This window comes from Pinus tabuliformis, chromosome 7, assembly GCF_031772625.1.
Source record: "Pinus tabuliformis cultivar Carrire ecotype Pingquan chromosome 7, CPIR1, whole genome shotgun sequence".
Classification (NCBI taxonomy): Eukaryota; Viridiplantae; Streptophyta; class Pinopsida; order Pinales; family Pinaceae; genus Pinus; species Pinus tabuliformis.
The window spans coordinates 1,809,076,130-1,809,148,218 of NC_142293.1; positions in this window are offsets into that span (position 1 = coordinate 1,809,076,130).

The following is a 72,089-nucleotide window of genomic DNA, read 5'->3' on the forward strand; positions in this document are numbered from 1 at the left end:
GTCTCTTGATTTGGAAATGGGTCTGTCAACATAGAGGGTGTAGTAGTTGATTTAAGGAATTGATTCACCTTAGCCCGGTGTGGAAAATCGCGAGAGAAATTCTCCTCATTATAGATTAGACATGGGTAATGAGGTTTCCTCTTCTCTTTAGGAGACTAATTGTTTTGTTTATCCTGTGGAGCATTGTCTTTCTCCTTCTTTCCTTTTGCTTTCTTCTTACTTCCTGGTTCTAAATATTTTAATTTAGATGAATAAACGACATTGATATTGGAAGTAGAGGCTACGAGAGTGGAAGGATGGCTTTGAGCAATGACAACAAGAGTTGAAAGAAATGTTTTACTCGTCGACTTCTGGTTAGTAGAACCAATAATGCCATCGAAAACATGTGATTCTTTACTAGGATTTTGAGAAACATTATCAGTAGGTCGCAAAGCATCTGGTATATTATCATAGAATGTGCCATACTAGGTATAAATGAGATCCAAGTACTGGGCATGAGCGATCACTTGTTATTCCTTTACGACTCCACCTTTGCATACGTATTCTGTGATAGATGGAAATAGAGACTTAATGAACCATTCAGCTAAAAATTTGTCAAGAAAGAAATTCTTAACCAAACGATGATGGCACCCCCACTCATGAATATTATCAAAGATGTGAGTGGCCTTATTCTGTTTGAAATTTTTTAAGAGTTATGTTCCAGTCTCATACCTGATGGGTAACTGAAAACGTGTTAGGAATGTAGTAGCCAATGTGCTAAAGTTATCAAACGAACCTCGAGGTAATTCTATGTACCATTTAGTTGACATACTAGTGAGTGTACGATGGAAAAGACACAATCGAACAAAATCATCATTGAGGAAGTTTGAAGAACACCAAAAATGATAAGTCATTATGTGCGTATATAGGTTTTCCATAGGATTTCCATTGGATTTAGGAATATCATATGGCAACTTTGTAGGAATAACTGATCACCAAGGAGAATGAGTAATGGGATCGTTGTTGAGCCTGATCAAATCTAGAAATTTGAGAGTTGCTATGAATGGCAACTGCCTATTAAGATCTGTTGGTTTGAGGGGCTTAGACCTAGGTTCAGATTTAGCTGTGCTAACCAACAAAACCCTTTATCACCGACCCTTTTGGCAACGATCTGCTCACGCAGACCGCAGTCTCACCCGAGGCTATATTGGGGGATGCTGGAACCAAGTTTTTGCATCTAGAAGGATTATGGGGTGTGGATATTGATTTATTCTGACTCACCTACAAATCTATTACTGTGCTACATGATATTATTTAATTTTATACCGAATCCTACCATTTGCAGTGGGGTTGATCCAATCCTCGTATTACACAATTAACTTATGGATAGTGTCAATATCTTCATTTCCATATTCGTCGCAGACAGGTCTAGTATACCACAATCCTTCAAAGGGGTCCAAAGGAACAACAACCTTGGTACCATTCTTCTCGAATACCATACTTCTTATTTTCAGATTGATTATAGCGTCCATATCAAAATCCTAATCAAGTCAAAGTAAAGCTAGATACAGATTTCTATCGTCCACAATCTCAATGACTTTAAAGTCTGCCACCACACTTACTCCTTCAATGTCCACAAAAACACCATGCAATCGACCCATCAGGATGATTTTCTGCTGATTGGCCATGCACAGCTGAATTGGTGACCATTGTATCTTTGGTTGCCCCATGCAATCCTATGTTTGCTTTGGTAATGCATTTGCATCCGATCCCATGTCAGCAATTATTTGATCCATTTTGAATTCAAAAATTTTCGCAGTTACTCACATCTCTTGGCCAATGTTTTTCTTATTTCTGTATACTCTGTTTACTCCACATTGTTCACGTCGTGGCTTCTCTTTACTAGCACAATTGTCGATTAGTTCTTGCAATCCTTCCACTTCTTTTTGATCCCTTAGAAACTTCATACATGTCTATAGAAAGGACTTCAGAATGGTCGGATCAGGGTTCTCCGTTGCAATAACCACTTTAGGATTATTCTTCCATGGTACTAGTTTCATTTATGTCTTCGATGTCAAAGCTCCTGGGTCCATGAAACTCTCCTTCACTTCCATGAAGGTTTCTTTCTCCCGCTGGATATTGAACCTAGTACTTTTTTCTCCAGCCTTCCCAAACCATGTATCCATGATATGATTTTTTACCTTTGTTTTATCTCCTCCTGTAGCTGTGCTACTTCATGTCACTATGTTAACACTTGGATCATCTTCACGCGGTTCAACCCTCATCATTTTCAAGTCCTACACAGGCTGTTGATTCTTGTTTTCCTACATTTTAGCCATCAAAACAAGACAATCCTCTATTACATGGTCGAACTGTCTACAATATTTAGAATAAGGGTAGTGGGGTTCTGATAATCACATGCAAAATGTCCAACTTCACCGCAATTATAACATATCATATGACCCCAACCTCGTCCAATGCCCCCTCCTCGACCGTGTCCTCATCCCTGAAATCCTTCGCAGGCTGCAGGTGAACCATGATCTTCCTGAGTGCGACCTTCAACTTGCATTCTGTATGCCGTAGTTTGCTTTATCATCAAATCATAGCTGCAAAAATTTCTTTCTTCATGTCCTACTGACATGCATAAGTTAGAAAATAACCGCTGCGGCATCTGCACATACTTCTGTAACAAATAACAGTGGCCAGTCAGGTGCTGGCTTGCAATTCAAAAAATACTATTGTTGGCTTCAGGGTTCCTGACCCAGGTTCAGAGTTAGTTGTTCCAACCAATAAAACCCTAAACTGTTGGCCCTTTCAACAACAACCCACGTAGTGCAAGCTGCAGTCTCACCTGAAGTAGCATTGGGGGATAACAAAACTAGGTTTCTACATCCATAGGTCCATGTGATGGGTTTTTGTTACTTTAGGGCTTTATCCCAACCTTTGCGAATCCTAACCCTTAAATTGTAGAAATCACAGTAACTTATAGAAACAATATCTAACCCTTCGTGGAACACTTAAAACATTCATAACATCATGTAAACTATTAGATCTACTACTTTCACGCACCATTAAGAGTTTCTTCAAATAATTTTAGAAAATAGAGTGAATACACATATATTGCAGAAATAAATTTAAAGGCACATATACACAATTGTTTCTACAAAATATTCTTTATTGATATCATATTTTTGTTACAGACCCTACTTCCTTGAACACACAGCTGCAGGGGCCTACGCACTCAGCTTGAAGACTTACCAAAGTCTCCACAGACATAGCAACAGGAGCCTTCCCCTTCGCTTAAGTACAAAAATAGACTTTTCTGCCTTAGACTACTCGACCATACAATGATCTTCAATTATATACTTCATATGACTCGCTATGACTTCTTTATATAGTTTCTTCTTTTACAAAACCATGGCTTGCGAACCATGGGCGGGTCACAAAAAATCCTATATTCTAACAAAATAATGGACTAAAACTCCTCTGACTCCTATGACCTTCGTGCTCTGCTCCCTCAAAATGCAAAGACTTTACATAATTAACAAAATTAGTTACAAAATTTACCCTAGGGCACCCTATCCCAGCAGGTCCCCAACACAATTTGGTGACTCGTCCTCGAGTCACTTTGCTGATGGCACCTCGATCTTTGCCTGCAGCTCACTGAACTCAATCTTCAAAACCTATAGGTTTGTTGTTCTCTGTGTAGTAGCTTGTTGCACTTCTTCGACAAAATTTTCAGTAGTTGAGCCTTCAACTGCGAGGCCCATGGTCATTTGAGTCTGCTGCATCCCTTTTAGCTTAATCTGCACTGACATATTCAACTGGCTGGCCTCATCTTCCCATGGCTGCATCCTTGAAGAGATGATCATTTCCTTGCGATGCAACTCATCAATTTCATTCTGGATGAAATTCCCTTCCTACAATCTAGCGAACCTTTGCACTAGTGCTAAGGTTCACGTAGTCGATCGGATTTCATCGAATTGCATCTACTTTTACCTGATGTCTACTCCAATATTTTACAAGTTGGATCTTCCTGCAACAAGGTCCATAACTCCATGGATTTCTCAAATAGCTCAGTACTGCCCTTGACTGCATCTTCCAAGGTGGCCATGCCTTCTTTAATAGCATCTCCGCACTGCTCTCTAACCTCTGGAGGAGTAGTGGGATGCAACTTTAATTGTAACTTTGAGATTTGCAGTTTCAACTCAAACCTCACTTGGCCAATTTCGTCCTTAGACTCCTTGACTGCAACCACCAGCTTTTGAATATTATATGCAGAGACCACTTCTGCTAGGATCTTAAGCTATAGAAGCTCACTGGAGGCCTGGGCAATAGCAGCTTCGAGGTGTTGGCTTCACATTGTTACCTCATCTTTTTCTTTGAGGGCCTGCTCCTTTTCTTAAAAAATTTACCGGTTGTTAGTCTTTACCTCATTGATTACCAGCAGCGCGTGTTGCTCTTGTATCCTTAGTTCTTCTAACACCCCTTGGTGTAACTCGTGCAGAGTCTAAATGGGCAGCGCGACCAAATTCAGATTGAGATTCTTCATCTGGAGTAGTTGTGCCTGCCCTTAAGTGGAGTCACCACGTTAGGGACCCTTCTAGAAGTGGTACTGCATGGAGATCCTAAATGATTTTAGCATTGAAGACTGACCCTCTTACTTGATTCAGGCTCACTTTTTCCCCGCTTGCCTGTCCCATGCTCACTTGAATTAAACCTGTTTGTACCTGCAAATCCCACAGACCCTGTTGTACCTTACTAAGCGACTGTTGGTACTGCACTTCAAAATGGCTCATGAGGTTCATCTTCGTATTGTGGACCACATCCCCAATTTCATCTAAGTCCCCCTCTGTGAGGACCAAAGGCATTGCGCCCGCTGTTTTGCCAGACTTTTCCTTCTTGTGATGCTTTGTGGAAGTCCTCTTCTTCCTCTTCTTGACAATGAAGGGGGACCCCAACTCTGCGCCCCCTTCTTCTTCCACCTCGGTCTCTTCCTCCCCTTGTGTTTACTCGGGGTCTGACCTGTCGACATCAATATTGGCTTGTGAAGTAGTCTTCTAGTGCATTGCTTATTTTTCTTTGGCCACCACTTCTTTCTCCCTCGCAACAAATTCTTTCTTATGTGTAACTTTTTCTTGAGTGACAACTTTCTGTGCCTCCTTGTTCTTTTCTGATGTTTTGGTATGTGCTGTTGAACTTTCAGAAACCATGTTGGTACCTGCGATGACGTCAGAAGGGGTGAGCCAATCACTTGGCCAGTTGCTAATAACCCATACTATGTATTCCTCGAGAACCAAGTTAGGCAACTTGTGCCATATGCCCCTGGTATCCTTCTTTGTGAAAATGTGCAGATTATGGAAATATGCCTTGAAATCAGTGATATTAGTGTACTGCACATACAAGGTTGGTGATAGCCTTGGCCATTAGCTAATCACTATCTGAGTTTTATCTCGAACAATAACCAGAATATTTTGGTCTCCATTATGCGTGCGAGGTCTTTAGTAGCCCATAGCAAAGTGAACTTCGTTGCCTCTGGTAGGTCCGAGTCCTTCTGAGGGAACTTTATCTCTTCAGGTGTCTTCCACGCCACTAAAGCAATCAAAAATAACAACCAGGCGTAGTGAAATGCCTTTCCCTCATCCTAGGAATCCCTGCAGTCCTTCAAAAACTCCTTAAATAGATATTGAGCCCAGTTATATTGGAATCCTTTCACGCACTATACAACCAATGAAACAAATATCGTTAGTACCTCATTAGCGTGACATTTTCTCATGATCTTACTAGCCAAGATCTGTGTAGCAAACTGTATTGTGCCATCTGATATAGACTGGATGGAATACCTACGTGATTTTTTCAGTAGACCAAACTCTCCCTTAATTTGTTCTGCCAACTTCTTTTCCTGTGACTTTCCTAAGAAAGCCTCGGCAGGGTCTACTCCTTGGTATGGAAGAAACGTTATACGGTGGATCAACATGTTTGTGATCGGGATGGGTTCTCCCAGCTAGAGACACCCATTGTGCACCAGTGTCGACAATTGGCGCACACATATGGTGTTAATATTGGTGCAACTGAATTGCGACACCCATAACATGTTTAGGAGCCTCGCACCCCCAACTCCAGCCACCCAGTTCATTGGTTTAAGGCACATGACACCTGACTCCTCATAGTAGACCTTCTTGAGGTACTTACTTAGCGCCAGCTGTGGAAATTTCTTGTGGTCTCCTAGGTCCCACTATTCCATTTTCAAATTTGGTATCCAAGTCAACAACGAATCCTTAAACAACACATTTTCCGATAGTAAAGGGCTAGAGACCATGACTTCATGGCATCCAGATCTTTGGGAACCTTCGCCATGGATTTTCTAGGTGGTATGTGCTTCGACAGTTGAGTTATTAGTTCAACCTCTTCTGAATCAAGCTCCTCTATTCCTCTGCTTTGTTCTTGCTCATCCAGATCTAGTGGCTTCGTCGGCTATTTGGACTTATCCATTTTTCCCTTTTGGCGAATTCCTGTGGGGTTTTACCATGAAGATTGCCACACTGGTGCTTGCTAAGGCTTCTTCTACTTCATAGAAGTAGATGGCTTAGGCTTTGGCGACCTAGGCACGATAGTAGGCAATCCTGTAAGTATAGGTTGGGCCACTGCTATCTCAGATGGGGCTAGCTCCATCTCAGGGTGAATTGCATTCATTCTCTCAAGGAAGCTCTTACAGTATTAATCATGCAAGTTTGCGAACTCTGGTCATGAAAGGAGTTCCTCCCAATCTAGGTCAGACATACATCTCTTTACTTGGTGCAATGTAAGGCGAAAAATATTAAGGCAAACTCTCAAGAAGAAAAGTGCTCAAATGTGGAGTGGTATGCTGTATTTATAGACCAATTTGAATTCAAATCTGACCATTCCCTTCAATTCCTAGTCATTAATTCCCATTTGGTGACATATTTCCAAATATATGCTCCATAAATTATTCCACCCTGCTCCTTTCAACGAAAAATTCTCCATCCAATAATCTACAGTGCTTCCAACGGTCGCTTTTTGTCCAGGCTACGTGGGGCCCACCCACCTAGCGTAGCTCCTTCAACGCAACTCCCCTCGGCACCATCCTTTGACTTGTCGAGAAACCCCTGCACTTTTCCTTTCTAACTTTCAGAAAGTGTAGTTTAAAGTGACGTACTTCCTTGCAGCTGCCTGAAGTACTAAGACTACCATGCAATCATATAGTCATTGTACAGGGGCGATCAATCGACTCCCATTGACCTTTCTTGAAAATAATTCCCCATTCAACTTCGCGAAGGTGGCCTTACTATGGTCCTGCGACGTGATCTTGATCTAATGGTACCTTGAGAATCCATCCATGAACGAATAGGATTCCTGTCCTCTAACATTCTCCAGTACCTCATCCATGAATGGCGTAGGGAATGGATCATGGACACACATGTCATTCAAGTTTCTTAGGTCTACGCATATCCGAATTTCACCCTGTGTTTTATATTCTGGAACCACCATGGGACTAATCTAGTCTAATTCCTCGAAAGGTTCAATGATCCCAACTTCAAGAATTTTATCCAATTCCTTGCGCACTTTCCCTTATACTTAGGATTTAATCGCTAGGGCCACTGTTTCACTAGCTTTGCATCTGGCTTCAAAGTGATTTTTATGACTCCTAGGTCCCCTACTATCCCTTTTAGATTAGAGAACTTGGTCGGAAACTAGTCCTGGTACTCCCGCAATAGCTCTTTGACCTTATCTACTATATCTTCATCCCAATAGTCTCCTATGTTCACAAACTTCGGTTGCACTTCCAATCCAATATTCACCTGGTTGGTCTTTAAAGGATTTGATATATTAGGGATTTCTACCTTAGGTCCCTCAACTTCACACTGTCCTTCATAATAAGGAATGTGGATGTCCCTCGGATCTTCCTCGCCATCTTTCGTGGTCACTTTGTAGCATTCGAGTGCATGGCGTAGCTGCGTACCCCAATTTGGTTGTACCCTTTCAACCATTTCTTCAGTTATTCTGAATATAACAGCTTTGATCTCTTGCAGTTCTTCATATATACATTCAAATCCATCTTCAAAGCTAAAAGTTAGCAGAAAACTTTCTTTTAAAACATCCCATTTTGTGGTTCCATGTCACAGCTCTGTTTCTAGATACCAGTTCATCGGGATTGTATCCAAAGTGTGGTAGAATATATGAACCCACTCCGGCTGTGGTTCTTCTCCCCATGCTTTTGTCCAATGAGCTAATTTCTCATGTGGATCATCCTTCCCTGTGTATTTCTCTGCAATGTGGGTGTTAGCATACCCAAACCTCAACTTGATCATTCTTTGATACCCCTTCCAATCTGTGAAATTGTTCTTATGCGTGCCCCACCAACAGGTAGGCATAGCTCACAGCGCAATATTGAGTGCTTGGAACCAATTTTCCTCCGATACATCCATTTCAAATTTATCCAGAAATAAATTGACATCCTCTAAACCATCATAATACGATAAATTGTGTACCTTAGTGGATATACATTTGTTGATGGTGTTGGACCTGCCAACATTCACGGGATCACCCTGGTATGAAGTCCCAACTAGACCTTACATCGTTTGGTGTGGGAGTCCCATCCAGTATGATGGTCCGGTTTCCATTATCTTAAGGATTTTCCTCAACTCTTGCTTGTCAGAATAGGAGAGTGGTCTGCTTTTTCTTCGAGAAGTGAGGTTTGCGTGCCTGGTGATTGCTAGTGTTACTTGTGTCAATGGTTCTTTCACTATAGAGGGAGAGGGTGAGAGTGAGTCCCAAGTCGGTTGGGAGGAAGCTCCAACTCTGCTAGGAAGACACAACACAAAAATACGTGCACAGTTTCCAGAGGAGTAGTCCACATGGATGCAGTAGTCACAACACACAAGGGAAGATAACACGTACAACACTAAGTGGATGAGTCCGCACGAGTGCAACGGTTGTTACAACAAGTTTTATGTGAAAGATTTGTGCGATGTCCAGGGAGGTAGCCACCACGGGTGAGACAATGTTAACAACATATGCAACATATTTTCATTAACAAATTATGTATTACAACCAGTGAAATAAGTTCAAGTGTTGAACATAGGTTAAAGCAACATGCATTACAAGTGTTCAATATTAGTCTTACAACAATTACAATACATGTGTGAAAACATGTTGGCATGTTAGCAAGATTCTGAATTAAGCCACAGTTCCAAGACACATCGTTACACCATACATCACTAACCCCATGCGCAGGGCATTGGAGCCACTACTTACTCCTCAAAGAAAAGATTACAGACTCTCTTGGTTATGTGGGAGGAGATGAGGTGAAAAAGTCATTTGCATGTACAAATGAGGGGGTATTTCTAGCCAAGGGTGAAACTGACCCTTGTGGCTGTTCGACTACCCTCATGAATGTTTGAATTCCATGACTTTTCAACTTTACATGACTCTTTATACAACAAGTGGGTCTCTTGGACTTCCACGTTACATTACATTGATTGACAACATGGCCCACAATAGAGATGTGGATGACATGACTCGACATGACAGTTTTGGTACATTCGTGCTACTGTTGGAGTGCATGTCAAGTTGTAGTGCTGCTAGGTGGTGGATGTCTTCATGGTGTGTCACAGCTTCACCTCCGCATGGCAAGGTGCATGGAGTCTTCAATGGTCATTGGTTTGCTTGATGTTTCTTTGACACATTGCTTCTTGCTTCTATGTTGGAAGGCTTGACAGGTTCATCTGTTCACGAGAGGTGCATGTTCATCCGTTCATCCATTCGTGAGTACATATTGCATGTTTTCTCATCTGTCTATCCATGAACACATCTTTGCATGATAATTCGTTCATGATCACATCTCTTTGCATGCATCATTCATTCGTCTGTTGGTGAACCTGTCCTTCTACATGTACTCCCTTCGTTCATCCCGTTCATCGTTATGCCATGTTTTTTGGTGTACCTGTTCCTGTAGTCACTCATGATGATACGACATCAAATCCAAAAACCTCCTAGTCTACCATGACACATGATCATTTCGGATGCAGGTGACTAGGAGAGGCAACAAGGTTATGAGCCAGGATGACGATTCTGGGCACTGTTGATGAAAACTGTGCAAGGGTCACTAGGTGATGAAGATGGGAAATCTGAGACAACAGTGACTATCCGTGAGGTCTGGCTTGGCTGGAGGGAAAAATTGCATAAATTTTGGGAGGGACAGTCTGAGCTATGGGAAGGCGAGGCAGACAAAATCTGCACCTTTTCTGGAATGAGCGAGAAACAAGGAGGGTTGGTAGACAAGATTTGTGTAGTTTTTGGGAGGAACTAGCTGGGAGTCTGGAACCCAAAACTACGCAATTCTTGGAGGGAATTGGTAGCTGGCTATTGAGTCACTGGTAGCAGAAACTGCGCAATTCCCAAGGGGAATAGGCAGTCAGTTGCCAAGAGCTTGGAAACAAAAACTGTGCAATTCTTGGAGGGAACTGGAAGTCTGTTGCTGGTGAGAGAAATTGCACTGATGTTGGGAGGCCAACTTTTTGATCATATCTACACAATTTCTGAGCTGACCGGACTGCTGGGTAGCAGAGGGCCTGCTCATGAAATTGCACAATTTTCTAGATGAGTAGCCAGTCGACTGTCGGGAGGACTGGTTGGAAAAACTGCACAATTTTCTAAGGGAGACATGGACGAGCATTGGGTGTTTGCCTGATCTATTTCCGCAATTTATTCAGTTAGAAAAGCGGGAAAGGTCATCAACCTCTGTGCAATTTTTGAGGGGAGTCAGTCCCAGGGTGGTTGTCGGGTCCAACTCTCCAAGTGGCCAGCATGAAGGTTGATTGAATTGCTTGTAGGCAATGCAACTTGAAATGACTTGCTTGGTGCTTCTATGCTATTCTAGGTGATAGTCGATCGAGTTGATGGTGGGTGATGGTTTGATTGTAGAGGGGAGTCTGATTGTTAGAGCTTTAGCAAAATGACTAAGTGTGTGAATTAGTGAAAGATGAAAATGTGATCTTACAAACACACACCCACCTGACTTGACGACGAGACGTCTCAAACCAACCAGACACACATGTTCAACATGACTGATCGACGGTGCAAGCGACAAGCACGACACTCGTGATTGATCGTTGATCAACAGTAACGATGCTTGTGTGACAGTGAATGTGACTCCGTGTGTGAGTGTGACAGATTTTTTCATAGCGAACATAACATGTACACACGAAGCGAAGACCTTGAGCATGACTAGAACATGGTCGCAAGCAAGACATTGACATCATCATGCAAAAGCTTGGGTGGAATGAAAAAGCAAGGTGGGTGTGAAGGCTCACACGAGCTCACGGAGTGAACCCGAGTGTATGCAACCATCAAGTGAAAGTATCAAGGGAGGCTTTGAATTTGGATGCAAGCCAAAATTTTGGAGGGTGGTTGTAGCCACTACAACACATGGTGACACACTTGTGGAACTCCAACTTCTATGTTTTGGTTCATTGATAGCACAATGCCTTGGTATTTCGGGGAGTATTGAAACCCTTTGCAGGTTACTTAGGCTTCCCCACTTACCCTGTGGACATACATGGTTCACCTTTTTCCAACTTAGTCAAACAAAATCAAAAGTTCAGCTTGATCACTGTGTTTCAAGTCTGGGAAGGGTAGTTTAGCTTGCGAGTTGAAGATTTTCAAAGTATAAGTTTTCAACTCTGGTGTTGCTCCATTGCCAGTATGCCTGGACAATACCTCGCTAGAGTCACATAGGAACACACACATTTTTCGAATTCCACCGAGCCTGGTCAATACCTCTGTGGAGTTGAATGCATAACCTCTCTGTGTAGGAAGCCTTTCTCTTCTTTTGCCTTTGTATTTTTCAAGAGGATTGTGCATAGGCACTTATTTATTTTGTGGTGGAAGAGGGACCCTGACTTATTGAGAGCAGAAGAGGTTTTTCCTTCATAGAATAATGTAAGACCTCTAACATAGGTTTTCTCCTTCTTTGTTTCTACTAGTTGGATGAGCTTGAACACACAGAGGAGAAGGCTAAGTACACGCATGGGGCATCCCAGTGTGGACATAGGTTCATGGTTGGACCAAAAATTCCCTTGCAGCTAGTTCATATTTTCCATCAAGACTTCATTGGCTGAAGGTTATAACCAAGCACAGAGAAGACATACACAAGACTGGCCAAGTGTTGCAGTGTCAGAAGTCTCTTGAAATTTTGGCCAGATACTCTATCCAAAAGCCAAAACATAGTAGTTGGAAAAACTTATTTCCGGAAAAAAAAATAGTAATATATCAAGAAAACAAAACAAACATAAACAAAAATAGTAAGTAGAACAAACAAAGTAAAAACAAAGATAATAAGCAAAGCAAACAAGATGAAAACAACAAGCAACAAGTAGACTATGTACATGGCACGGGCACGACCTGGCCTACTGAAAGTAATGCTTGAGATCTTGGCTGTTGACAGGAAGGTTGTCAATCCTCCTGTCAAGTGATTGCAGATGATACATGTGTGGGCCAAGCTTCTCGTGGACTGTATATGGACCAATCCATAGGGACTGGAACTTCATATGTTTGCCTTTGTCTTCATGGGGCTTATCCCATTTCAGAACTAAGTCACCAACACCGAAGTTAGCTTTCCCTACAAACTTCTTATCGAACCATCTCTTGATACATTTCTAATAGAGTGTGAATTTTTATTTTGCTTTCATTCTTTCTTCCTGAAGTTTATGTAGAGCATCCATCCTACGTTGTATTAGCTGGCACGGCTTGCCTTGAAATTCTTGGGAAAGCTGAAGTGCATGCAAGTAGATATTTGGCGGAAGGATGGATTCTTTACCATAAACTAGGAAGTATGGTGAGGTATTCAGAGAAGGCTTGGGTGTTACACAGTCAGCCCATAATTCATTCGTCATGGCGGTATGCTAGTTACGCTACTTAGAGAAAACGGTCTTCTTGATTATGCGAATGAGGTTTTTATTTGTGGATTCTGCGAGACTGTTTCCTTGCGGGTAGTAGTTAGATGAATGCTTTAGCATAATACCATTCTGTAATGAAAAATCATAGAGTTTTAAAGATGAGAAGTACGTTTCATTATCGAAAAAAATTGATACCTGAACACCAAAGTGTGAGATGATGTTCTGCTGGAGGGAGCTGATGACCTCCTGGTAGTTCACTTGTTTGAGTGGAACTACTTCTGTCCACCACATGAAGTAGTTAGTTGTTGTTAGGATGTAGCGGTATTTCTTTGAAGAATGTGGGAAGATTTCTCCAATGCTGTCAAAGCCCTACTATTGGAATGGTTCGGTCACTGCAATAGGGTGCGGCAGGGCTACTGATATTCATGTTCTGCCTGTGCATCACTGACAAACCGAGAACTTGCAAGCATAAGCATGTGCATCCTTGAATAATGTGGGCTAATAGAAACCAACTCGCATAACCTTGTGTGTAGTCGTGTTTCCCGCAAAGCAACCTCCAATGGGTCTATCATGCAGATCTTGAAGTACTTTCTCTGATTCATGTGCCTCTAGGCACCTGAGTAAAAATCCATTACTATGCTTTTTGTAAAGCACTCCCTGCACTGACTGATATGCTAAGGCTTTAAGGCACAATGCCCTCTTTTGTCCGATGGAAAAGTGAGAGGGTATGGTGTCGTTCTCAAGGTACTAGTGAACATCCACATACCAAGAGGTTCCATCTTCAGTGGGTGTTTCTCACCTTATATCATACATCTCAATCTCATGGTCCCAGCCAAAGAGCTCTTCTTTGCTCTCTGGAGTGTGTACTACTTCAGCTGTAGCCTGTAGAGCCCATGTCCTTTAATCATGTGAACTGGCTTGATTTAAAGGTCATACTCTTGCAAGGATGTCATCCAGTTCGCACGTCGTTCACCCAGTTATTGTTGTACAAGCAATGTGCAGACTGCTGAGTGAGGGACAAAGACTATGTAGTGGTTCGTCAACAAATAGGGCTTGAAGTGTTTCACCACCTCATAAACTGCATAAAATTACTTGTCAACGAAGGGGTAGTTGATTTCTGGTCCTTGCATGCTTGCACTCATGAAGGAGATTGGGCATTCATTGTTCATCTCATCCTTCTGAGTGAGTACTGCAGCTAGTGAATTATTGGAGGTGAAGGTGTATAACAAGAAATCCTTCTTGAAGTATGGGCTACAGAGTCTAGGCGCTTCTACAATGGATTACTTGATTTGAGTGAATGCATACTTTTCCCTCTTATCCTAGATGTAGGCTATGTCTTTCTTGATCATGTCCTGCATGGGCTTGACTATCTGCGCATAATCTAAGATGAACTTCTGGAGGAAGTTTATCTTGCCCAAGAAGGACTGCATGGATTTCTTATTGGCTAGGTAAGGGATCTGTGTAATAGTTTGGAGATGGTCTAGATCCACCTTGATCCCACTTTTGGAAACAATGTGTCCGAGAAGATTCCCCTCAGACACTGTGAATACACTCTTTTTGGGATTCAAGGAAATCCCATATCTCTGACATCGCTCAAAGATTTTCTTCAGATGGCATATGTGGTCCTCTCGTATTCTTGAGAACACAGTCACATCATCGAGGTATACCACCATGCTCTGTCTGATGAGTCCATGAAAAGCAATGTCCATGGAACACTAAAATGTTGCGCCTATGTTTACAGCCCAAATGACATTCATCTATAAGCGAATGTACCCCACTTGGTACGGAATGTAGTTTTGAGTCTGTCAGGTTCTGCTAGAAAAACCTGATTTTATTCTCAGAAACTGTCAAGAAGAGAAAACATATATGCCTCAAATACAGTTTACAAAATGTGGTCGATAAACAACAAGGGGTAGTTGTCTTTGTCCGAGGCGCGGTTTACATTCTGGAAATTGACACACAAGTGGATTTCCTCGGACTTCTTACGTACAAGAACAAGATTTGAAACCCATGTGGAATGACGAACTTTGTATATGATCCATGCATTGAACAGCTTCGTAAGCTCTTTCTGTATGAGGGGTACAAGCGACGGATGTACTTTCCTCAACTTTTGTTGATATGGATTGACCACTTCTTTGATCGAGATGACATGTTGGATGATCCGCGTGTCATAAATGTTCAGATCATCATATGTCCACGCGAACGCATCTCGATACTATTTGAACAAATGAATAAAATATTTCCACTCTTGCTATGTGCAACATGTACCAATATTGATGAACTTCAGATCTTGTTCTGTTCCCAGGTTTATCAGTTCGTGCCTCATGGTGGAATTGTGGGTCTTGCTGTTCCTTGGCCCCTGAAAACGTTCTTGCAAGTCATAAAGATTTTCCAATGTTGCCACACCTTTTGTGATAAGGTGGCCTTTCCTATTACCATCTTCAGCTTGCAGAGAGCGCTCATGCTTGTCATCATCTATCGCCGCATCTTTGAATACGTCAGTGTTGGCCATGAAATGCAGTATCTGTTGATCATCATTAAACACACGTAAGTTGGTTATGTTGTCGAGGATAGCTGGTTTGTAAAAAATTTATATAGTAAATCTATAACTAATCGGTGACATTCTTGAAGTTGCATTTGTTAGTGCATTGGCAGCTGCATTACGTGTACGTGGTACAACAATGATATTAAATTCTTGGAAGTTTGAGATTAGTCACCATACCTCTTGCTGGTAACTTTTGAGATGCAGTGATAAACAGTGAATGGTGTTACATACCTGTCGTACCACTATCTCTGAATCACCTACCACTTTGAGTGTAACCACGTTGAGGCTGATGGCTTTCTACAAGCCTAACACAAGTGCTTCATACTCAACAACATTATTCGTGCACTCGAACTCCAAGTGAATTGAAACCAAATGCTTCCTATTGTAAGGTTCGATCAAGACACACTTGGCTCTTGAGCCATCCTGTGTCTTTGATCTGTCAAAGTACATGGTCCACAACTTGTCTGTACACGGACCACTTGATGTGCTAGTACTACTGCTACTACTGTTGCTGCTACTACTGCTACTATTGGTACAATGTATTGTACAAGTTTCATTACCATCAGTTGGGCAAGGAAGGAGTCCCAATTGCGTGTCTAGTGGGGTTGGAGTTGGCCGTGCAGGATAACACCCCAATGCTGTTTCAAGGAGGCAGTTGCCAAACATGAGATCTGCGAAGGCCAACAGTTCATTCTCGCCATTAAGGGGAGTGACATTATGCTTCATGTACCTCTCAGACAACACCCAGATTTGGTTGCACTTGCCCTTGTATGGAAGCCACATGTGAGACCAATCTGTAGAAAAATATCCATCTAGCTTGCTAGACTAGTCTCTACTGAGTAGTAGACTGTATGCTTCCGGTATGTCCACAACCACTATGTTAATGCATTGGTGGACTCAACCATCATGAGATAGTCAGATGATCACATCTCGTAGTTCACCAATGGCTGGTACTAATGTTCGATCAAGTTTGATGATTCGTGCAGATGTCTCGCTCCATTTTGCATTGATCTTTTTCGCAATGGAGAGCGGCATGACATTGGATGCCACACCGAAATCAACCAAGAAATTCTAAACATTGCAATTGAAAATTTGAAAAGCTAGTAGGAATAGTGCGCAACCTGAGTTTGCTTCTTCCATCCGGAGTGTATTGAGCACAATGGAAAATGATTCGAGAGGTGTGCTTTCTCCCTTGCTGGTAGAGGCTGAGCTGTCCGTTGCTGTCTATCCTAATGCACGTAGCAGGATATCTCATTGACTCTGGATCTTAACTAACTTGAACAAACTGATGTTCGCTCAAGTTTTCTTAATGTCATCAACAATGTTGTAGTCTAGAGGTGGTAGACTTACCGAGGTGTCTAGGGTAGAACGAATGTTCGTGTTGTCGGACGAAGTGTTTTACAGTTTGCTTCTCATGGATGTACTCTTGCTTGCCGCTGTCTTCCTGGACACCTTTTGTGTTTTCTGATTTGGGGCGGCCAGTGGGTTGACCTTCCTCATCAGCAGTCTCATCTTCTCTTGCATTTCCCCAAGTGTGGGGGGATCCCCTTTACTCCTAAGATTGTAACGGTTAGTTTTCTTTTGGGGCTACTTCTCGATATTTGTCTTTGACATCGTTCGCGAGCATTGATACGCGTTCACCACATGCCCAAAGCTTCATGGTTCATCAGGTGCAACCTCTTCGTCATTGTTAGTGTCTTCTGTCTGCTCCTACATATTAATTTCTACATCGAGTGTATGACTAAAAAAAGAGATTGCAACTCCCTTCCAGTCTGAACAAGAGTTCTAAGGGTGACGTTATTCATGGAAAGAATATAAATTAGGATCTGCACACTGTTCGACCTAGAACATAGGTTTCTGCATAGTTTTTGGACCGAACCGGTTGCTGCTTGATGAGCTGCTTTCCTGTCTCTGTCTGGGAGGATGGATGCTTGACTCTGACACTTCCGTGGTCAAGTTCTTGACAAGGTGAGTGAGGGTCTCAATATCGATTTCTTCCTTGTCTCTACACTTTCTTGCCATTGCTTGGGACTTCCTGCTCGCATCCTTGGAGTCCTTTGCTGATTTTTCATCCTTGATGACTCCAATTGCGCGCAGGTATTTTTCAACAACAATAAACTCTTCGCAGTTTTCTAAGAGTGTTGGTTTCGCAACTCGCTTGATGAATTGGCAATGCTGGTCAGTAGTGCGGATGTGTAGTAATCAATAGTGATAGATTCATGAGGTTTAATGTCTGCTAAAAACTCATTCAATATGTATGTAAACCTATGATTGAAGTCTTTTACCTTTTCTTTTCCCTCCTTCTTGAGGCTTCCCAATTCTTTGAGTAGCATGGCCAGGGTCTTGTCATCAACAAACTTTTCAAGGAACATGTGTTTGAATGCACCCCAGTTCTGTATAGAGTTTGGTGGATGGCTGTAATACCATGTAGCTACGCGACTGTCCAAGGTACATGGGAACAATCTACATGCTACATTGTCATACTGTACCTCAAGGGACTACAACTATAGGTAGAAGTTGTGTAAGTGGTCTTCTTCCTTCACCATGTTGTCAGGGTTGAACTTGATGTTCATTCTCTCCACTCACTTCGACATCTTGTGCAGAAAAAACGGGAGAGCCAATGGTCAGTGAGTCATCCATTCAAGATTTGGATCAACCATTTCCTCTTCTTATTTATCCTCCTCTTCTCTTTCAGAATCCGATGGTTTCATCTCTAAGTCCATTGGTTCATATCCAACTTCTCCTCCTCTGCTTCCTTCCCCTTTGCATCCTGTACTAGAGTTCGATCCCAAGGTCACAAGAGTGTCTTATTTGCCTTGCCGGAAGACTAGAGGTTCCTCTCCGTCTTCAATAGATTTTTCCAGACCTTCAAGTGTGGAAAGGACTGCTTCTTCTACCAATGATACAACAACTCCTGTAGGAGTGGCTTTTGGCTTTCTTGACGCGTATGGATGATGATGTATGCCTGGGATCAGTATGACAAATTTCGTGAACTGGCGAGTGATGGGACTGACAAAGCGAAGGTGTTGATACAAAATCTCGTGTTAAATCTTGGGTGGTGAGGAGTAACCAACTACAAAGTCGTGTGCAGGTGAGAGGGAGTGCGAGTTACTTCCTTGACGAGATGGTTCATGAATGAGAGTGAGAGGATGTTTAACCATATACAACTAGCTTCCCTCCTTCTAGCGCCAAAAATGTTGATGATGCTGGACCCGCCAACATTCAGGGGATCACCTCGGTATGAAATCCCAACTAGACTTCACACCATTTGGTGTGGGAGTCCCATTCGGTATGATGGCACGGTTGCCATTATCTTAAGGATTTGCCTCAAATCTTGCTTGTCAGCACAGGAGAGTGGTCTAATTTTTCTTCAAGAAGTGAGGGTCCCATGGCTGGTGGTTGCTAGTGTTACTTGTGCCAATGGTTCTTTCACTGTAGAGGGAGAGGGTGAGAGTGAGTCCTAAGTTAGTTGGGAGGAAGATCCAACTCTACTAGGAACACACAACACAACAAGACGTGCACAGTGTCTGGAGGAGCAGCCCACATGGATGCGACAATCACAACACACAAGGGAAGATAACACATACAACACTTAGTAGATGAGTCCGCATGATCCAAATTGGATGCATGAAAATTATCAGAGTTCTATGACTGTATCAAATCATGACAGACTTCAAAAACTTATGAACAAAGAGCTATCAGGAAGGGCCTATGGACAATGGCATTTCGTATCCAGCAAGGAACGACGAGGACCTCGGTCAAAGTGCGTTGACCAAGGGCCATGGAGACTGTGCATGGCTTAAAATAGCAGTTAGGAAGTATGGATCGGAAAACAGAGGCTGTTTCTGATGTACGCTTCGTTGGGAAAAACCCCTTGAGAAGGAATAGCCCCAAGCGCTCGGTCACAAGGAAAACTCGAAAACCGTGGGAAAAGTGCTGAAATGACAAGTGGGTCCCGCTCAACAGAATATCGGAGGCATTTTGGGTGGTAAGCGGAATTCTCAGGAGACCCAGTGATGCCATACAACGAACAACGCGTGTCCAGTGGATGAGAGAGAAAACCACCTCTTATCGCGGGATAACGTCCGAGCAAGTCAATTGTGTGATAAGAGCAAACACCTTAGGATCTGGAGGCCGCAGATCTAACGTCAGAGATTGCGCCTGATGGGAAACCGAATTCGACAGGAGGAATAAGCCATGACCTATAAATATCTGACGTCTGATTGGACCGCTAAGTTGGCCCTACCGGCCCAACAGCCCGCGGGGGTGGCGGGGTGATTCCAGGAATCACCTTGCCTTCCACCCCACCCTAGCAGTACTACGGCCCGCAGGTTGGTGAGGTGATTCTGGGAATCACCCCGCCCTCCGCCCCACCCTCGCAACCCAATGACCCACTGGTTGGCAGGGTGATTCTGGGAATCACCTCGCCCTCTGCCCACCCTTGTGGCCTAACGACCCATGGGGGTGGCGGGGTGATTCCGAGAATCACCCCTTCCTTCGCCCCACCCCGACGGCCCAATGTCCCGTGGGGGTGGTGGGGTGATTCTGGGAATCACCCCGTGCTCCACCCTACCCCGACAACCTAATGGCCCGCGAGGGTGGCTGTGTGATTCTGGGAATCACCCCGCTCTCCACCCCACCCCGGCAACCCAACGACTCACGGGGGTGGTAGGGTGATTTCAGGAAGTGGTGAGCACCAGTATTGTAGCAATAATGCTGCAACTCTTGGGCTGCCTACTTTATTCTTATCAACCCGGTAGTTCGTAACAAACTTGGAAGCGTCAGTGTTGTATGCACAAGTACTAGTTCTCACTACGGTTGTCACTTGGTTAGCCAGTGCAATATCACTAGGAGCTCCAGCCAAATTCTATGGATTCCAAAAGAAGCTCTATATGTGATGAAAGGAAAAAAAGATAGATGCTATTCTAACTACAGAAAGGAGAAAGACTGAAATGTAAAGCAAACCTAGTAAACCCTAATTTAACCAACTAATTTCACTTTTGAAGAAAACACTATGAAAATCATGAAAGGAATCCCACTACCTACTCAAGGAAGTAAACAACATCTAACCATGCTATTTCTGGAAGTGAATAAGCAAAAAACATATTTTTGGAATTTTATGCGCTTTTATGTGAATTTGACATGCATGTAATTTATTGTATGTAGCGAATAGGTGGTGTTAGAGGGCAGTTTTGGGACTTGAGAGGATGTAGGATGGTGTGGATGGGTCCTAGGAGGTCTCAAGTGGCCTTCTAGAGGCTTTTCCAACACTCGGCCTTCAAAAGAAAGCCTACAGGAAAACCTACAGGAGGATACAGGAAATCTACAAGAGGAAAACAAGGTAACTACAAAAGGCCTACAGGAGGAGGCCGAGAACGGTTTTCACTGTTTTGAGGGTGTGAGAGTGGGTGGAAAATGTGGATGAAGGTTGGAATGAGGTGTTATGGTGCCTAGGGTCTACCAAGAATCACCATGAGAGAGAAAGAGGAGTGGGTTTGCTCAATGAGAGAGGAAGAAGTTCTACGGAAAAATGCAGGAAACAAGGGCAGAATTGAGGTGAGATTTGGGAGACCTATAGGGAATGGATCAGATGGAGGGTGTGATTGTTGTTAAGCTGGCCTACTGCTGGAGGAGATCTGCTGCATAGAAACTGACAGTCAACCAAGGAAATCAAGCAACAAGTGAAATGATTGCTTTTAGGAAAAACAGAGTTTTGCATAACAATGGTCTAAACTATGATCTATGAAAGGAAATGCTGAGAAATGTTGTAGGAAAGGAAAGCATGAAAGAAGACTACTGAAAATCAAGAAGTGAGCATGATGAAAAAGATCTGAAGCAAAGAAAAACTGGACTATTAACCTACTAAAAATTTGCAAACACTAGAAGTCCTATGAATGAGGAAAATCTGTGTTTTTGGGGCAACAAGAGAGTCTTTGCCGCAAATCATGGTCCTAGAGGGAGGAAAAGAGGCCAAGACATTGTTGCTAGCCTTTTGAATCTTTGCTGATGACTATTTAACCTACTATAGAAAGCACAAATGGAAGCAAACTACTGAATCATCAAAAGCGACCTATTCTTAACCATAAAAGAAATACTTCTAACAACAACTAATCTACAAACTGAAACAAAGCATAAAAATACAAGTAAAGAGGAGCTTGGCTGCTTGGATTGGGCCCTAACCCAAGAGCTTCAGCCCTCTGAGGTAACTCAATGCTAGCTCAAAAAGGATTCCATCTTTATTATCAAAACAATAAAAAGATTACATGAAACTGTCACAAAAATAAGCTCGAAGTTTGAATAGAGTTTACATAAGAAAAAATCCAAAAACAATCTGACAAAAATCTGACCCTAGTGAGGCCCTAGGCCTCTCTACTTATACAAATGAAGCTACCAATAGCTTCCTTAAAATCATGGAGGCTTGGCTCCCAAAACTCGAGATAATCATCAGTCATCCTTCACTTGCTCAGTTGCCTTCTAGTGCATGATTCGGCTGCTTGTACTCCAAGCTGAATGAAGGGGAATTCAAAGTGAGGAGTAATAAATGAGGGGGATTCCCTCCTATAAGTCCTCTCCTTTGTCGACTTCGAGTTATTTCAGCCATTTTTCCACTGGATCCTTGACCTTGACCTCAAAATTCAACAATAATCTGCATTAAACACATGTTAGACCACATGGCATCATAACTAACTCAACTCACTCCATAATGATAAATATAATCAGAAAATCATACAATAAGCTAAGAGAATGGTTTAATTGACTAGGTTAGGAGGTAAAATGAGCCCATATAATTACCCATTTATGAGGCTCATCATCACCCCCCCTACTGAAGGTCTTGCTCATCCTCTGAGCAACTTAGTCAATCTCCTCATCTTTTATGGCCCTGGTGGCCTCCCTAGCATCCCAGGCTTCTAATGTGATCTGCTCTTCTTTGTCATAGAACCCTGCCTTCCTTTATATCTCTTCCCATTTCTCCTCCTCTTCTTCTTCTCTTCTACCTTCCAACATGCCTATTAGCAGTGGCAGACTCAGTTTGAGGCCAATCCAGTTGACCTTCAGCCTCTACATGGAGCGCTTGTACATTGGCATCCTTCTTAATGCCTCCTTCAGCCTCATGGGGGAATGCTATTCTCTGATCTGCAACCTATGTGGTAAGGTGTTCCATCTCCTCATGCATGTATGCACACAATTATCCCCAAGTAACCTTTGCATATCCTCAAAGTGTGCAATGGCTTGTGCCTGATCATTTAGATATCTAGGGGAAATCTGAGGGTTATTAGTAAGAAGGTTGTGTGTGCTGATGAGTGCCATGGGATCTGATGGTTCGGCTCTTATCATTAATGGCTTATTCTGCTCTTTTATCATCACTCTTTTTATTTCTGCTGCCCTCAACTCTTCATGGTTCATCCATGAGGCCATGGCCATTAGTTGCAGGTCCCCTAGCCTGGAATTGGGGTCCCACACATTCATGTCTGTGAGGGCCATGTTATGTAGGTAGAATTCTACCATATTTTCCTTATCCTCTTATGTGCTTTGGTCACACAGATCCATAAACTGCCTGTAATCTTGGAAAGACATTGTGCCTCTTTGTGCCAAAGTCTTTATCTGGAATTGCAACCATTGGTACTTGAGATATAGGCCATAGGATTTTGCTGGTGTTCTAGATTGCAATGCCTCCATGGATAAGCTGGCCATGCATGCCAGTTGAGTCTCTTTTTCTTGCAATTGCCTCCTTAACAATTCATTTTCAGTTTCAAGGTGGCTTCTTGTAATTGCTTCCCTGTCTCTAAGAGCACTCAACTCTCTACCCATTTCTCTGAGTTTGTTTTCCATATGGCTAATATCCTCAACTCCCTTGGATTTGGCTATTTACATCCACCTATGTGTTCTTATTATTTCTTTCTCTAATTCAAAGAATAGTGGAATTGCAATTTTTTTATGGGATTATCCTTCCTCCCTCAAGTAGATTGTAATAGGAAGCAAGACTAGGCTGGGGATCAGGTTCTTGTAGTTCTGTTGCTTCCTCCTTCCCCTGTGGCTATTCTTCTATCCTTTTCTCAAGCTGTTGGGTCTCCTGTAGTTTTGATAGTGTCTCCTGTAGAACTGTCTGAGCCTCCTGTAGGACTGTTTTTGAGTCCTGTAGTAATACCTTATCCTTCCATGTGGAAGATTTAGGAGTCCCTACTTTCATATGTGATAGGTTTTTTTGAAGGGGATTCTTTCCCTTTGGCAGAGGGTGAATCTTCAATTGTAATTGGCACTTTTGAAGAGGGCTGAGGTTTACATGTTTTGATTCTTGTGCTCTTCCTAGCCTTGAAATACATGGAGGCTTGTCTTTTCCTCTTTTGCTTTGGCTTGATTGGTGTACTGAGGATAGTGAGAGCAGCTGCTGCCTCCCTTTCTAGAGTCTCAGGGGACTCTTTTCCTTGTTCTGCCTTTTCTGCGTCTTTTTCTCCTCCTTCTGTCTCTGTTTCTGTCTCTTTTTGCTCTGTTTCTTCAGCTTTTTCCTCCTCTATTTCAGTTCCTTCCTCCTTCCTTATTTTTTTTGCTAAGTCACCAGTGGCTTCACCTTCTCCCCCTTGCTGCTCTTCCTCCTCACTTCCAGTAGGACTGACATCATAGGTTAGGGCTTTTATGTCATCCTCAGCTATCATGTTTTGGAAGACTTCCCATGCTATAGGGAGTGTAAATGTATGGAGGGCTTCTTCCACTATGATTTTGATTAACCGATGGGGAGCTAGCTACTCTAAATTCCCTGCTTGAACCTTAGTGCTGGAGTCAATGAGGGACTGCAGGAGGAAGTAGGGGATGCTGAGCTTCTAAGGTGCTGGAGTGTCCATGCCATACCTTAGTTCACGGAGGATTCTAAAGTGATAACCATAGACAAAGTTATACCTCCCTTTACAGGAAATGTATTTGATTATTTGATAGCTAACCTCATCCCAAGGATATGGTATGATAGCCCTTCTAATGCCATTTTTATCTTCTTCAGGGGTTTCATTGTTCTGGAAAAAGTTTTTCTTGGTAGCCTATCCAATTGGTTTTTCATCTTTGCTCCAGGGCAGCCCAAGAAGAAGGGTAGTGACCCTACTTATAAATTTAGGGGTTATCTCCATAGAAATACCTCTAAAGGTGATAGTGGCATGAGTTCTTGTGTGGGGTACCAAAGAGAGAGCAAACTCTTAGGCAATTTTCTCATCAAACCCTCAGAATTTCTCAAAGAAATTCATCCAATTTGCCCTTGTGAAGATGTCCACCACTTATGGATGTGCATGGGGCCTAGTGGAGTTAGTGGGCTCCTTTCTCATAAACCCTCCTATCATTTTGTTTATACTCTTTTGGGAAACCAAATGTGGAGATGGAAACAATGAATTTTGAAAAAAACAGAGAAACAAAGGAGACTGCGTTTTTTTAAATAAGCAATTTTTTTTTTTTTTTTTAATGTATTTTCTCCTCTCCTAAAGATTTATTTCCTCCTCAAATTGAAACCACATCTTGCATATATTGATATTCAATAGGGGCATGCATGAAACCTACCTCCTCAGACTGAAAATCGTGCTAAAACCCTTGTTTTCTCCCTTCAAAACACTTCACCGCCCCTCTTGTAAGAGCTTGTTGTCCCTCCTATAGAATTCCTGTAAGTGTTCCTATATAACTTGTAGGTGCTCCTGTAAAAACTGCTAAGAGCAGGAATATGGGAGAGATCGATGGAGGATGATGGTTACGAGGTTGTGGGGGCACAAGCAAACTATTGCAGCTGAGTTACAAGGAGAGAATGAAGGAAAAGGTGATGAGAATGCTCGGGGAGGAGTCGTTATTACCCTTTTTGGATATTTTCGGGGATAAGTGTTGAGCTAGCAAGGTGTATGTTGGCCACATTCAGACAGTTGGTCCCCACCTACCTTGTCATCATGGCCCCTCCTCATAATCATCCCTCATTATTGCATCGGAGTTCACACTTTCTCCACTACCTGTCCTTGACATCCTTCTTGGGTTGACTGTGCGCACGTGTGGATGACATCTCGGATAAGTGGAGGCAACTACATGAAGGTGGCCAAATTAACTGGCCACCTTTCCCTCATTTGACCTCAACCATCTCGTTGCTTTTGCATGACTTCTAATTACACAAATCCAAACAGAGGAGCCAGTTAGTTACTTACCTGTGACCCGAATGTATTTGCTGTGAGGTACTATGGCCCTCTCTCTGCTGAATGCCTTTATTTCTTTTGATGCATGTTGTCTGCTTGTTGATGTGTGGATATGTCTTTTGAAGGTTCTTCTCTAGCTGGGTCTGAGCTTCAAGTTTCTTCTCAACCTTCATGGTTGCACTCTCTTGTTGTTGGTGCTGGATTTTAATGGGATCAACTGCTACAAGAATTCCTACAGGAGCTCCTGTAGCTGCTTCTCCCCTTGAAACTTCAGCTTCTTCCTATGCCTGGAGCTTGAGGATGATGCCATAAGTGTAGATAAATATTGAGAGGTAGTAGGTAAGCTTCAGGTGAGGTTTATGGCGATTCTTCCTCTCTTATTTTTTTGTTTTTTTTCTTTTATTGAAAAACTATTTTTTCTGTTTTTCTTGGACATGAAGAAAAATGATGCTTGGGGTGTGATGCAAGCTTGGAAATGATGGCAAGGAGGTTTGAAGGTTGTAGGAGGGTTTATAGGTTCTTCATGAAGCTTCCCTATCCCTCAAACTGCCTTTTATATCCATTTCTAGCTCTCTGTAATTCCTACAGGAGCCTCCTTTAAAAAACACAGAGCATCCTGTAGAAAACACAATTTTTGAAAAGGAAGCACAGTGGGGTGAAAGAAATGCAAATAATGATGGAGAAAAGTGTGGAGAAGATAGGATAGGTGCTGGTGTGGATGTCAAGGTTCCCTTGGCACCTTCTTCTGCTTCCTGTAGTCCTCCTGCAAACCTACAATGCAAATGAAAACTCATTTTTCTTTTTCCTTTTGTCCTCTTTTTTTTTTTTTTCGAAAACAACTAGGGCGCCTCAGGGAGGTTTTCACTGTAATTGCCTGCCCTGAGCACCTCCAAGGGAGGTTTTCACCCAGGGACCTTATTCTTTTTTTCTCATTTTTTTTTAACATCACTGGGCCACCTCAAAAGAGGTTTTCAACCTAATGATGGGACTCAAGCGCCTCATGGAGGTTTTCACTTGAGTCCTTATTTTTTTATTTCTCTTTTTATTTTTCTTTAGTGAGTGGGTGAAGTGGAGGCTAAGACATGCTCCACTACCATCATTGTCTTATTCAAATCTTTAATGAACTTTCGCTTGGAGAGGGGTTTCTTGTAGACTCTCAACCGATGTCCATTTAAAAGCATGTGGATGGCTTCATCACCAATTGTTCTGATCAGAACTAAACCATTATCATTGCATTTATCCACCATGTAGGGTTCTAGCCATCTTTTCCTCAGCTTGCCTTTGAAATCTTTGTATCTTGAATCATAAAGTAGTGCCCAATCTCCCTATTGGAATTGCTTCTCCTTGATATTTTTCTCATGCCATATCTTTCTCTGAAGCTGAACTACCTTTTTATGGAGAAGGGCCTGCAATCTGTGTTCATCCAATCCATTGAGCTGAAGTAATCTTTCTTTCTATGCATGGTTGAGGTCCAGGTCCAGATGAGTTGCCATCCTTAGTGTATTGAACTCAAATTCTATTGACAAAAAAGCCTTCTTCCCATAGACCAGTTCATAGGGTGTGAACCCTATGGTGGTCTTCCATGTTGTGTTGTAGGCCCAAGTGGCCTCAACTAATCTGTCCGCCTAGTCTTTTCTGCTGCTGCTCACTACCTTGGTCAGGATCCCTTCCAATGCTCTGTTAGTGACCTCTACCTGCCCAATGGCTTGTGGATGCTAAGGGGCGGAAGTACTGTCCTTGATTCTATGATGTGTGAGCAGGTCTTCAATCAACTTGGAAGTGAATTGACTACCTTGATCTGTGACCAACTCTCTTGGATACCCGAACTTGTAGAATATTTTTTCTCTCAAAAACTCAACTACTTTTTCCTCTGTCGCTGCTTTGATTTCTTTTGTCTCTACCCACTTTGTCAGGTAATTGGTGCACACAATGATCTATTGTTTCTGCTTTGAAGGAGGGCTGATTGAACCCACAAAGTCCATGCTCCACTTCTCAAATGGCTCAAAGGTCACTTGAGGTTGCATGGGCATCTCATCCTTTGGAGTAGGTTTCCCCATCCTCTGACACCGATCACATTGGCTGGTGTATCTCCTAACATCCTGATGAAGAGTGGGCCAGTAGAAGCCTGCTTGCAATATCTTGAAGGAAATTATTTTTGTTGCAAAATGACCTCCACAAGGGCCGTCATGATAGGTCAGGGGAAGGTCAAAGACTTCCTCCTCCCTGACACATCTTCTCAAGATCTGATCTGAGCCAAGTTTGAAGAGATTGCCCCCAATCCAGTTGAAAGGGACACTTTTACTTACTATCTTGCTCTTCTCTTTTTGAGGACAGGTGTGGTGGGAACTATGTTGAAACCAAGTAGTTTGCTATATCAGAAAACCATGGAGAGAGTATTGAGATAGCAAATAGATGTTCATATGGCATTTGGTCATCCACCATTCCTTCTCCACCTGCAGGCAAATTTACTCTAGACAAAAAGTCAGCAACACCATTTTCTTTACTAGGCTTATTAATAATGGTCAAATCAAACTGCTACAGTAAAAGCAACCATCTAATGATGCGAGCATGTACATCTAGTTTTTTCATTAAATATCTAATTGCAGCATGATCAGTGTGCACAAAGGTTTGATAACATGTGATATAATGTCTGAATTTGTTTAAGGAATGCACGATAGCTAGGAGTTCCTTCTCGGTCACTGTATAGTTTAGCTCTTCCTTTGACAAGTTTTTGCATATAATGTATATGGCATAAGGTAACTTTTCATCAATTTGTCCTAAGGCTGCTCCTATCGCTTTGTTCGAGGCATCTGTGTGAATGTGGAAAGGTAGGGCCCATTTTGGGCCTCTGAGAATTGAGGCAGTCACTTTCTTGCTCTTCAAGGTATCTAGGGCTTCTTGACAGTTTTCTGACCATATGAACTCGACATCTTTGCCTAAGAGGCCAAACAAAGGAGAGGCTAGATTTCTGAAATATTTAATGAATCTCCTGTAATATCTAGCTAAGCATAGAAAACTTCTAACATCTCTCACCTTTTGAGGAGGTGGGACCCTTTGGATGATGGCAATCTTGTTGGGGTTGTCACACGGAATCTGTCAAGGGTGCGGACACGACTGACCTTCCTAGAAGTCTAAGACATTCTAATGACAAACAAGACAAAATGGAGTGATCTTTCTCTAAATACACCTTTTACAACATGAAAACTACAAGTGTTTAGGCTTACCTTATTCCAAAACGCTGTTGTTGAAGTCCGTTCTTGACGATCCGGATGAGCTCCTCCTTCAAGTCAATTCCTGCAACCACAAACAATCAAACAATTACCAAGCACTTGCATTTCATATAATAAAACATATATTCAACATGCAGACCAAGGAACACATGAAATAACTCATTAACACAAGCTATTGAGAAAAATAAACCAGTTTGTATTAATAACGAAACAAAGAAACTCTTACAACCTGGCCTTGGTGTTGTGCAAGTTCCTCCCAGGGTCCATCAAGGGTTTTCCTCTACTTTGACAAAGCTCACCCTCTCCCAAGTAGAATCAAGTGAAGACAATCTCTCCTCACAAAGGCTCTAATGGAAGACCTAAATCCTGCAGCATTTACCCAAAGAAAATGTATAGCTCCAACCTCCTCTCCTTCTGGCTCAATGCCTTTATTTATAGTGCTGTAAAGAGGTTATTCAGGTCCACTATCAATGGGATCATCCCCCTCTATGGGTGGGATAGCTCCCTTATTGATGGGATAAGTTCCCCCTTAATAGAGATACATGAACCAACTGGAGGCGCATCCATTTCATCAAACCGACCTCTAGAATGTTCTAGAAGTAACCACAAGTAACTTTTTCAAGATAAAACTCGCGCATTTTGCCTTTTACAGAGGGACGCACCTGTCCCTTAACATACAGAGCGTCCATGGACGCAGATTTTGTGAACATGGTCAGCGTCCCCGCAGGTAAGGCTAGAGAGAACCTGCGACCCCAGAGATAAACATAGTTTTTACAAGACTTTCTCTCTTCTTTGAGTTTGAGATGGATAACAGAGGCATGAGACTTGCCTAAGAGGGTAGCATGACTGTTGATTTGAGCCATACTAACTGTAAGTAGTCAAGGTGACATTTTTTAGTGTAACAGATTGCCCCCTAAAGTGCGAAGCCTGGAATAGAATAGGGTTTTGTAATTCTAGGAAGGGTGAAGCGCTTTATCATTTCAAGGATTGCCTTGTGGATGGCCTGGTTGGAACCTGCAATTTTCAACACAAAATACATGGATAAGATTATATCATCACTGAGGTAGGCATTCCCATACTCAGATTCAAAACTTTAACTAATGGACTAACTATTCTGATACAGGAATGATCTTGCAGTACATCATTTTTATAGACTTTTGTAGACACAGTATGGACGCAGCCATCTGTTTATGATTAGTCTACATAGATAATGAATACAAAACTCCTCGCAGCCTGGATGGTAGAAACTAGATCCAGGGTCTTCACTTCTACTTCCCGAATTGGTACGATTCTAGCCATGTGATTAAATGATTCGATGTCGAACATGGTAGAAACCACTTGATTACCAGTCAATGATGTAAACTGTTAACAAGCGTGAGAGAAACCACCAGTAATGTCAATGGTCCTCAAAGTACCAAGCACAACCCGTGAAATGTGAATAGATGTTTTGATGTCGAACACTTCACGGAATCCTCTGATCGAAAGTCAATGATGTAAACTGACGTCAAAGGCGAGAAACCTGCCATTGATGCATGCAGACTTCAAGGTACTGTCGATTCCTAAGTCATCTTTCTAGATAATGTGTCGATGTCGATAGAAAGCGACCCGTTGCAGGCAAGCCCGCAACACGAAATCATTGTTCAAGTTGAAGAAATGTTGCTGTAAGGACTGACTCAGGGATGGTCAAATGGATGACAAGTATTTTGCAGATGAAAGTTTTGCTTGCAGACCTCTTGAACACATAACGACACAACAGATGGTTTGGTGACGAATAACTCAAAGTTGATCCCTGAACCCGGTTAAAGATTTTCAAAGTGATTTGGTCAACTGTGAGGTAAAAGATTTCCCAACCCAGGTGAATGAAAAGTGTCGTGTTCAAGAGTGGTAATAAAGTTTCTTTGAGACAAAAGGTGACAAATAGGTTCATTCTTCTCTCTTTTCCCCCACCATTTCTGGCAAGTACCTCTTTATTTTTAACAAGCTTGAGGAGGATAACATATGCTTGATTATAAGCTCATCCTTCGGACGAGTCCAACCTAGTTTAAATTCGAACCCTAGGAAGGAGTGGTTCGTTCCTGTTTGTAATTGAACAGGTCCTTTACTGTAAAAGTTTAACGAGCCCAGTATAGGAGAAACTCGGCGTTTTTCATTTTTAGAGAGTCTGAAAAACTTAAGGAAACTCCACGTTGAACTTTTTCGTATATTTGTGTCCCTCAAGCCCGAAAAAGTATAAAATAATACCTGGGGGAACCGCTTGATCTTGCGACCAAGGAGTACTTTCATAATAGTGTCGTTGACCTGAAAAGTAAAAAGCGATCAAAGACACGTCGTTTTATTTCCTTATCGAGTTTGAAACGACAAAAACCCGGCAATCTTTTCCTGATTTTGCGGTCAGAAAAGAGCTAAAAGGGGACCGTCTTTTAATTCCGTTTTAACGAGTGAAAAAGAAACACTCGGCGATCTTTTCATGTTTTAGGAGTCAGAAAAGGGCTTAAAAGATGACTCTGAAATTTTGTTTGTGAAAAATTACAATTTCCCTCGAAATCCCTTCGTCCTGCACAAAAGCGACACATTACTCATACCTGTTTAAAATAGGCAAAAATACATTCGAAAACATCTTTTCATGGTAAAAAATGAACTAATTCATCCAAAAAACCTATAAAAAGACCTTTTACCATGTCATTTTTACCGTTTCACTGTTGAGGTTGAAAAAGGAGCTTTTGACAAGAAACTTCCCGTGGTTGCTGCGGAAAATCTGACCGTCGGAATCGAACGCCGCTTCATCGAGGTATTTTACACATCCCACTCTTCATTTTTATCCGTTTAGTTTTTTGTTTTTGGTCTCTGTTTCATTTTTGGGGGGGTTTTGGGTTCAAAATGCGCCCCTCGGCGGACGCAGGTGCCCTTCGGGTGACCTGCGTCCCCCGACTTTTTCTCACACGGGAAAAAGGTCGGGGACGCAGTCCGCCTTCAGGCGAGCTGCGTCCGGACGCCCTGTGCTACAAAGCCGGGGTGCGTCTTCCGCAAAGGGCGCATTTCAAAACCCCAACTCTCTCAAAAAACCACCAAATTTCTCAAATTAATTTCTAATTGACTCTTTTGATGTGCAGGGCCTAAAACATGTTAGACTGGAGAGAGAGAGAGCACGTAGAGGACGATGAAGCTGCGATTAACCACCAACCCTCTCTGGATGCCTTAAGAACATGTGGATTGTACAAATATTGGACCATACCGGGCATGAGGGGCCAGGTAAGATTTTTGGAATGGCTGGTTGAGCGATGGAACGTTCAAGATCAATGTTTTTACATTGGAGGGCACCAGCTCGAGATAGAGCCCTCGGATGTATACTTTCTCACTGGCTTGCCAAACAGAGGTGAGCAACTCAACCTTGCGGGGACCAGGCCGGGTGGCCAATCCCTTGATGATCTCCGCGAGGAGTGGTGCAGACCAGGGACTCGCCATAAAAAAGGCGTGGAGATAAAGCACATCGCTCTGGCGGAACTTAGAGTTATTGCATTTACGGTCACCAGGATTTGTGGCGCGGCCGCCTTGCACATTGCTTCCGGATCCCAAATGCGGATGGCAGTTGACTGTTACCAAGGCACCATCTTCAACTGGTGCGAAGCTGTGTCGGCTCATATGAAGAGCCAACTAACCAAGGCAAAGAACGGACGACTAAAAACTTTTGGATATGGGCCTATAGTCGTGAGCTTTGCCTTGGAGAGAGTTCCTATGCTGATCCCTCAGCAACTCACTGTTGATGACTTGGGTCCTCGGGAGCCAAAGCTTGTTCGATGGGTTGCGGTGATGGCCCGGCATCCTGACGAGGGTGCTGCAGTAGTTCGATTCTCAGATAGTTATTTTGACTGGTTAGAGGGCCAGCTTTTTGTGATACAGGACTTTCCGTATGCCGGAATGGATTTCAGAGGTGATCCGGACATGGTTCTTCCACAGGGAGAACAATGGGATGACAGAGGTACTTTCATTTTCACAAGTTTTCTAATTATGTATTTTTTATTTTTCATATATATCGTCTCAAAGTAACAGTAAAATTTTAAAAATGCAGATGTTGGACCACAGCGTCCAGCCAATCTCCGGCCTTACGACAGACGACATCCAGCTGCACCGGCACCGGCCCTACAGGATGCGACAGCAGAAGTACTAGCTGATTTGGAGCATGATCTAGAGCGTCTCACGGCAGATATACCTGAGACTACTATGGACGACATTCCTATGAGGCTTCAGCGCTTCGTAGTCGCGGTCCCTGGACCGTTTAGGAGATTTTTGCGTAAGGTAGCCCGCGCAGTGGTGTCGTACAGAGAGCACCACCAGTGATTGACTAGTCACTTTTGTAGTCACATGTGACATTTTTGACTTTTTGTACTATCATTTTGCCGATCATAAGGTGTGTTAAACCTATGATCGAAGACGATGTATATATTTTTGGACACACTTCTATCTATATCTATATATCACTATTACCGGCTTATCTTGTTTAACATGTATGATGAAATGTCTTTAAATTTACTTGCATGATTATTATAAATGTCTGTCCAACACTCGAGAAGCAATTGCATCTGCTAATGTATTCAAAGACCTTGGAATATGTTGATATTCAATGTAATCAAATTCACGTTCCAAGAGACGCACTCTCAAAAACAACCTTAATAACACAGGATTTCTAATGGCATAAACTCTATTAAGCTGTAATACAACAAGTTCAGAATCTAACCTCACTATCAAACGTCGAATTCCAAATGAAATAGATTCGGATAATAATTCAACCACTGCACTGTATTCTGCAATGTTATTCGTTGTTTGACCGAGGCTTACCCCATGCATAGAAACTAACTCGTCAGAGGGCGAATAGATAACCCAAGCTGCGGAAGAGATATTCCGTGTACTACGACAAGCACCATCAGCAAATCCAATGTATGTTTGGAGAGGCGTCGACATCTACAATATCAAGAGTAAAACCAAGATAAGCCAAAATAATGACGAAAAACCACACTTGCTAAGCTAAGCACACTGACTAAACTAACACACTTGCTAGCTAGAAAGAAATCTAACCTATCTAAAAATTTCTCCATACCCATCATTTTAAGCATAATACCTCTTTAGGTAAAGTCCATTTCTGGGTTTACCCAAAGAGTCCCCATCAAAATCAACTAACTCATAAGCCCCTTTTGCTAGCTTTCGCTTTACAATGTAGGGCCCATGCCACATGGGAACGAATTTTCCAGCACCTAGCTTATCGTTAGCTTGATCATATAATAGTACTAGGTCTCCTTCCGAAAAACTTCGAGGGGTTACATTTTTATCGTACTGAGCTTTCATTCGTTTCGCGTGAGTCTCGATAGCTAAAGTAGCGTCACGTCGAGTCTCATCTAATTTAGCCAAGTATAACAACCGTTTCTCCTCTTCGGAAGTAGCTGGAAGTAATTCGACAGCCATTTGAAGTGATGGGATTTCGCACTCAATAGGTAACACAGCTTCTAAGCCATAAACTAGCTGAAAAGGGGTGAAACCTGTTGAATTTTTCACTGAAGTTCGATATGCCCATAGCGCCGAAAATAACATGTTATGCCAATTCGTTCGATGGATACCAATGATCCGTCGAATCATGACGACTAGAACTTTGTTGATTGACTCAACCAAACCGTTGGCTTGCGGATAATAAGGTGTAGAGCTATCGTGGCGCAAACCAAGCTGGCTTGTAAGCTCAGTCATCATGACATTTCGAAAATGGCTTCCATGGTCCGTAATGATTGCTTGTGGGACACCAAACCTAGTTATGATATGATTGAATACGAAAAGTGCAGCTGTCTTGCCGCTTGCGTCGAATGTAGGCATCGCCTCGGCCCACTTAGTAAAATAATCAACCGCAAGGATGATATACGCATGCCCCCCGGCCGAGTGAGGGTTACAAGTAATAAAGTCAATGCCCCATTTGGCGAATGGACCAGCGGCAATTATAGGGTGGAGAGGAGCAGGTGGAGCGCGCATCTTGCGATCAAACACTTGACAGTTGTGGCATTTTCTGACGGCAAGGATACAATCTTTAAACATAGACGGCCAGAAATAGCCAGCGCGCAACACCTTCTGAGCTGTGGCATACCCAGACATATGACCGCCACATGCTCCAGAGTGACAATCATTCAAAACTCTCTCAGCCTCATCGTGAGTTAAACAACGTCGAAAAACTAAGTCTGCCCCCAGGCGATAAAGTGTATCTCCAATAATTCTGTATTGCTGGGATTGAAACCGAATTTTTCGACGGTTTTCCTTGGAAGCTTCAGGCCGAAAGGTTTGGGTTTGGAGATAGATGATTATATCCCCATACCACGGATCTACAGTGCTAATAAGAAACAAAGATTCGTCCGCAATGGACTCCTCTGCCACAGTCTCTGTGTCAGCACTCGGGAAATCACACATCAATTCCGCAAAAACTAAAGATTTCTTAGACTTGGACTTCTCAAACTCCAAGTCGAACTCTTGCAGGATGACGATCCATTTAGAGTACTTGCCCCCTAGCAGTTGTTTTGTCAAGATATAAATCATAGGGTTGCAATCCGAAATAACAGTAGTTTTGCGGAGAAGAATGTAGTGACGAAAACGCTGGACAGCTTGAACGGCTGCCAGGGCCAATTTCTCCACATGCGAATATTTTAACTCAGTTGGATTTAAGGTTCTGCTAAGGTAATATATCACATGCTCTGCCTTGAATTCATCTTCTTGAACTAACACCATTCCAATGGTGGAATGCGAAGCTGCGAGGTATAAGAAGTAGTCCTGGTTGTAGTTGGGAGGATGCAATAACGGTGCATGGGTCAACGCGTGTTTCAGTGCATCAAAAGATTGTTGAGCAATCTCGTCCCAAAAGAATTGTACGTTCTGTTTCAACAACCGTGTAAAACCTTTAGTGACCTCGGCGTAGTTTGGGATGAATCGGCGTAAAAAGTTCGCTTTCCCTTGCAAACTTTGGAGTTGGCGCAAACTCGAAGGAGGAGGCAATTGATGATAGCCTCGACTTTCGAGGGATCGACGCGAATGCCGGTTTTGAAACAACAAATCCCAGCAATCGACCTGTTTCTATACAGAAAACACACTTGTGGGGATTCAACCGAATTCGATAATGCCTACACCTCATAAAGATTGCTCGTAGGTGGACAAGGTGATCAGCTCGTTGTAAAGAATGAGCAGGCAAATCATCGAGATAGGGTTGCACAATGTGCTTGATGTCATGAAATGCATAAGACATGGCCCGTTGAAAAGTAGCACCGGCATTCTTAAGGCCAAAAGGTAATTTGCAATAAGCAAATGTCCCCCATGGACAAATGAATGCCGTTTTTGGTTGATCGGCAGGTAGAATATTGATTTGATTATAGCCTGAGAAACCATCCATGAAGGAAAACATCTCACTTCCGGCACAATCATCAATAATTTGATCGATATAAGGCGTAGGATAGTTGTCTTTTGGACAAGCTCGATTGATATCCCTATAATCGATACAGATTCTTATTGTTCCTTGTTTTTTATTGACGGGAACAATATTCGATACCCAATCCGTTAACGGGATCGGATAAATGAAACCTGCTTTCAACAGCTTTTCGACTTCTGCTTTGATTGCAGCTGCTTTTCGAGGGTGAATCTGACGCAACCGTTGCCGAATGGGTTTAGCATCCGGGTAGGTTTTGATTTCATGAACAACAATGGCAGGATCGATTCCTGGCATTTCCTCGTAAGACCAGGCAAACACGTCGCGGAATTCTTGGAATAGGGCCTTGTAAGTTTGGATTTCTTCTTCAGTACATGCGGCACCTATATGAATGTTCTCCTCGATTCCGGGCTTCACTGAAATATCAATGGGAATAGTACGAGAAATATTCCCTAAATTCAGCTCTGAATCAGAATGTTTCGTTGGATCCTGAGCGTCTTTGACATATTCAGCGGTAAAGATAGATGAAAAATCATTTTCAAATGCATCATCCTTAGGTAAAAACGAAGATCTGTGATGGAGATCTTCCCATGGTAGATCATCTACACTTAGGATTTCGCGAAGTTGTTCGTCAGATGACACTTCTTCGGGAAACGTTATCCGTTCTAAGGGTGAGGTGAAAAGTGACTCTTCACTGACCACATTCATTTGGTCGGTTGAATGAAAGTCGGTAAAAGACATAAGAGCTTCATAAGCAATCTCATACGGACTCAACGGCATAACATCACCGAGTGAGTCTAGCTCAGAGTCAGAGGGAACATACCAAGGATCATCATAAATAATGTTTTCTGACGTGATCATATGAATTGTTGCAAACGAAGGGTCTGCATTGAGTGGAGGGAGAGGAAAAGTTCCCAGTAAACCGGAATCCTTAACTAAACCTACACCAATGTCCCTATAAGGGATTGTCGTTTTACCAACATGCTGGATAGTTTCTAAAGAGGTTGGGTCGGATGAAAAGTATGTCAGCTGATCAATAGTCACGATCTTACCGTTATGTGGAAACTTAATGACTCTGAAGACCGATGAAACGACCGCTGTCATAGCATATGACCAACTTCGACCCAAAAGAAGGTTGTAGTCTAGAGGGGCATCAACCACTTCCACATCCAGACTAACGGTTTTACCTTCGACCCCTATAGGCAATTCTTGTAGAATACCAAACGGACGGAACCCACGGCCATCAAAGGCCTTAAGGATGGTGGGGGATTGGTTCAACGAAGGAGAACCAAGCGATCTCCAACATTGAATCGACATAATACACGTAGAAGCTCCCTCATCAATCACAGTCCGATGAATAGGCCTGTTTTTGACTATCACTGGAATTTGGAAAGCCATTTGATGGGGGAGACGCGGTGTACTACTTTCTAGATCAAAGATCATTAGGTTCGGGTCCTGAACATCGACAGCTCCAATAGCCGACAAAAGCAATTTTCGTTGCGCTGGACATGATTGCAGCACTTCGAGTGCCGACATTGCTGAAGGTGAAACAGCTAAGTCTTCAACAATGTTGTAATTCTGGGCTGCTCTCGCATGTGGATTGAAAGCAGACCTTCGAAGTACACCCTTGGCGGGCGGCTTAATCACTAAGTCTGGGTTAGGTTTTTCGATCTGTAGTGGATCGGAACCAGGAGCTGAGGTTGATGGGTTAGAGTGAGAAGATTCTGCTTCTTTACCATCAACAGGAGCCTTACTACCATAATCTTGCGATCGAGTCGCAATCCTGACATGAGACATCATCAAAATGGGTTCTTCACTGGCATTCGAAGAAGAACCTATCATCTTATTTTCCTGCTCGGGAAATGGATTCTTTAACACAGCAGGAGTGGGAGAACCTTTGACTATTTTCACTACCTCGGCCCGATGAGGGCAGTCTCTCGTAAAATGATCTTCTTCACAAATGAGACAAGGATAACGAGGTTTGCGCTTTTCGTCATTGGTTTCCGACTTTTCCGTTTTCTCCTTTGGAGCCTTGTCTGCTTTAGCCTTCTTCTTTCCTTTCTTCTTTCCACCGTTTTTGGATTTGGCCGTAGATGACTCTACAGCGTGAATGTCGGCGGTAAGTTCAGGAGGAGAAGACTCTCCTGTCGGAGAATCAGGCAAAGTGATAATTGGAGTATTGGAGGTCTTGGAAGACTTCTTCTTACTCTTCGTAGTCACGATACCGATCATACCATCAGCGGCATGAGATCCCGAAGGAGCAGCAGCGATTTGGTTTGACTTTGGAAGATCCGGAATTTTCTCGTGTAACGTACCCGACTGAGTGTAAACTAAGTCAAGGTATTGTGCCTGAGCAATGACTTGCTCCTCAGTAACTACTCCGGCCTTAGCTACATCTTCAGTAATTCTTGGTAATAATGATTTTACAAACCATTCAGCTAAGATTTGGTCCGGGATAAAAACTTTCACTAATCTTCTTCGACGTCTCCACTCATGGATGTGATCAGAAATGTACGTGGATGTCGATTGTTTTAGCGAAGTTAATAATTCTGTACCATTATCGTATCTGACTGGTAACTGAAAATGAGTTAAGAATGAAGTAGCTAACTGGCTAAAGTTGTAAAAAGAAGCCCGTGGCAACTCAATGTACCACTTGGCTGCGAGACCAATGAGTGTACGCTGGAAAAGACGTAAGCGGATAGAATCATCTGAGATGGAATTTGATGCACACCAGAGGTGGTAAGTCATCACGTGATTAGACGGATCCTCTCCAGACTTACCTTCGAACTTGGGTATATCGCTGGGCAACTTATTTGGCATTGGCGGCCAGAACGGAAGATATTGAATTGGATCGTTCGTTAGGCGCGTCAAGTCGGGTAAATCTAAAGTCGCAATAAACGGTAACTGCCGGTTAGGATCTCTAAAACTCTGAGTCACAATACCAGCCCCAGGAGGAGGATATCCAGGATAACTAGGAACAGGAGTCGCATTTGGGATATTATATCCTCCTGGAAAACCAGGATTAACCGGACCGTACTGGGGTTGCTGAGGTGGTTGATAAGTGTACCCAGGATACGGTTGATACTGGTAAACCGGTTGTTGGGCAGCTTGCCCAGGTTGATACTGTCCCTGGTACGGAGGTTGAACAAATTGAGGTTGAGTAGTAACAACCGTACTTGTACCAGGTTGGCCTGCAGGCATCTGGACTGTGGTTTGAACCGTGGGTCCAGACAACGGTACAGATGTCTGAGGAGTGGTTACAGGGACAGTAGAAACCGGAGCTGCCGATACTCCAGAAGTAAGCATGGTAGATGAAGCGGTAGTTGCTGCAGCCGTGTGAGGTGGAGTACTAGGTGCAATTGGCGGCTGAGTAACTACAGAAGTTACAGGGGTCTGAACACTTGACTGGACAGGTTGCGGTTGCTGGGGTGGACCAGGAACTGCAGGTTGTCCTGCTTGAGGTACCGACTGTATACTTGGTTGCGACATCTGTTGACCCTGTGACGGATCCCATGTTAACATTCCAGGGTATTGACTCGTAACAGGTTGAGGATACTGAGATCCATAGCCGTATTGAGGATAGGGTTGATAACTGTAAGGTGCAGTCCCATATGATTGCCCTTGAGGTGGTTGATAACCTTGACCAGGGTATTGACCCGTAGGTTGATAACCTTGAGGTAAATACGAATACTGGGGTTGACCTTGACCTTGAGGTTGGTATCCTTGAGGGTTGATACCCTTGGGGTTGCCATCCTTGAGGTTGCCATCCTTGAGGTTGATACTGATACTGAGGTTGACTTTGGGGTACATATTGAGGCTGGGGTTGATACCCTTGGGGTTGATACCCTTGAGGTTGCCCCCCAGTCACGAATGAAGTACCTTGAGGTTGCCCCCCAGGCATTAACGAAGGTTGCCCCCCAGGCGGTAATTGGCCACCTTGAGGTTGGTTAATGGGAGTTGAACCTGACATCATATAAACTTCACCTATACTCAATGGTACATTACCACTGTTTCCAACTAATAACCCATGATCAATGGGTTGAGGAGATGCTCCCGCAAAGGTACCAGAAAGTGATTGATACCCAGTAGGAACAGAAGGACCGCCATGTAAAAATGATTCAGGACTTTGTGAAAACACAGATGACTGACCAGACATATTTACAGGAGAATGAATTCCTCTAGGTGGAACCGGAGTACGAGGTGTAGAAAAACCTACTGAGTTGTCTAAAAAATTGGTTAATGCAAGGTACCAAGATTCACTTCTAGGAGGACTGTAAAAGATGGATTCACGCTCCCTTAGATCAAGGGTAATTAGATCTTCAGAATCAGAAACGCCTATTTCTTCCTCTGGAACAAGTTCTTCTATAGCAATTAATCCAACAGGAAGATTTTCGGTGATAATTCTTTCTATTCTTGGTGAATCAGGAACACTAGGAGTTGGAGTAACAGGTTCTGAAATTTCAGGTTCTTCGCCTGTTTCACTGGCAGATGAAAAACTACCAGCAAGCTCGGAAACTGTAACAGCTTCGGGATTGTAACCTGTTTCTAATCTTTGGTAATCTGGATGGACTACCAAGGAAGATTCTCCTTCTTCAGGTGAACCTACTTTACTGCCACTAGGAGTTACAAGGACCTTTAAACCCTCTAAATGACTGGGGTCGTCTCGAGGAGGTGAACCCCTAAGTTCACGGGATCTTCTCAACAATTCGGCCACAGAAACAACTTCAGGAGACTGGCCCGCAATCGACGGGACCTTCTCGGTAATTCCGCCACAATTAAAGATTTTAACTACAACACACGAAAACAAAGTAAAAAATTTCAAATCAAACCACCTAAAGTCTTCTAAAGAACCAATCAAATTTGAAGCACACGCCTAAATAATCTAGAGCGTCAAACCACACACAAACAGTAGTCTTCCGGACCAAAAGCGCTAGTTGGTGATTAGGCCCAACCTCGCAGGATTCAGTACAGAAATAGTGGGTGGAACAGTTACCCCGGCAACCTGCTTAATGAATAGACTGGACCAAGTTCCTCCACTTTAACCGTCTCGAAGTGAAGCGAACCCCCCAGAAAATCCAAGTGAGTATAACCGACGTCTGCTCCAGGTACAGTGGGACCTTCCCTCCACCGTCACCTTGGGTAGAATCCTAGATATTATGGCCACTAAGGTTACCAATCACAACAATTACACCTGGGGGAACAGTCTAAACTCCGACAGCACGCAAGGGCAGAGTAGCAAGCTCCAATCCCCTTACCGGCTCCTTGACAACAATCCAAGGTTTACCGATAAGTGACCCCTGGCTCCTCGACAATGGTTAATCCGAGGTTTACCGTTTGTAATACGTACTGCCTGGCGTCGTTCCCAACGAGGGAGGAATGATCCCCTCACTGGTTCGGACACGAGCTCGTGTTTCTCCTTTAAGAGGAGCTTTCCCAGAATGTAACTGAAACAATTGGATTTGTTCTACTCAAGATAGACTATCTGTTTGGTTTTGTAGTCTTGGAGAGTTAAGTACTCACCTACTCCAAGACCCTAGCCTAAGCTATGTTGGTGCTTCAGAGCCCTAGAAAAATAAAGATTACTAGATTGATTTTAATTTAAGCGTTACTTTTAAGGTTGTTTCTTAAGTCAAAAGGTGATGGAAGTGAAACTAGTGGTGTGTTGACTCGACTCGAAACCACTACAAAATGCACCTAAAATGATTTATCCACTACTTTACTTTTTCGATGAATTGCTTAACTAAAAAGTTGAGAGAATGCAATCTTTATAAAAGCAACTTCTTAATTGAAGACAATCAAAGAAACAATTCGTTTTTCTTTTCCAAGCATAAAAACATAACTTCTCTTTACATGCACGAAAAAACTCTTTTCTTCTTTTGAAAACAAAAAGCTACTTGAAACAAGACTTTTTAAGAAGATGTTTTTGTATTTTTCTTTTAATAAAGCAAATAAATCTAATATAACCAAAAATCAATCTTAACAACTCTTAAAATCTATGAAAATGCACTCATAAGCAAACTAAAGGCAAATTTACTCTAAGCAATCTTAACGAGGCCAAAACTAACAATGATTATTTCTAAGGTGTTTTACTTGATCACAATCAAATCAAGGACTAGCTTATTGCAGAACCAAAAACTAGTCAAAACAAAATTCTAATCTTTTTGTCCTTTTTGAAAATGGAAATCAATACTTTAAAAACAAGCAATTCGAAATTTGACCCAAAACAACTCAAATGACAAGTTGCTCAAACAAGGAGACTTTACGACAGGCTCAACTTCTAAGAAGGTTGACTAACCAGAGATATCTAAGGCTGGACAACTTTCTAAGCTCAAAGTCACTACAAAGCCTTTCCAAAAATCAAACCCTAGGTCTAAACTTCGTTGAAAACCACTAAAACACTCAAAGCTCACAAAACTAGTTCAGGTGAGAATTCTTGACAGGGTACTAAAGGATCTGGGCAGAAAACACTAAGAAAAAACAAAATCTAAAAGTAATTTAAAGCAAAAATGGAATTTTCTTAACTTTTACAGGAAGACGCAGGCCACCCGTTGTCACAGGTGCGGCCCCGCACTGTGCAGTCGACAACAGCGCGTCCAAGGACGCACTGTGCAGCACACAGAGACTGCGTCCTTCTGGAAAAAGGAAGAAAAACTAAAGCCAACTAAATCTAAAGCTAAGCCACCCAAATACTAATTCTCACAGTCAAAAACCAGAAAATAAAAATGATTTTCTCAAAGCAAAGTTCATATAAAGGAAAAGACTCTCTCATTAATGGATTCCCCAGCGGAGTCGCCAATTTGTCACACGGAATCTGTCAAGGGTGCGGACACGACTGACCTTCCTAGAAGTCTAAGACATTCTAATGACAAACAAGACAAAATGGAGTGATCTTTCTCTAAATACACCTTTTACAACATGAAAACTACAAGTGTTTAGGCTTACCTTATTCCAAAACGCTGTTGTTGAAGTCCGTTCTTGACGATCCGGATGAGCTCCTCCTTCAAGTCAATTCCTGCAACCACAAACAATCAAACAATTACCAAGCACTTGCATTTCATATAATAAAACATATATTCAACATGCAGACCAAGGAACACATGAAATAACTCATTAACACAAGCTATTGAGAAAAATAAACCAGTTTGTATTAATAACGAAACAAAGAAACTCTTACAACCTGGCCTTGGTGTTGTGCAAGTTCCTCCCAGGGTCCATCAAGGGTTTTCCTCTACTTTGACAAAGCTCACCCTCTCCCAAGTAGAATCAAGTGAAGACAATCTCTCCTCACAAAGGCTCTAATGGAAGACCTAAATCCTGCAGCATTTACCCAAAGAAAATGTATAGCTCCAACCTCCTCTCCTTCTGGCTCAATGCCTTTATTTATAGTGCTGTAAAGAGGTTATTCAGGTCCACTATCAATGGGATCATCCCCCTCTATGGGTGGGATAGCTCCCTTATTGATGGGATAAGTTCCCCCTTAATAGAGATACATGAACCAACTGGAGGCGCATCCATTTCATCAAACCGACCTCTAGAATGTTCTAGAAGTAACCACAAGTAACTTTTTCAAGATAAAACTCGCGCATTTTGCCTTTTACAGAGGGACGCACCTGTCCCTTAACATACAGAGCGTCCATGGACGCAGATTTTGTGAACATGGTCAGCGTCCCCGCAGGTAAGGCTAGAGAGAACCTGCGACCCCAGAGATAAACATAGTTTTTACAAGACTTTCTCTCTTCTTTGAGTTTGAGATGGATAACAGAGGCATGAGACTTGCCTAAGAGGGTAGCATGACTGTTGATTTGAGCCATACTAATTGTAAGTAGTCAAGGTGACATTTTTTAGTGTAACAGGGGTCCACGTGCAGTCCTTGTTGAGATATTGCATTCCTAGCATGGTCCCTTCAGTCATCAAGAATTCATCTCAATACACATGTCTAGAACTTTTCCTAGGTTAGATAAAGCTTCCTGAAAGTCAGAGCCACAAGGAGTAAAATCATCCATATATATTTCTACTGCATCATGAACTAGTTCAGAAAATATACTCAATGTCGCTCTTTGGAAAGTGGCTGGAGCGTTGCACAAACCAAAAGGAAGAACCTGGTATGCAAAAGTACCCCAAGGACAAGTGAAAGTGGTCTTATCTTGGTCTTCCTGGCTGATTTGAATTTGATTGTACCTAGTAAACCCATCTAGGAAGGAGAAAAACTATTTCCCTTCCATACTGTCTAACACTTGATCTATGAAAGGTAAAGGAAAATGGTCCTTTTTAGTGGCTTTGTTCAATTCTTGATAGTCGACACAGATTCTCCACTTACCATTTTTCTTTGGCACTAGCACCAAAGGAGAGACCCATTCACTGTCAGAGATAGGGTAGATGAATCATGCATCAAGCAATTTCTACAACTCTTCCTTAACAATAACTTTAAGTGTTTGATTCATCCTCCTTTGAGGTTTCCTAACTGGTTTTCAATCTTCCTTGATGTATATATGATGAGTACATACTAAAGGGTGCACTCCCTTCATCTCCTTATAACTCTAGGTGAAGGAATCTAGATGTTTCCTCAATAGGATGCACAGCTCCTTCTCCTGGGAAGTAGACATGGATGGATTGATTTTCAAGGTTCTTTCTAGGTTGAACTCTATATTTTTAACACAGAGATCAGTGGAGGGGTTGTTTTGGGATTTTCTTACTATTTCCTTTAATGGTGATACACTGGGAGGTGGATTCTGAATCAAATTTTCGATCATATAATCCTCATCTTGCAGTTTCCCCCCATGGTGGTTTCTGATCCAAAAAGCAGTGTAGAATAGACTTCATCCTCATGTTCTTCCTCCAACCAGAGAGGTAGATCATGTTCGAGCAAGGGTTGGGCAAGAGGATATAGGATTAACTGCTTGGACATGTGCCCATTCTTTATGGTCATGTTCCCAGCTCGACAATTGATGTAGGCATCAGCGGTAGCCAACCAGGGTCTTCCCAGAATGAGAGGATACCCAGTGAGCTTAGCCTTTGGCTGGAGAACTAAGAAATCCACAGGGTACTCCCAAGAATCAATGGAGACCATCACATCTTCCACAATCCCTTTAGGGGTCATGGTGAAGCGGTCTGCTAGCTGCAGCACTGTCGTGGTCTTCCTCAAGGAGCTCTGGAGGTTAAGTTTGAGAATTGTGTCCTTTGTCATCACATTAATGGTAGCTTCCAGATCAATCAAGGTATGCGGGATCATTGTGCCATTGATGTGGACATCAACAACTGGGCTTCCAAGGTCTAGATATTTTGGACAGATTACCTGCCCTAACATCAGGTCGGACAATTGTCCTATGACATTATTGGTTGGTGAATCTCTCTTGTGCCTTCCTGGATGCCTAAAGCACTTATCTTTGATCAAGCTATTATAGATAGGCACATCTTTTATGCCTTGGAGAAGTGGTATCTTCACACATAACTGTTTCAATTCTCCCAGAAGTTCAGTCTCTTCTGGGGTAGGCTGGATTGTCATGGATAGTCTCTCAGGAAGGGGTGGATTTTCTTTAGGTTCACTTTCCTCTTTATCTTCCTCGACCTCCCTAGGTGGAGGCTAACTATCTGGGAGAACTTTCCCAGATCGCAAGTTAATTTCCTGAATCTCCACAACATAAGTTGGGCATGATGGTTCCCCACTATACACTTGTTGAGCCTGTCTATTGTTCGGGTTCATATTTGGCTGGGTAGGTGTTTAAGGTTGCTTTGGTGGCACAGAAGGTAATGGTTGTGGTTGGGCAGGTGGTGGAGGCAAAAGAGAGGGAGGAGAGTTGTATTAGTGCCTCCACCCCTGATGAGATTCATTCCACTAAGGTTGTGGTTGAGCATAGGATTGAAATGAATGGGTGGCTGGTTGGGCATGATATTGAGATGTGAAGGACCAAGGAGGAGGCGTGGACCATGAAGGATGAGTAGGAGGGACCCAAGAAGGTATGGAAGTGACTTGGTTGGGGTTGTAGTATGCCCGAGATGTCCCTTGCATCCCTTGATGGTATGGTCTAGGCCCATGTGGCCTCCTTGGTTTATGTAATAGAGTTGTTCAGTGACTCCCTTAGCCCCTTGATATACAACTTTAAGTCCAGGTAAGGAAAGGAACTTATCTGTAGAATGATTTTCTTCACAGATTGAACAAACTTCTATAGAGTTCAATGGGCATTCATTCCTAGGATGCCTCCTGGTGCATCTAGCAAAAAAATGGCCAAAGCCCTCTCTACTTCCTCTTGTTTCTTTTTGATATGTAAGGTATCCATTTGCATGGAAAGAGTTTGCAACATCTCACTCTTGAAGTCTTCTAGCATGCTCCCAATTTCTCCTTTAATGGATGAGTTAGAGAAAGAGGTACTGGCTATGGGTTGACTCCCCCTACCTTTCTTTCTGGCTGCTCTAGAATGGTTTCTAAAAACAATCTTTATGTCCTCATAGGATAGTTGGTAGATGTCTCCCTCGACCAATAAATGGAGGGTGTCTAAAAGATCTTACTGAATTCCCCTGAGCAAGAACAACTTCAGAGACTCAGGGTCAAGTGTACACTGGACCCTTTTGTAACTGAGTTGGAACCTCTCTTCATAGTCTTCCAGGGACGCATCACTTCCAATGATAATTTGGAAAATTTCTTCTTTAGTATCTTTTGGCCTAAAATAGTCTCGATACTTATTGTTAAAGGCTTGCTGCATTTGAGCCCAAGTTGTGCTGTTATTGCTAGGTAATCCCATGAACCAACACAGTGCCGCATCCTTGACAGTAGAAGGGAACAGTTTCAACTTTTGCTCATCTTTTGCATAGTCATAGGTTTGACAGATGACAACAAACTCGAACAAAAAGGTGTCAGGATCTTCTGTAGTTAGACCATGGAAATGAGGTAGGGCGGAAGGGCTTATATTCTTCATTTTGGTGTCCCCATTGGTCTCCCGAATGGGAAAGGTACCCTCTATTCTTTCTCCATTCCCCCTAGCATTTCTGTTTTCAGCCATTGGCTCCAAAGGAATTTTTTCTTCTTCTTCTTCCCCTATAGGTTCTTCAAATATGTTTGGCTATTCACTGAAGGGTTCTTCTTGATTGCAACCACTAAAAAGGAAAGCAAAGAAATGCAAAACTGAAGGAAAAGAAAGGACTAGTCTACTTTTGCTGAAATGAACTATTAGCAGAATTTTGCAATAGAAAATAGAAGAAAGAAGTAATCACAAAATACTCCGACGCTTCCCCAGCAATGGCGCCAAAAAGTGGTGAGCACCAATATTGCAGCAATAATGCGGCAACTCCTAGGCCGCCTACTTTATTCTTATCAACCCGGTAGTTCGTAACAAACTTGGAAGCGTCGGTGTTGTATACACAAGTACTAGTTCTCACTGTGGTTGTCACTTGGTTAGCCAGCGCAATATCACTAGGAGCTCAAACCAACTTCTATGGATTCCAAAAGAAGCTCTATTTGTGATGAAAGGAAAAAAAGATAGATGCTATTCTAACTACAGAAAGGAGAAAGATTGAAATGTAAAGCAAACCTAGCAAACCCTAATTTAACCAACTAATTCTACTTTTGCAGAAAACACTATGAAAACCATGAAAGGAATTCCATTACCTACTCAAGGAAGTAAACAACATTTAACCGTGCTATTTTTGGAAGTGAATAAACAAAAAACATATTTTTGGAATTTTATGTGCTTTTATGTGAATTTGACATGCATGTAATTTATTGTATGTAGCGAACAGGTGGCGTTGGAGGGCGGTTTTGGGACTTGAGAGGATGTAGGATGGTGTGGATGGGTCCTAGGAGGTCTCAAGTGGCATTCTGGATGCTTTTCCCACACTCAACCTTCAAAAGAAAGCCTACAGGAGGACACAGGAAATCTACAAGAGGAAAACAAGGCAACTACAGGAGGCCTACAAGAGGAGGCCAAGAGCAGTTTTCACTATTTTTAGGGTGTGAGAGTAGGTGGAAAAGGTGGATGAAGGTTGGAATGAGGTGTTAGGGCACCTAGGGTCTACCAAGAATCACTAGGAGAGAGAAAGAGGAGTGGGTTTTCTCAATGAGAGAGGAAGAAGTTCTATGGAAAAATGTAGGAAACTAGGGCAGAATTGAGGTGAGATTTGGGAGACCTATAGGGAATGGATCAGATGGAGGGTGTGATTGCTGACAAGTTGGTCTACTGCTGGAGGATATTTTCTGCATAGAAATTGATAATCTACCAAGGAAATCAAGCAATAAGTGAAACAAATGCATTTATGAAAAACAGAGTTTTTCATAACGATGGTCTAAACTATGATATATGAAAGGAAATGCTGAGAAATGTTGTAGGAACGGAAAGCATGAAAGAATAATACTGCAAATCAAGAAGTGAGAATGATGAAGGAGATGTGAAGCAAAGCAAAACTGGACTATTAAACTACTAAAAAGATGCAACACTAGAAGTCCTATGAATGAGGAAAATCTATGTTTTTGGGGTAGCAAGAGAGTCTTTGCCTCAAATCATGGTCCCAGAGAGAGGAAGGGAGGCCAAGGCATTGTTTCTAGCCTTTTAGATCTTTGCTGATCACTGTTTAACCTGCTATAGAAAGCACAAATGGAAGCAAACTATTGAATCATCAAAAGCAACCTATTCTTAACCATAAATGAAATACTTCTAGCAGCAACTAATCTACAAACTGAAACAAAGCATACAAATACAAGTAAATAGGAGCTTGACTACTTGGATTGGGCCTTAACCCTCTGAGGTAGCTCAGTGGTAGCTCAAAAAATATTTCATCTTTATTATCAAAACAATAACAAGATTACATGAAACTGTCACAAAAATAAGCTCGAAGTTTGAGCAGAGTTTATATAAGCAAAAATCCAACAAAATGTTAAGAAATTTACTGCGTGACATAAATAATTACTGAGAGGAATAAATATAAGAAAAAAATAGCAACAACCATAAACACATAAACACGCATGTTTATTCGGGAAAACCCCAAATCCAGGGAAAAACCCAACCTAATAAGATCTCATTAGCAGTGGCCAAAACCCTGGCCAATCTGACCAAGTGAGCCTTCACCACTCACCTCCAGGCCTTTTATAAGCTCCATTACATATAATATCATGGGAAAAATACCATGGGTGCACAATACCATGTGCCCCAAAACCATCACTGTTTAACCTGGACAACTTTGACTCTATCCTGAGTCAAGTTTACCTAACAATATTCCCCCTTTAAACTTGACTTGGGGTTCCTTGACTAACTCCATGGGTGCACAATACCATGTGCCCCAAAACCATCACTGTTCAACCTGATCAACTTTGACTCTATCCTGAGTCAAGTTTACCTAACAATATTCCCCTCTTAAACATGACTTGGGGTTCCTTGACTAACTCCAGCCAAACCTGCTAAGTGAGACAATCCCGCTCACTCTAGCTCTTACACCCCTCAGAGTTTTTACCTGGGGTATTGTTCCCCCGACATCCCCTCTATCACCAAGGTTTAACCCAGACTTTACCGGTGATCACCGAGGGGTACACATGCCTTATCAGGCCTTACAGTAGTATGCCCATTTACATGCAATAATTTTGACTTCATTAATTATTTTTTTTGTTTATTGATGCTGCGATCCATCCTCTTTCAATTTGATTTGCTCAAAAAATTCTATCAAACCACTCCAACTGGGAGAACCTCATAGATTCCAGCACTGGTGGCGCCTCACGTAGCAGAAAAACGTAGCAGAAAACAAACAATTTTCGAAGTTGTGTGAACAATTTTCTTCTGATGACCTGCATGCAGCCCACGCCTACTCCATCTTTCAACACAGCATAGAACACATAGGGAATATCCCTTATCGATTCTCTATGAAAAAGCTCTGATACCAGGAAAGAAATTCCCGGCAACAAATTCCTTGAGTGAAGAATCTTCATCCCCTTTTCACTCATGTGTCCGAGCCTATGATTCCATAATGCTGCATCTGCTCCTCTGGAAGTTAAAGCATTAACAGAGTTAGAAATACCATTTCATAAATACAATGTACCAACCTTTTCGCCTTTTGCTATTACCAGGGCTCCTTTAGTGACCTTCTGTTGTGGCCAGCAACAACCCCCCTCATTCAATCTAGTATCAGCTACGATGCTAGATTGAATGGGGACCCTTAGTTAATGTTTTTGAAAAAACAAAGGTTTCTTTCGAAATTGCAAGCATAAGCGTAGGAAAGGTTTCTGAGACAACTTAAGCCTAGACCCGTGTTCATAAAAGCAAATCCTAAGATTGCTTCACAAAAATCAAAGAGATGCCTTCGTTTCCCCTCTAAAAACCAATATGCACACCGCCTCGGTATTAATGAACAACATCGCATCGCAATACACTAGCATCCATAAAGAAAAGCTTGTAAGTCCGCCGATCTGCGATGTTGGGATCGTGCGATCGCATATCGCAGAAGTGAGGCTGGGCACGTTGGCAAATATTTGAATCATTGCGATCTGCGATATTGCGATCTGCGATATGGCGATCTACGATCACTAACCTTTGCGATCGCATGACATGCGAGGATGCGTTGGCAAGTCATAAAAGCACCTTAGTACGACTACTTCGCGCACGCCTCCCAAAGAAAATCCACTTTCTATAACCTGACTTGGAAATTATGCGCTTTTAATGTTAGTAATGAATTAGTTGTCAGTTATTAAGTGGCATAAAGACGCGTGCCTTAATGCGGATTTGTTTCACGTAAGGTGGCGTATCTAATCTATCTCTTGCATTTAAAACTCTCCCATCACCTTTCTGATCAATCTTTCCATTTCGCTCGTAACCTGCAGGAGCAAAGTGCGAAGGCAAAACCGAACAGAAACGCTAAGCGAGATGGGGAAGAAGAAAAAAGCTCAGAGCTCAGACACAAGAGAAAAGACCAAAGAGATGGCGCCCCTCTACATAGATACTGCATGCAATAAAGATGCAAGCATCTCAACTTGGGAAGGCATGTATAGGATATTGGAGGAAGAAAATCCGAGAATAATCAAGGTAACTGCTGCTGTCGCGGGTGCATCACGTTCTTCAGAGGCATCCCTGGAAGATCTAGCATGTTCTTTCCTCCATAGAATAGCAGCGAGGCCAAAGATCCTGCCATACACAGACATGATCAAATGGATACTAGATGATGCGGAGTTGCACCATAGACAGTTCAAAGTCCAGGGACATGGGCCCGTGGGATCGTTTGCAACTCAAGACCTGAAGCTCATGTATCATCTACCTGAGCCGCAAGCGACCTACAACGCAAAGTTTGTTGGGAAGTTCGCAGCAGAAAATCCGGACCTATCAGACACAACTAAGGAGTGGTCAAGAAGAGATGAGCCATTAAAGAAAGATAAGAACGGTATGTATAGCACTGGTTCTCTTACTTCTCCATATTGCTTTGCTGCAGCCATGCTCTGTAGAATATTCGGTAAGCCAGATATCAATAAATTTTCACCTGAATGGCTACCGCTGATTGATGCTGCGACTAGCTCTGAGATAGTTGATTGGGCCAAAATCCTTTCTGACACTCTGTACACGGCGGTTCTCCACTACCGTTCTAAGAGATCCTAATCCCAAAGGGTCTATCCGCCTTTTTATTTATCTGCCTATATAATGGATTCTGTCTGTCTTGTGTCGAAATTCCCTACTATGGGTTGGCAATGGACTACCCAGGACCCATTGCCTATTCATGTCTATCATAAAATCTTGTGGGATTCCCAATTCGCCCCCCATTTTTACCAGATTTGTCATGGGCTTATGTTGCCCATACATAAGATAATATACGATAAAGACCCCCCAAGGTGCTCTCCCGAGGCATAAATTGATATCACCCCCATCGCAAGATGGTTTGGAGAAGAGTGGTTTACATACATCCTAGTTTTTGGAAGCACAGCACCTCCGCATGTCCTACCCTTGTACATCCCAGATAAGTTGTTGGCCCAAGAGATCGCATATCAGACTTGTTCTGAAGGCGGTTTAACTAAGGACCTAAAGAACAAAAAGAAGGCCATTTGGACTCAATTCCCAGTCACATGTGGGGCCTTCTCTTTATTCAATGTAGGACACGCTTTTGGCGAGGTGGAGAACGTGACGTGTCTCCAACTATTTAAATTCTCACCAAGGCCATTTGATCCAAATAAGGTGGCCCAGGAATTCACAACTAACGTCAGGATAAGTGTGTTCTCTGGGAAAAAATATCTGTTTGAAGATCTCTTTCAGGGCAAGAACTCGCTCGAAGAAGTTTTGCAGGAAGCTCAGTCGAGGCTGTCCCCGGACGACCTCCGGAAATTCAGGTTATATAGAGAAATAAGGCTGGCTAATGTTCCACTGGAAACACTGCGAATAGCTACCAGAGAACCGACTCCGAGCATCAGCCTCAGTGAACACTCTAGTGCCTCCAAATATGATTCCAGCACCGTAAAAGAAATATCTCCAGATCCTGAAGAGTCTATCCACAAAGAAGAGAGGAACGAAGAAATAATCAAGGACACGGCTCAGTCAAGCTCGATGGCTCAGGAACAAGTTGCCGCCTTGCCACCAAAAGAAGTTCCCCCTCCCGTCACCGAAGCACCTCTTGTTACAGCAGAACTAGATAAAGAATGGGAGACCTTCAATGAACTAATTAATCTTGAAGGTCAAGTCCCGAAAACACCTGTGAATAACACACAGGTGGTGCAAGAGGTCTTCTCAACCATAGTCAGTAGTACCGCAGAAATGGAGCATCTTCCTATCGCTCCATCCTCAGAACTTCTACTTAGCGTAGAAGAGATCCCTCCACTGGACATATTCTACAGCCCACAGCACAGGGCAGTTGTAAGGAGACAAAGAAAGAAAAGAAAGCTTGAAGATGCACTATCTCAAAATGCTGAACACCTAGATGTCTTGTGGAAAGACCCGAATAACAATCCAACTGACAATCTCACGAAATTGTCTCAGATTGCAGGAGCATATGCTTCTGTGACTATCGACAAGGCTTCTGAAGTTCAGCAACTTCTAAAAGAGTGCGAAAGCCAAATACAACTGCTGCAACAACAGTTGCAACAAGCCAATGAGAATGCTAAAGCCTCCAAGCAGCTTGAAGAGTTACAAGAAGGCTTTCGCCAGATGCAGGTGAGCCACCAAAGAAGTATTGAAGAAAATGAAAAACAGCTGCAGACGGTGCAAGAAATTCACAAGGATGAACCCAAGTTGACAGAGTTTATTTCGGAGTCCATCGGCTTGAACGACCAACTGTCACAGCAACAGGAAGATATGGTCCGCAGAATATCACAGTGGAGGCATTTTTGTGAGCTGAGCGACAAGATCACCAGCCAGGTGGTGGAATTGCAGAATTACTATGACTAGGCCAACAAGAGAGTAACAGAATATCTGGCTTGGCAAAATGACGAGGAAGGGAAAAGAGCAGGGGCACCCAAGATTAATGAGAATCATAAGGAACTACTCTTCAATAAGTGGGACGAACAAATCACACAGGCAGAACAGGCAACAGAGTCAGCGGCGACACAGGCGAGCATACTTATTGACTGTGTAAATGAAAATTTACACAGGGCCAATTTGATTTCAGAGTCCACCCCGAGGTACTTACCAAGCGCGTTACAGTTGGAGTCAGAATGGAAGCAGAAGGCACAGGCAAACGGGAAGACAATTCAGGCATTGGCTAGACTAAACTGGGAAAGTTATTCGACTTACTTAGTTAAGCCCCACAACCAATGCATGACCGTAAGATGCATCATGAACGCGGCCGAGAAAGTAGCGCCAGCTCTTATGGATGCCGTTTTCGCAGCCCAGTTAAGAACAGAAGTCGGCCAACCGACTCTTCTCAAGCCCATGCTTGAAAACTGCAATTTCAGAGACCAAATTAAGAAGTAATTTCATTTAGAAAGTTGTTTTTTTGCTTTTGTTTTACTGAATTAGAAAAAGGGCGGTCATTTGAGAACTATGTCCTAAATTTTGTAATAATACTATTATTAGGATTAGATAGTAGTATTTCAACCCTTCTCATTGCATTGGAGAAGGGTCCAGAAATTTGTCAAAAACTTGTCCTCAGAACATGCACTTCTGCACCCTCAGAGGAGGTTTTGATGAATGGAAGGATCGTGATTTATTTATGTTTGCATTTTTATGTCTGCTATTGATGTTGCAATTCTGTACTCTTGGTAGATGTTAGAAGCAAGTAGAGATAGATCGTTATTGCTTGAAGTCTGTGAGTAAGAATTAGTCATAAATGGTACTTTTATCTCTTGATTAATTTCTGCTTGTATTCCCAGAGCGATATACAGCTGATATTGTTTGCATGTTAATGTATGAACACATGGGTTATCATTTGGCACTTCTGTACGGTGGACTTATCGATTTATGCTTGATATGCGAATGATTTGATTATGCGATATGCTATTCACAACTGTTTTGTTTAACTTCTTAAGCAGAACAGTTCATGTTAAACAGTTTATATTCTTATAATAGCTGAATAATCTTTATTACCAGTTATTGTATGAAATCTATTTAGATTACATAATGGAAGAAATATAATCCCGGGTTAGTATAGATCTTGTGTGTTATTTCCATTAAATTATAGTAGCTTAGATTCAAGTTTGCAAGTCAGATTTACATTAGTTGTAGAATGTCTTTAGAACTAACATAAACAAACTTTACACATACACACACATCCCACCCATCGGGAAGCTGGTCCCGTTATCCCCAGTCGGACCCGCTACTTCAAACGGGCAAGGAGCCGCCAACCAGGTTCCGGACCGGGTGGGTATCCCCCTTGTTGTTGACCCGACTTCAGGGCCCTCAAAATTTCTGGCGCTAGAAGGAGGGCCTGAGCATATTGTCTGTTGGAATGGTTTTAAACTAGAAATCCTGGAAAAGGATGCCTGCTCACAGAATTCCCATTTGGAGTTGCATCCATGTTCCTACCTCTTCCAACACTCCACCAGATGTGGTAAGACTACTATCTCAGATAAAATTCAATGGTGAGAATAATTCTTCTGCATTTCATCACGCCATGCATTTCATTCAAAGAGTTTTGAGTGCTGATATTCAAAAAATTGACGAAGGCGTTTTATGCAGGATTTTCACTCTTACATTCACAGCAGAAACTAGAAGATGGTGCAGAAACCTCCCAGTTGCATCAGTCCACAGCTGGGACCAATTCGTTAGAGCTTTCATCTTGGAATTTGATTGCTATGAATACGACCAGGTATACGATGAAATCGACCATCTGCGGAAACAAGACGAACCCGTAAGGGATTTCAATATACGATTTCATCTTAAATGTCTACAATATGATCTTGAGGATGAACTCACAGATGAAGAATCTTCGGATTATGATGAGTGTTTCCTACCTCCTGTACCTGATCAGACAGAATTTAGCCTAGGAGTTTTGCATGCTCTAACATCAGAAAACGCAGGCGAAAGTACTGAAAGGGAAGGTGCCCTGACACCAGAAGTTGACTTTAATATAAAGTCAGACAACATCATTTCAAATCAACAACTCCTGGTGCCAAGGTTAGATCCACCTACTGTTTCTCTTTCGAAAAGTATCGACGCAAAAAGGTATGATCTAAAGCACGATGCTTATTGTGAATCTGATGAACGAGATTTACTTGATGTTTTTAAATACATTGTTCCAGATCCACATTTTTCTCTTTACCCCGATGTTTTTAGTAATGACGATCTTCTCCCTCATAGTATCAAGTCTATTCCAACAGAAGGTTATTCAAACGAGACATCACTGGGTTTCCGAAATAAAGAGACCACTATATCACAGTCTACGATTCATATCAAACAAGAGCTACCTCATCTCCATTGTCTAAAAACACATAATGAAAAAGAGGAACCTAGGGAAAATTGTAAAGTTTTTCATGATAATTGCTTTGATAATTGTGATGATATTGAATTGTCGCAAGTAACTCAACTAGGGTCAGATTATAAGAAACATCTTAGATCAGAAACTGTTCCGTCTAACCCTCATCTCAAAGCAAAATCTCATTTGAATAATTTAACTATCTGAGACGATGCTCCTATCTACGATTCATATCCAGAGGAGATCTCCATCCCTGATCGCAATCATGATTTAATTCCTGATTCACAGAACTCAGCCAGTTCTTGTGAAAAACAGAGAGTTTCAAGTAACTCCCAGACGTGCGACACCACTGTATATATAGATACCCAATCATTTCTTTTTCACTCACTTTCATTTTGTACAAAATCGGACTTATTTTTAAATTTTCAAAACTTTGATAGATTAGATTCTGGCGATTTATATATAAAAACTCTCATTTCAAACGGAATCGCTAAAAACTCAAAGTTAACAATCAACGGGTTACAAGCCATCGAGGTTAAACAACCTATTTCACAATGCGGCTTGTTATCCTTTCTATTGAAAGATCACCGATTTACAAAAGAGATTCATCCCAATTTTTGTGATCCAATAGGTACTCAGTTGGAAAAAACCTATCATGAGAAGATGAAATTAGACAAGATTCCAACTAAGTTTATGGGTTCTTATTCCCTAGCCAACAATTTCTATCCAAGGGGAATTCAATTCTTTTTACTAATGCTTGGGAGACCCATACGGCTAGGAATAATAATGAATCGTTGGTTCCATTGGAAATATCATTTTTCTTAGTTATTTCCTATTTATAATTAGAGTAGGAGTAGCGGTAATTTAGATAGGATATTAGTTTTGCTTTCAATAATGATAGGAAAAGTCAGTTGTATTCTCTACATGACCCTAGATAATAATTGCCTATCCCAAACAAAGTTTGTCTGGCTAAACAGTATTTGACCTTTACTCAAGAAACCTTGTCTCTGGTAAAGATTTTGGAATTTCGGCTCTTGTGAGCAGCTAATCTTGTGGGAATCCGGTCCTTATTGTTAATAGATCTTTAACCCAGAGATGATGTTGAAGTTCAAACCCAGAAAATTTTAAAGAAAGCTATCTCAGTGAGGAATTCGTTTTAGATCAGCACAATAAAAGGTATCAATATTAGAATAAAGATTCTCTGTGAAAACAACCATTATCAAAAGTAGCCCTATCATTGTCGTCCAGAACTTTCTTAAGGAAAGAGAATTTGACTTCCTCCCTGCTAAAGGAAAATGAAACATTCAGAGGAATGACCTAGAGAGATGCCATATCTCAAAGAATAAGAGGTCTCATCATGAGCCGACTTATCATAATCACAGATATTATAACTTGCTGACTTTGCCAAAACTGTCTACCAAAACAGGGCAACGACTCAAGATTCTTACGATCAAAAGGCAAGGGGTCTCATCACGAGCCAGCTTGTTCAGTAAAAGTATAAATCAAGTGAATGACTGTGTCATAATTTGGCCACCAAACCAAGACATTGTTCTTTAGAGAATAAAAAAGAAATAGCATCAAGAAAGGGATAATTCTTCTGAAAAAGTTGCGAAAACCTGAAGCAGGATAAAGGATCATTCCTGGATAATAGGTAACCCTATCGAGGCTATGGACACCTGCTGGCAGCAGTGGCTCTACCTACGACAAAGGGGCATTCTTAAAAAAGGGTTGATACATAGAGGACACTTTATTTTGTGTTTTACAAGACCAAGTAATAGCTGATCTAAACTCGAAGACAACCTGGGAATGCAAGTAATTGGAATAGAATGGGGCTAAAACAAAACATCATTGATGCTTTGAAGTATTGTTTGTTTTTATCTTTTTATAATGAAGTTCGAATTCCCTGAGAAAATTTTTGAAGAGCCTGAAAATGTCAATAGAAAAAGAGCAGAGATAACTGGTTCTCCCAAGTGAATCGCCAATAGTTGTGGCCAGCAACAACCCCCCTCGTTCAATCTAGTATCAGCTACGATGCTAGATTGAATGGGGACCCTTAGTTAATGTTTCTGAAAAAACAAATGTTTCTGAAAAAACAAATGTTTCTTTCGAAATCGCAAGCATAAGCGTAGGAAAGGTTTCTGAGACAACTTAAGCCTAGACCTGTGTTCATAAAAGCAAATCCTAAGATTGCTTCACAAAAATCAAAGAGATGCCTTCGTTTCCCCTCTAAAAACCAATATGCACACCGCCTCGGTATTAATGAAAAACATCGCATTGCAATACACTAGCATCCATAAAGAAAAGCTTGTAAGTCCACCGATCTGCGATGTTGGGATCGCATATCGCAGAAGTGAGGTTGGGCACGTTGGCAAATATTTGAATCATTGCGATCTGCGATATGGCGATCTGCGATGCTGCGATCACTAACATTTGCGATCGCGCGACATACGAGGATGCATTGGCAAGTCATAAAAGCACCTTAGTACGACTCCTTCGCGCACGCCTCCCAAAGAAAATCCACTTACTATAACCTGACTTGGAAATTATGCGCTTTTAATGTTAGTAATGAATTAGTTGTCAGTTATTAAGTGGCATAAAGACGCGTGCCTTAATGCGGATTTGTTTCACGTAAGGTGGCGTATCTAATCTATCTCTTGCATTTAAAACTCTCCCATCACCTTTCTGATCAATCTTTCCATTTCGCTCGTAACCTGCAGGAGCAAAGTGCGAAGGCAAATCTGAACAGAAACGCTAAGCGAGATGGGGAAGAAGAACAAAGCTCAGAGCTCAGACATAAGAGAAAAGACCAAAGAGATGGCGCCCCTCTACACAGATACTGCATGCAATAAAGATGTAGGCATCTCAACTTGGGAAGGAATGTATAGGATATTGGAGGAAGAAAATCCGAGAATAATCAAGGTAACTGTTGCTGTCGCGGGTGCATCACGTTCTTCAGAGGCATCCCTGGAAGATCTAGCATGTTCTTTCCTCCATAGAATAGCAGCGAGGCCAAAGATCTTGCCATACACAGACATGATCAAATGGATACTAGATGATGCGGAGTTGCACCATAGACAGTTCAAAGTCCAGGGACATGGGCCCGTGGGATCGTTTACAGCTAAAGACCTGAAGCTCATGTATCATCTACCTGAGCCGCAAGCGACCTACAACGCAGAGTTTGTTGGGAAGTTCGCAGCAGAAAATCCGGACCTATCAGACACAACTAAGGAGTGGTCAAGAAGAGATGAGCCATTAAAGAAAGATAAGAACGGTATGTATAGCACTGGTTCTCTTACTTCTCCATATTGCTTTGCTGCAGCCATGATCTGTAGAATATTCGGTAAGCCAGATATCAATAAATTTTCACCTGAATGGCTACCGCTGATTGATGCCGCGACTAGCTCTGAGATAGTTGATTGGGCCAAAATCCTTTCTGACACTCTGTACACGGCGGTCCTCCACTACCGTTCTAAGAGATCCTACTCCCAAAGGGTCTATCCGCCTTTTTATTTATCTACCTATATAATGGATTCTGTCTGTCTTGTGTCGAAATTCCATACTATGGGTTGGCAATGGACTACCCAGGACCCATTGCCTATTCACGTCTATCATAAAATCTTGTGGGATTCCCAATTCGCCCCCCATTTTTACCAGATTTGTCATGGGCTTATGTTGCCCATACATAAGATAATATACGATAAAGACCCCCCAAGGTGCTCTCCCGAGGCACAAATTGATATCACCCCCATCGCAAGATGGTTTGGAGAAGAGTGGTTTACATACATCCGAGTGTTTGGAAGCACAGCACCTCCGCATGTCCTACCCTTGTACATCCCAGATAAGTTGTTGGCCCGAAAGATCGCATATCAGACTTGTTCTGAAGGCGGTTTAACTAAGGACCTAAAGAACAAAAAGAAGGCCATTTGGCCTCAATTCCCAGTCACATGTGGGGCCTTCTCTTTATTCGATGTAGGACACGCTTTTGGCGAGGTGGAGAAAGTGACATGTCTCCAACTATTTAAATTCTCACCAAGGCCATTTGATCCAAATAAGGTGGCCCAGGAATTCACAACTAACGTCAGGATAAGTGTGTTCTCTGGGCAAAAAGATCTGTTTGACGATCTCTTTCAGGGCAAGAACTCGCTCGAAGAATTTTTGCAGGAAGCTCAGTCGAGGCTGTCCCCGGACGACCTCCGGAAATTCAGGTTATATAAAGAAAGAAGGCTGGCTAATGTTCCACTGGAAACACTGCGAATAGCTACCAGAGAACCGACTCCGAGCATCAGCCTCAGTGAACACCCCAGCGCCTCCAAATCTGATTCCAACGCCGTAAAAGAAATATCTCCAGATCCTGAAGAGTCTGTCCACAAAGAAGAGAGGAATGAAGAAATAATCAAGGACACGGCTCAGTCAAGCTCGATGGCTCAGCAGCAAGTTGCCGCCTCGCCACCAAAAGAAGTTCCCCCTCCCGTCACCGAAGCACCTCTTGTTACAGCAGAACTAGATAAAGAATGGGAGACCTTCAATGAACTAATTAATCTTGAAGGTCAAGTCCCGAAAACACCTGTGAATAACACATAGGTGGTGCAAGAGGTCTTCTCAACCATAGTCAGTAGTACCACAGAAATGGAGCATCTTCCTATCGCTCCATCCTCAGAACTTCTACTTAGCGTAGAAGAGATCCCTCCACTGGACGTATTCTACAGCCCACAGCACAGGGCAGTTGTAAGGAGACAAAGAAAGAAAAGAAATATTGAAGATGCACTATCTCAAAATGCTGAACACCTAGATGTCTTGTGGAAAGACCCGAATAACAATCCAACTGACAATCTCACGAAATTGTCTCAGATTGCAGGAGCATATGCTTCTGTGACTATCGACAAGGCTTCTGAAGTTCAGCAACTTCTAAAAGAGTGTGAAAGCCAAATACAACTGCTGCAACAACAGTTGCAACAAGCCAATGAGAACGCTGAAGCCTCCAAGCAGCTTGAAGAGTTACAAGAAGGCTTTCGCCAGATGCAGGTGAGCCACCAAAGAAGTATTGAAGAAAAAGAAAAACAGCTGAAGACGGTGCAAGAAATGCACAAGGATGAACCCAAGCTGACGGAGTTTATTTCGGAGTCCATCAGCTTGAACGACCAACTGTCACAGCAACAGGAAGATATGGTCCGCAGAATATCACAGTGGAGGCATTTTTGTGAGCTGAGCGACAAGATCACCAGCCAGGTGGTGGAATTGCGGAATGACTATGACCAGGTCAACAAGAGAGTAACAGAATATCTGGCTTGGCAAAATGAAAAGGAAGGGAAAAGAGCAGGGGCACCCAAGATTAATGAGAATCATAAGGAACTGCTCTTCAATAAGTGGGACAAACAAATCACACAGGCGGAACAGGCAGAAGAGTCAGCGGCGACACAGGCGAGCATACTTATCGACTGTGTAAATGAAAATTTACACAGGGCCAATTTGATTTTAGAGTCCACCCGGGGTACTTACCAAGCGCGTTACAGTTGGAGTCAGAATGGAAGCAGAAGGCACAGGCAAACGGGAAGACAATTCAGGCATTGGCTAGACTAAACTGGGAAAGTTATTCGACTTACTTAGTTAAGCCCCACAGCCAATGCATGACCGTAAGATGCATCATGAACGCGGCCGAGAAAGTAGCGCCAGCTCTTATGGATGCCGTTTTCGCAGCCCAGTTAAGCACAAAAGTCGGCCAACCGACTCTTCTCAAGCCCATGCTTGAAAACTGCAATTTCAGAGACCAAATTAAGAAGTAATTTCATTTAGAAAGTTGTTTTTTTGCTTTTGTTTTACTGAATTAGAAAAAGGGCGGTCATTTGAGAACCGTGTCCTAAATTTTGTAATAATACTATTATTAGGATTAGATAGTAGTATTTCAACCCTTCTCATTGCATTGGAGAAGGGTCCAGAAATTTGTCAAAAACTTGTCCTCAGAACATGCACTTCTGCACCCTCAGAGGAGGTTTTGATGAATGGAAGGATCGTGATTTATTTATGTTTGCATTTTTATGTCTGCTACTGATGTTGCACTTCTGTACTCTTGGTAGATGTTAGAAGCAAGTAGAGATAGATCGTTATTGCTTGAAGTCTATGAGTAAGAATTAGTCATAAATGGTACTTTTATCTCTTGATTAATTTCTGCTTGTATTCCCAGAGCGATATACAGCTGATATTATTTGCATGTTAATGTATGAACACATGGGTTATCATTTGGCACTTCTGTATGGTGGACTTATCGATTTATGCTTGATATGCGAATGATTTGATTATGCGATATGCTATTCACAACTGTTTTGTTTAACTTCTTAGGCAGAACAGTTCATCTTAAACGGTTTATATTCTTAGAATAGCTGAATAATCTTTATTACCAGTTATTGTATGAAATCTTTTTAGATTGCATAATGGAAGAAATATATATCCCGGGTTAGTGTAGATCTTGTGTGTTATTTCCATTAAATTATAGTAGCTTAGATTCAAGTTTGCAAGTCAGATTTACATTAGTTGTAGAATGTCTTTAGAACTAACATAAACAAAATTTACACACACACACACATCCCACCCATCGGGAAGCTGGTCCCGTTATCCCCAGTTGAACCTGCTACTTCAAACAGGCAAGGAGCCGCCAACCAGGTTCCGGACCGGGTGGGTATCCCCCTTGTTGTTGACCCGACTTCGGGGCCCTCAACACCTTCCAAGCTTTATCTGTGAAAGTTGTCACACAACCTTCACCGCCTAACTGCCCTGTTGAAATCAGATTTTTCTTTAGATCTGGAACATGCCTTACCTCCTTTAATAGCCATTGGTTTCCATTCTGCTGTTTTACAAGAACCTTACCCATTCCAACGATTTTACAGGGTTTATCATCACCTAGACGAACTTGTCCAAAATCTCCTTGAACATAGTCATGAAAGTATTTCTTATCAGGTGTGGCATGGAATGAAGCCCCTGAATCTACCACCCAGGAATCAGTAATATTTTCGAAAGAAAGAAAAAAATAGCAACAACCATAAACACATAAACACGCATGTTTATTCGGGAAAACCCCAAATCCAGGGAAAAACCCAACCTAATAAGATCTCATTAGCAGTGGCCAAAACCCTAGCCAATCTGACCAAGTGAGCCTTCACCACTCACCTCCAGGCCTTTTATAAGCTCCATTACATATAATATCATGGGCAAAATACCATGGGTGCACAATACCATGTGCCCCAAAACCATCACTGTTTAACATGGTCAACTTTGACTCTATCCTGAGTCAAGTTTACCTAACACAAAAATCCGACAAAAATCCAACCCTAGTGAGGCCCTCGGCCTCTCTCATTAAACAAATGAAGCTACCAATAGATTCCTTAAAATCAGGGAGGATTGGCTCCCAAAACTCGAGATAATCATCAATCATCCTCCACTTTCTTGGTTGCTTTCTAGTGCATGATTCAGCTGCTTGTACTCCGAGCTGAATGAAGGGGAATTCGAAGTGAGGAGTAATAAATGAGGGGGATTCCATCCTATAAGTCCTCTCCTTTGTTGACTTCGAGTTATTGCTGCCATTTGTCCACTGGATCCTTGACTTTGTCCTCGAAATTCAACAATAATATGCATTAAACACATGTTAGACCACATGGCATCATAACTAACTCAACTCACTCCATAAGCATAAATATAATCAGAAAATCATACAATAAACTAAGAGAATGGTTGATTTAACTAGGTTAGGAGGTAAAATGAGCCCATATAATTACCCATTTATGAGGCTCATTAGGAACCACCATTCCCTCTGCCCCATGCTAGTGGCCCAGCGGCTCGCGGGGGTGGCGAGGTGATTCTAGGAATCATCACTCCCTCTGCCCCACCCTGGTGGCCCAATGGACCGTGGGGTTGGCGGGGTGATTTCGGAAATCACCCCGCCCTCTACCCAACCCCGAAAAGCCAATGGCCCGTGGGGGTGGCAGTGTGATTCCAGGTGGCAGGGTGATTTCGGGAATCACCCCACCCTCTGCCACCTCAATGACCCAATGGCCCGCGGGGGTGGTGAGGTGATTCTAGGAATCACCCCGTGCTCCACCCACCCCGGTGGCCCAATGGCCAGTAGGGGTGGTGGGGTGATTACGAGAATCACCCCGCCCTCTGCCTCAACTCGACAACCCAACAGCTCGCGGGGTAGCGGGGTGATTTCGGGAATCACCCAGCCCTCCGCCCCACCCTGGCGGCCCAACGACCCGCGGGGGTGGTTGGGTGATTCCGGGAATCACCTTGCCCTCCGCCCACCCCAACATCCCAACGACCCGCGAGGCTGGCGAGGTGATTCTGGGAATCACCCTTCCCTCCGCGCCACCCCGGCAACCCAACAGCCCGCCGGGGTGGCGAGGTGATTCCCGGAATCACCCCACCCTCCGCCCCACCCGAACGCCCCAACGGCCCGCAGGGGTGGTGGGGTGATTCCGAGAATCACCCCGCCCTACACCTACCTCGGCACCACCCTACACTCACCCCGGCATCCCAACGACCCGCGAGGCTGGCGAGGTGATTCTAGGAATCACCCTTCCCTCCGCCCCACCTCGGCAGCCCAACAGCCCGTCGGGGTTGTTATAGACATTTTTGGGCACTGCAACCCCAATCATAAATGTACATAAACCAAGGACTCTTAAGTCCCTAAAATTGTTGTTCCAACCCCTAAAAGAACAAGGTCAGCTATTTACATCATCTCCCAGAAGTTCTCCATGAAAAACTACTTAGAACTGGTCAAAATTGGACCATCTCACCTGCTCCATGGTCAAAGTGCACTGCATCCCACCTAAATGCACATGGGAGGTGAGATGCATACTAAAAATCCCTTCTATGGGGTGCGATGGGAGAGAGTGGGAAAATGGCATGGTCAATCTGCAAGGTGGAGGATCATGGAATCTTCCAGAAACTTCTCCTGTGACACTTGCCTCTCTGCATTCGCCCAAGGATGAGCAAGAGATCATCAATCTCCAAGTGGAATCAAGAACTATTAGAGAGAGGACACTAATCAAATCTCAAAAGCTGACTCACCTCCCTTGCAAACATCTATATATGGATCCCTCATCCCAGAGATCCAGAGGCTGGAATTTTGTATCTTGTAAGGAAGTGCTGCTGGTTTCTTGGTGTAACATCATAGTGTTGGGTGATCTAAGCTTTTTCATGAGGTGAAGAAGGGCTTTCTTGCTGAGAGGATGATGCTGGGTCAGAACAATTGGTTGTAATCCTCTTTGCTATTCTTGATTATTAATAAAGCTATTCGCGTTTTCCTCCACATTCTTGTATGATTGATGATATATGCATTTGTGTGGTCAATATATATCTGGTCCTATATTGTTTATGATAGTAGATCTCTATTCTTGGATAGTGTTATGCTGCTTTGATTCTATAGGTACTCTTTGAAGCTAGGTAAACGAGGAAGCAAGTGGCAAAGATCTACCAGAAGGGAGAGGAATCAAGCAAGGAACAAAACGCAAGAGAAAGATTGGTCTCCTTCTTTCCTCTCTTATCTATCTCTCATAAAGGAAAACGAAAGTGGTTTTAGTTTGTTTGTTTCTAAGGTAGCTACCGCCTTAGTGGGACTAGCAGCTCTGCATAGACACTAGATTTACCGATAACAAAATGGCGACTCCGGTGGGGAGTGAATAGATTGTTTGTTTGTCTATATTTTTTTGCTTTATAAACTTACAGACGAAGCCTGAAGTCAAGCCAGCTAGCCTTCGAACTGCATTTGCTATGCAAGTGCAAAGTAGATCAATGCTGCTTCAGTCTATCTCCGGGTTTTGTTTATGAACTGAACAATCGATTTACAAGCTCTCTAATTTCCCTTGTGGTGGCTCTAGTAACCTCCTTAGATCTACCCCTGTGATTGATTTACTGATTACAACTTGCTCGGCCTAAATCCATGAACTAAGCTGCAAACTGTGACCCAGAACCCAGTTGAAGTCTCATCCCTGGACCATCGCATTGTCTCTTCTTTGGAATCTTGATGCATCGCACTTCTCGTGTGTAGTAGGTGTGCTGCATCTCACTTTCCCTGTGTTACAGGTGCGCTGATCAGACAAGGCCTCTTCTGCTCTTAGATTTTGGTTTTTGTGTCCACTCTTTTCAGCTCTATTCAGGAGTTTTGCTGTCTGTAGTCAGTATACCTCTATTGAAACCCCCTTCCTTGCCATTATTCCGCCTCCATTGTGCAAAGAACTGTAAGTGTTTTTATGTATTTTGAGCCATTTTCAGTTCTCTTTTACAAAGAAGTAGCGTAATTGAACTGTCGTTTCTTGATTTGGAAGTGTCGCAAGTGTCGTTTTCAGTCATAGAAGAGAATCTGATTGTTCTTGATAGTTGATTACATTGTTACTCTTGTATTTGATTTGAATTAATAGTTTTTCAAGTGTCGGAAGCAAGTTTTCAATTCCAAATCGCAAAGTGTCGTCATTATCTTCATTTTGTCTTGAAAAGAAACTTGTTAGTAATGTCGCTTTAAAAAATAATTCAGATTTACGCTTAGCTTTCTTTTTATCATTCACACATTAAGAAGGCTGAAAACAAATACATGCATGTGCATTTGCATTTAGACTGTTTGTTGGTTTGATTTAGGACAATGCATATAGTGTGTGCTCTCTGCTCTATGTTGAAAGAATATCATCTCTCTTTCCTTAGTAGCTATGATTTTCATTGCAAAAAGAAGATTAAACGATTGTTTATCATCTTAGATTGCATTTTAGGAAATGGTATATCTACATCACACGGTGAACCTGAAAGGCAAATTTCTTAAGCAAGATTAACTGTAAAATAAATTTAATGAATCTAAAAATGCTTTGGAACCTAACGCACAACATTTAGAAGTCTAGGCTAGAGACGTATTCCGGCGTCGTAAAGCCTGGTAACTGTCATTTTCATTGCTGGTTGGGTGATTCCTACACTTTGAGACGATAAGTTCCAGTACGGACTTGTGCTCCCATGTACCGTCGAGTATATATTGGGATACCACAATAGGCTTTATCCTTTATCCATAGGAAGCCGTGTCTGCCACCCTATCGATCGCAATGCACTGAACACAACATTCGGGAAGATTGACTACCGTACCGTAAAAAGTATTCTACAGTTTTGTGATTGGTTTGGTAATCCCTTTGTCTAGATTTATAGAGTAGTCTCTTTCATTCCTTTTCAGACTCCTTAAAGGAAAAGGTCCATCTGAGCACTTGTCACTTCAAGCTCATTAAAAATCGAAGGTGACTAGAGTCATCTTTTGTTTTTTCTCGACTCTTAAAAATTGAAAAAACAAGTTGTGTCAAAGCATCTAAAATTTATTTTAATCGGAATAAATATCACCTTTCCTACGTTGGTCTTAGGTTGAGAAAAATGGAGTCCACCAACCAAGGAGTTCCCCTTGGGGGAAATCCTAGTCCTTTCTCCTCTTGGGGAGATGTTGGTGCACCCCATATGGCCACATTGTCGCTTCCAGGATTGACAATCGACTTGCCCGTATGGATCTTCTCGATCTCTGTCATTCAGAACACGTGCTTCCTGAACAATCAAATCAGCAACTAAACGATACTAGAGTTACCCCCCAACCTTCTACTTCGTCCAATTCTCCCTCTCCTCCTTCCTCTTCGCTTGATGAAGCTAGTAAAGCCAAAAATCAAGTAAATGAGAAGAAGAAGGAGAAGAAGAAGAAAGAGAAGAAGAAGAAGGAGCCAAAGGCGAAAACGGGCAACCAGGCATTGTCTAGCGAAAATCGACACACTGCACCGTCCAAGCCTAAATCGCCATGTGTCATTTGCAAAGGAGACCACTATCATCGAGATTGTCCTTGCATCCTTTGGATCTTAAGGGACTAGTCTCCTCGTTTGCACAATCTGGTGTCATCAACCCATGATGATCATGTTGAAGATACACTGTCAACTAGTGAAAGTGAAGCCCCTGGACAAAAAGGAAAATGTAAATTTCCTTGTAAATTGTGTGAAGGCGATCACGCCGTCCACCGTTGTCCCTTCTTAGACGAGGCTAAAAGAGTTTTGGAAGACCGTCCGGTTTCACCATTACAACTTCCTCCTAGATATAAGAAACTCTTGTCGAGTCCGTCACTAGTTGAAAATCCGGCTGACATGCCATTGTGGTCAGTTGAAGCGTCTATCATTGAAGATAAACCATCTGAATCCACACTAGACGAAAGTCAAAAGGTTGAGGTGGCAATTGACCCGGTCTTGCCTTCAGAGGATCCATCTTCAGATGATACAGTCACCGGAGAGAAAAAGAACGACACCGTCCAAATTCTCTTCGTAAGCACAGACTCCGATGAACATGGGAGCAGTCTACCCATTCCTTTACCGCAGGAAGGAAGTTCTTCGTCGTATCTGGAAATCTAGTGTCTATGCAAAGCTGCTAGTCCCACTAAGGCTGGTAGCTACCTTAGAAACAAACAAACTAAAACCACTTTCGTTTTCCTTTATGAGAGATAGATAAGAGGGGAAAGAAGGAGACCAACCTCTGTCTTGTGCTTGGTTCCTTGCTTGATTCCTCTACCTTCTGGTAGATCTTCGCCACTTGCTTCCTCGTTTACCCAACTTCAAAGAGTACCTATAGAATCAAAGCAACATAACACTATCCAAGAACAAAGATCTACTATCATAAACAATATAGGACCAAATATATATTGACCACACAAATGCATATATCATCAATCATACAAGAATGTGGAGGAAAACTCGAATAGATTTATTAATAATCAAGAATAGCAAAGAGGATTACAACCAATTGTTCTGACCCAGCATCATCCTCTCAGCAAGAAAGCCCTTCTTCACCTCATGAAAAAGCTTAGATCACCCAACACTATGATGTTACACCAAGAAACCAACAACACTTCCTCACAAGATACAAAATTCTAGCCTCTGGATCTCTGGGATGAGGGATCCATATATAGATGTTTGCAAGGGAGGTGAGTCAGATTTTGAGATTTGATTAGTGTCCTCTCTCTAATAGTTCTTGATTCCACTTGGAGATTGATGATCTCTTACTCATCCCTGGGCGAATGCAGAGAGGCAAGTGTCAAAGGAGAAGTTTCTGGAAGATTCCATGATCTTCCACCTTGCAGATTGACCCTGTAATTTGTGCACTCTCGCCCATCGCACCCCATAGAAGGGATTTTTAGTATGCATCACACCTCCCGTGTGCATTTAGGTGGGATGCAACGCACTTTGACCATGGAGCAGGTGAGATGGTCCAATTTTGACCAGTTCTGAGTAGTTTTTCATGGAGAACTTCTGGGAGATGATTTAATCAGCCGACCTTGTTCTTTTAGGGGTTGGAACAACACTTTTAGGGACTTAAGAGCCCTTGGTTTATGGACATTTATGATTGGGGTTGCAGTGCCAAAAAATGTCTATAACAGTTTCCCCCTAAAGCATGAGGTCGTTAATCTTTTTTTATGTCGGGTGAAATGCTTTATCATGAGGATCTGAAGTTTTTTCAAGCTGGAAGGTGACCTGTAATAAGATACAATACAACACATTATCTACATAAAATTTTCATGATCTAGTTGAGGCGAGCATTCCCATGCTCAACTTTATAAATTCATTTTCATGTACATAAGACAGACAATCGTCTGTGTGCAGACTGATGATTCTGGTAGAGCCATCATCCCTTGGATTGGATGATTATCTGTGCAGCAATGATGTACATTTGATGTCTTTATTTTCCTGAATATATATCACAGCCTGGATGGATGAAACTAGATCCGGGGTCTTCAATCTCGTTCGATCTTCACTCAAAGTACAAGTCGATCCATGTGAGAGATGTTCTGGAGTCGAACATGGAAAGACATCGCCTGATTACCAGCCAATGATGTAAGTTGTTAATAGGCGCGAGAGGAATCACCGATAATGATGATGACCCTCAAGGTACTACAGTACAATTCACGTGGTGTGAATAAGGGACTTGGCATCGAACACCAAGCAAAATATTTCGGTCGAAGGCCATTGATGTAAACCTGTTGCCAAAAGTGAGAAACTTACCATTGAGGCATGCAAGCTTCAAAGTACTGAAAGGGTTGCTCCTAGATCGACTTCCAGGACAATGACCAAATTTCCCCCCAGAGTTTAAGCTCATTAAAAAATGAACCAATTTTTGGTAAATAACCATCGTGAATGTATTATCATCAGCCTTTAAAGCCTTGGTCGTGTTCTCATCATTAGCTCCACCCTATTTTGGCCGATCATTCACCTCCATTTGATTGTTTACCCTTTTTGAGGAACAGCTGCGAAGAGTGATCCTGTTAGCCATCCTTGTGACATTGCCGTGATTGGAAAATTCCAAACCTTACCTGGAATTAGCTGCTACCCAAATTTATCACTCGTTCCTCAAAAAAGAGTCTCCTTTAAGCTCTTTTCGACTGACTCGTAAAATATGAAAAGATTGATGAGCGATTGACCTCTCCAGCTCGTTAAAGTGACAGGAAGCAAAAATCCACACACTGCACCGTCTAGGCCTAAATCACCATGTGACCACTATCATTGATATTGTCCTTGCATCCCTCGGATCTTAAGGGATTTGTCTCCTCGTTTGCACAATCCGGTGTCATCAACCCCTGATGATCATGTTGAAGATACACCGTCAACTAGTGAAAGTGAAGCCCCCAGACAAAAAGGAAAATGTAAATTTCCTTGTAAACTGTGTGAAGGCGATCATGCCATCCACCATTGTCCCTTCTTAGATGAGGCTAAAAGAGTTTTGGACGACCATTCGGTTTCACCGTTACGACTTCCTCCTAGATATAAGAAACTCTTGCCGAGTCCGTCACTAGTTGAAAATCCAGCTGACACGCCATTTTGGTCAGCTGAAGTGTCTATCATTGAAGATAAACCATCTGAATCCACACCAGACGAAAGTCAAAAGGTCGAGGCGGCAGTTGACCCGGTCTTGCCTTCAGAGGATCCATCTTCAGATGATACAGTCACCAGAGAGAACAAGAACGACACCGTCCAAATTCTCTTCGTAAGCAAAAACTCCAATGAACATGGGAGCAGTCTACCCGTTCCTTTTCCGCAGGAAGGAAGTTCGCCAGAGTTGTATCCAGCTATCTATTCGGTCCCACCTCCAAGCAACCTAGTTGTTTCCTTCGATTGGAATCTGCTAGGCAGACCCTGTTTACCGGCTAGTGTACCATTTCGAATCATTGCTCAAGTATATAGAATGGTCATGGCCGGTACCATCATAGATGAAGGGGCTTCTGTGAGTATACTTTCCTTGACTTCTTGGAAAGCGCTTGGTTCGCCATCGCTTTCGCCTGAAATGAGAAATCTAACAGGCTTTGATAAAGGAACCAGTCGACCATTAGGGATCCTTCCCAATGTGCTGATAACATTGAGAAGGAAAACTTTTCACATGAACGTAATGGTAGTCCAAGGATCCCTGGATTATAATATACTCCTTGGACACGACTATATTTATTGCATGGGAGCCATTGTCTCCTCACTCTTTAGAGTAATGTGTTTTCCACATGAAGGAAGAGTGGTCAAGCTTGTAGACCAACTTTCATTTCTCGGTTCACACATAGCAAATAGTCAAATGCCATTCCTGAATGGTCTTTTCACGCAAGGAATGTCTCATCAATCCCCAGTCCGTTGTCCAGATGAGCGCGAGTGATTGAAAGGACATGACTGAAACCTAGGGGGGCATGCACCCTAGTCTGTTTCGGCAGGAAAACCTTGGGCATAGAGTAGGTTTCCGCAAAGGATATATGACTGGTTGACACACCTATCCATTTAGGAAAATGGGGTTAGACCGAAATAAAATACCTCTGTTAAAAGGTAGGCCTTTCCCAATAAAACAAATGTTTTGTCTGCAAATTGAGGGGTAACCTGGAAACTCTACTTCACTATACCTGGGGGCATGCAAACCTTTTGGAATGCAAGCGAAGAGCGACCATTTATTTTTTAAATTTTTAGGTCCTCTAACCCTTTAAACTTGTAGGATTGGTCGATTCCTAACTTGCACAAAGAAAGGATGCGGGCCAAAGCT